Here is a 72,089-nt window from a genome sequence, read left to right on the forward strand (position 1 = left end):
CTACAGCATGCAATTCTGGGTGTTATTTAATGTACTCTGATTGACTGAAAGACATTGGAACTGTATTGACTGCATATGTGGGAATTTGTCATTATCTTTGATTTGCAATCCCAGATTTGATCTCTTTCATTTTTGAGATAAAATATAATTGCATATCTATATTCTGATTCCTTACTCTGAAATCTCCTGTATAGCACTCTTTGTTCTCTTCTAATTAAGACCCATTTTCATTAGTTATTATTTGTGTATAGGTAAATGATAGATACATATATAAAAGACAGATATTACAGATAATAATGAGATTGATATTAAATAATAGGTATTAAATAGATAGGTGGTCAGATAGGTAGTTAGAAAATTGGTAGATAAAGGTAGACAGATGACAAAATCTGGTCTTTGTTTTGTGCTTCAAACATGCCTATTATTTCAGAAATTTGTGAAATGAAGTGACACAGGATAAAAATATGCTTCTTTTGAAATGTTTATTGTCTCCATCAGAATACAGGGTGTACCCAAAACATAAGTGAAGGCAGAGTGTATTCACTCAATTTATGACTTTTTTTTACCTTGTATGTTTTTGGACAGGATGTTGCTATGCATTTCAAGGTGGCCTTAAAACTTCTCAGTTCTCTACCTCAGAATCCTGTGTTCTTTGAACATAAGCATGAACCAAGCACATGGCTTGGTTTTTGTTTTGTTTTGTTGACACAATTGTTGATTCCAGTCAACATTAAAATATGTGCAAAAAGAAAGCAAACACACTGCATTATATTAAGTAAATACTATGTATTAATTTGTCTAGATATCTGAAGATTAAAGCTTGCAACAGCTTTATAGATCAATATGTTGGCAGGAAAATCTTTAGCAGCCCTTTTTTGTTACATTTTGCAAACACCCTCAGCTCTCAAGTGTGCAATGTATTTAGTGTCCTGTGATGTTACTATGTTCTTCTGCATAGGCTTCCTGTGCCCTACACACCAAGTTCTGTTGTAACTTTTGGCCTAACAGCAGCATTGTAGATGTGCCAGAAGGAAGGAAAAGTAAGTTCTTTCTATGGCATTAGGAATAAAAGAGAAATGGACAAAAAAGGAGCTTCTCTAGCTTCCTGAAAGAAGGAGTTTTATAGTTTAATACAGAATTTTTGAGAACTCTGTATAAGGAGGAATTAATATTATGAATGAACAAAAATATTGAAGACCAACAAAGGCAACTAATCTGGACCCTTGCTTATTAGCAAGCTACATTTCTAGGTTAATAGTTCTACCAAATATGGATATGACAATTTTTAATAAGACCATATTGCAAATTATTGTCAGCCAGTATCTTTTCACCAATTACTTCAAGCATAAAAAGAGAATCTTTACAAAAATATTCAGAAATACCGCAAATTGGTAACTGCCCATAACATTAAACAAAATGGACTCTTAACAGTGCCTTCTCAACAGCATATCATTTTAATTATAACCATCATCCAGTACAGGAATAACTAATAAGTTATGTTTGTTTGTTTTTAAAGGAGTCAGTGAAATATTTTATTCCTGATAATTGACATATACTAAACTATAAATAAATAGATGACACATGCCTAAAAGTATCATGATTTATAATATCAGTGGCCACTGCATTTAGGACTAGTCCAAGACCTTGATCTAGATTTTTTTTTTTTTTTGCAACTGGGGACCAAACCCAGGGCCTTGTGCTTGCTAGGCAATCACCCTACCACTGAGCCAAATCCCCAACCCCCTTGATCTAGATTTTGACCTAGATCTATACTGTGTTCTTGATGATATTTGGATCTAGGTGGTTCCTTTTTCCTTGATTCCTTTTAATATCTTAAACTAGATTTATAATGTGTTTTGGAATCTATTTTAGAGGCTCCTCTAGCTCTGGTGTGAGATGCAGACCTAGAGCATGGTTTAGACTTCAATTCTTTCTTGGGCTGGGACTTGGACAGTGGTCTTGAATTTTATTTAGGTCTTGATTGATTTAGATGTTAGACTCTATTAGTGTCAGAATCGTTTTGGCTAAGCTGTGTTCTTCCAGTCAGTCTACTATTTCCAGGACTGTAAGATTTCCTATAGTTATAATCAAAGGAGTGACTTCTTTTTTACCTTTCATAACTTTGGCTCGACTATGTCTATATCGGTCATAATCATCATATCATATAAAGCTATATACATTCCTCCCTTATTTGGCTTTCATTTGATTTGGGGGGTTTTCTGATCCCCCTTGCAAACTGTATTTCAAGTTCATTTCCACAAATTTCTTTCCAAATTATGTAAAGCATCTTCAGCATCAAGAACATCCTCAAATTGATTAGATGTCAAGTGTAGAAATCAATTGGAAGATAAACATCTACTATTGGACCATTACAAACAAATTCAGACTTGGTGTCATCGGCCATATTTCTGACAGAGACAAGTTGGGAAGGACACAGTTATCAGAACATGATGGCAAGAGTCTGGGCCAGCAGCACGAACTGACTAGGCAAAGCATTCACAATTCTGGTGGTGACTCATGTCTACTCACACACTTGCCTTAAATTACTTTAAATATAACTTGTTTATGTAAGATCGTGTTCACAGAACTCATAAAAATTTTATTACCTTATGAAATTTTAATTGGGATACCAAAATTTTGATAATGGCATTCAAAATTTATTCTGGAAAAAATGAAAATAGTAAAGGTAATAGAAAACTAAAAGGAAAAATGCCTTGTGTTAATAAAAAATTATATTGTAGTTTCTATAAGATTAATTTTGTGATTTTAATTTCAAATAATAGTCTTAATTTACAAATGATAAATTTGAGATTTTTATAAGACATATGAAATAATAAACATATGAACTTTTCAAAGATCTCCATATTAAATTTCATTCTCATGGGAATAGAAGATGTTGCAGCTCTACAATCAAGAATATTGATTAGTGTACTATGAGTAAGAAAGGCAGATATACTATTAATTCTTATCAAAAAGAAAAACAAGTGATATTTTTTAATTAGGGATGATCCTTGAATTGCATTTGTGACATTAGAATGAAAATTATCTTTCTTTCTCTGCATTATGTTTTGAAAAACTCATTTTCCAGGATCTTATCCATTCTGAAGCTAAGCAAAAACTCCTCATTTTAAAACAAGGCTTTTGATTCATGTCTAGCCTGCTTATAATCTGGTCAGTTATCAATCCAGGATTTGTTTTTTTTTCTTTGTTTGTTTGTTTTGTTTGTTGTTGAGATATAATTTTCATTTTGTCCCCTATAATAGACTTTTTTATTAGTAATTTTTTTTCTTTCACATGTTTATACACATGTATTTTGTACTTAAGTTCCTTTACTCCCACTCTAGCCCATTTCACAGGTCCCTGACCAAACCACCACCCCATCCCTACAAATCTTTTTGTCCTGTGTTTTGATTCTCTCTCACTCTCTCTCTCTCTCTCTCTCTCTCTCCCTCTCTTTCTCTCTCTCTCTCCCCATATGGTGTGGTATGGTGTGTGTGTGTGTGTGTGTGTGTGTGTGTGTGCTGTGTGTGTGTCCCAAGAGTTTGATCAGGGTTACCTGTGTGATCATAAGTTTGGAAATATCCATCATAGCCTGGTGGGTTTACTAGTGGCTACATAAATAGATACCATGACTATTTTTTTCCTAAGATCTGCTAGTTTTCAAGAGATGAGCAGTATGTGGTAGAGTCTGATGGATCTTTTCTGTCTTCATAGCTGACCGATATTAGTGAATAATTTCTGTGGACTTAGTACCAGTATGCACAGCTCATTAGTTAGTTCATACTTCCCTAGCCTGTGGTCTGCTTAGAAGACAGTATTTTGGACCCCCTTGCCTCTTACGTGTTTTCTGTCCTCTCTTCCACAATCTTTGTTGAACCTTAACCCAGTGGTGTAAATGTTTCTGCATGGTCTCATGATCTCAGTGATCCCCCATTCTCAGTTTTTTATGCAGTCTTAGGTATTTACCTTTATCTCTATTCATTACATGGAGAGTCTTCCCTCTTTAAAGCTGTGATTAGCCTTTGCATGTAAATTTGGATATTATAAATATAGATATTCAGGGCATGATTTAGTATTATATCAAGACAACTGAGTAGTCATCTTAGGTACTCCACACCTTATTACGTGATGTATCTCACATATCAAATAAAATGGTAATTCCCTTCTTATAAGAGAATGGCTTTTCCTTGTCAATTTTATACATTTATATTTATTAAAATATCATTCATGTCTTTAGCTTTATCAGCTTGAAGTAACTCATCCTCTATTTTTCATATACTATACACATGAGCAATTCCAAGGAATTCTTTCTGAGATTTAAACAAATCAGTTGGGTCACAAATTTCTTTAGCCTGTCACTATACTCAGTAGTTCCAGCCTTCAAATGTAATTCTTTCATAATTTATTTAAACTGAACTCATACTTGCTAACATGGACAAGTGAACACTTACAGGGTCCCATCCTTAGAAAATGAACTAAATATAACTAATGAATGCTTAGAGAACCCTAATTGCTCATCAATATCCAATGGTCAGCTCTGAAAACATATACACACAAGGAAAACTAAATGGATTCAGCAGATTTTGTTTATATATTTATGTGTCCCTGTGTATATTACAATAATAATAAAAGGAAAAAGCATGAATTAGGGAGGGCATTAGAGAATGAACATGGGAGGGGTTGGAAAGAGAGCATGTGGGAAGAGATTGAAATTGTGGAAGGAATGGGAAAGGGAAAATGATGTAATTATATTTCAGTTAACATTTTTAAAATTAAAATTAATTTAGACCATGATCTAACATATTGACTACTATATACTTGAAAATTTTAGCGGGTTGGGGATTTAGCTTCAGTGGTGGGGCACTTGCCTAAGCAAGGCATGAGCCTTAGTTTCTGCGTCCCCAGCTCCAGAAAAGAAAATTTTGGTATCTAATATAAACAAGGCTGTGGTTCCTCTATTATTGTATATAGAAAAGTGGAAATAATGATTATTTTATTCTTCCCTCAAATAATATTAAGGAAAATTCACCATTGCTACTAGCTATCTACTAGAGTACGAATTACGAGGTATTGATGGTTAAATAATTTCTATTAAACTTACAAATGACTCTGAGAATTTACTTTTAGATTCATCACATAACTGTTATTACATTTTATAAAACAATTACACATTGTTATCTTTTGCCATTTTCTACTTCAACTCAATACCTTGAAATAAGTGTCAGAAATAAATTGTAGAACATGCTAACAATGTGGTGTTACAGGGTGAACTGAGTTTTTCTGCCATACTGAAATTGATTGGATTTAGGTCAGAGTAAAGCAATCTGTGCATGTTGCCCTTCATTAATAGTTAATACATGAAAAGTTATAACATTGCTAGGTCAAGGAAAGGGGAAAATCTCTTAATATAAGCCAAGATACTATTTAGTTAGAAACAAGGTCAAAGTCAAGGTATATGAATAAAAAGAAAAAGTGTGACACAGATGGGAATATTTGAAAGGAAATTGACCCTTTCAAGACAAGATATGAATAATTTAAGACTTGTATTAGTTATAACAAAAGAGTAGAAACTATTAACTGTTCCAAGTAGTCCCTTAGCACTACTACACATCTGACAAAATCAGTAATAACTGGGGAGATAAAACATTTACATCCTTGATAACTGAAGTAATATATTTGCAAGACTTAAGAAGCCAAATTGATTTCCCTAGGTAAGGATTATAATCAAATGCACTGATAAAAGTGGAAGCACAGAGAGTCATGTCCAATGATAGAAGACTGGGGAAAGTTGATGGAGCAAATTAAGAGAATCCAGGGTAGCTTACTCATATCCTTTTCATGGCTCTCAATTAGCCATGAAATATATTTCTCTGGGTGAGTAATACAAGATGATTGGTAGACTGCTGCCATTACTTCCTTATATCCAGCCATTCAGATTTGGTTTTCAGACAATCATAGGATTTATTAATGAGATTCTAGTTTTTGGGGCAATTTATTCATTATAGTCTAATGAGTCTCCAGACTATAAATTGAGGAAGCTATCTACCTGAAGCTGAAATTTTGACTATACCAAATTATTAATATAGTTTTTACTTTTTAATTGAGTCCAGGCAGGCCTCGAACTTGTTCTCCTCCTGCTTCTTTCTCCTTCAGAAAATTCTACCAGCATGTGCCATCACCACTAGCAGTTTATGTTCTTATAACATGCATTATCAGAATTAAATAAATGTAAGCTATGATAAGAGATTAATTTGTGGTAGGAGTAAAACATTCCAAAGTTAAATCGGGTGTTTTCTGGTTCTAAGATCATATGTTCTCTATCCTGAAACTGCTGGTATATCACTTAGGGTTCTAATATGAGTCACTATTCTCCTGAAGCACATTGTCATATACAGTAAAAAGTCCCACAAACACAGTAGTCCCACTAGCAGGATGATAATGATTTACTTTAAAGATCAAAGTTACTTTCACTTATTTTCCAGCTTTTGGAAGCTGAGTTGATATTTAATAATAATTGGAGTCCATTGCAGAAATGCCATTTTTATTTATTTATCAAAATTTGTAAAATTATTTATTTATTATTGCATGTGCCCATGTATATGTGGCACGTGCCATGTATATATATGAAGATCAGTGGATAACTTGCACAATGGTCAGTTCTCTCACGTGTACCATGTGGGACTCGAGGGTTGAACTTAACCGCAATCAACGACTTGTGGTAAGAACTTTTGCATTAAACGCCCATCTCTATCCTTTTTATTTCCTTGATTTTCAACTTAAGGAATGGTATCACTCTCTCTCTTTTTATTCTTGATCTACTTTTACAACCCAGTAACGTTATACCAGTCCTGAACGGCTCTCTGACTGTTGCTCATTCTATACCAACTCCTTAGTCTCCAAGAAGATGTCCCCACTGTCTTCGCTTACTATGCGCATCACTCCCTAGGTCTCCATGTCTCTCTGGAGGGTTAAGTGCATCTTCTTCTGCTGAGGCCAGCCCTGGGCAGTACACTGCTATTTGTGTGTCAGGTGCCTCATATCTGCTGAGTGTAAGCTGCTTACTTGAGTGGCACTGTCAGAGGAATTGCGTCCCAGTTTAATTGACACTGCAATGGTCTTCCCATGGAGGTCACCCTCCCTCCTCATGTTCTTCCAGGTTTTCCCTAATCCAATCACAGGAATCCCCACCTTCTGTCTATTGATAGGTTGTTAATACTCTGCATCTGACTCTTTCTTGTTGGGCCTCTGGAGGGCAGAAAGTGACACAGCTACTGTCTGTATATACAACATAGGATAAGTAATAGTGTCAGGCTTGGAGCCTCCTTGAGCTGAATTCCAATTTGAGCCAGCCCGCTGGATCTCCTTTTCCCTCAGTCCTTTTCAACATCTTTGTCCCTGGAGTTCTGCTGGATGGGATGTGGGTCAGGGTTTTGAGACTGTGGGATGGCAGCCCATCTCTCCACTTGATGCCCTCTCATTCTACTGGAGGTGGACTCTACAAGTTCCCTCTAACCACTGTAGGGAATTTCATCTAAGGTCCCTCCCTTCGAGTCCTAAGAGTTTCTCACCAAGGTCTCCGGTACATTCTAGAGGACACCCCCAACTCCTACCTCCTGAGGTTTCCTATTTCCATTTCTTCTGTTTGTCATCAAGGCTTCAGTCCTGTTTGCCCCCTCCCAAATAATCACATTCCCCCTTTCCCCTCCTTGACCCCTCTCCCACCCATGTTCATCCCTCCGTCTGTGCCTGATAATTGCTTTCTTTTCCTTCCCAAGAGGAATTGAGGTATCCTCACTTGGGGGCCTTCTGCTTGTTAACCTTCTTGAGTTATAAGGATTATATTGTGGGTATACTGTATGTTTTTGGCTAATATCAAATATTTAGTGAGTACTTACCATGCATGTCCCATTGTTTCTGAGTTACATCATGCAGGATGATATTTCCTAGTTCCATTCATTTGACTGCAAAACTCACCATATCCTCACTCTTAACAGCTGAGTAATATTCTATTGTGTAAATGAACCACATTTTCTTTATCCATTCTTTGGTTGAGGAACATATTGGTTGTTTCTAGCTTTTGACTATTACAAATAAGGTTATGAACATTCTGGAGCATGTGTCCTTTCTTTTGGTTATATGCCCAGTGGTGTAGTTGGCTCTTTAGGTAGAATGATTTCCAATTTTCTGAGGAACCTTCAGATTGATTTCCATAGTGGTTGTACCAGTTTTGCAGATCCCACCAGCAGTGGAGGAGTTGCTCTCTTTCTCCACGTCCTGACCAGCATGTGCTGTCGACCTGAGTTTTTGATCTTAGCCATCCTGACTGGTGTATGGTGTACCTCAGGGTCATTTTTGATTTGCATTTCCCTGTGACTAAGAACTTTGACATTTCTTTAAAGTGCTTCTCGCCATTTCGAGATTCCTCTAGTTGTGAATTCTCTGTTTATCTCTGCCCCATTGTTCATTAGGTTATTTGGTCTTGTAGAGAGTTAAGCTTACATTGAGTTCTTTATATTTTGGATATTAGCCCTCTATCAGAGGTAAGGTTAGTGAAGGTGTTTTCCCTAATCTGTAGGTTGCTGATTTATCAACTGTTTATCTTAGAGCCTGAGCCATTGGAGTCCTGTTTAGGGAATCTGCCCTTGTGCTAATGAGTTGAAAGTTCTTTCCCACTTTCTCTTCTATTCAATTCAGTGTACCTGGTTTTATATTGTGGTTCTTTGTCCACGTAGACTTGAGTTTTGTGCAAGATGATAAATATGAATCTATTTTCATTTTTCTACATACAGACTGCCAGTTAGACTAGCACAATTTATTGATGAAGCTTTCTTTTTTCATTGTTTGATTTTGGCTTCTTTGTCAAAGATCAAGTGTCCATATTTCTGGATCTTCAATTCTATTCTATTGATGTACCTTTCTGTCTCTGTACCATGTTTTTGTTTTGTTTTGTTTTTTATCACTAATGCTCTGTAGTACAGCATAAGGTCAGGCGTGGGGATTCCCCTCTGAAGTTCTTTATTGTTGAGAATAGTTTATTTATACTAGATTTTTTTGTTTTTCCATATGAAATTTAGAATTGTATTTTTCATGTCTGTGAAGAATTTTGTTAAATTTTGATGGGGACTGCACTGAATTTGTAGATTGCTCTTGGTAGGATGGCCATTTTTACTATGTTAATCCTACCAATCCATGGCTTTATAGAAACCTCTTCTTCTAAGGTCTTCTTGATTTCTTTTTTAGGGTTGAAGTTCTTGTCATACAGATCTTTAAGCTTGTAATAAAGTTATACCAGGATATTTTATACAATTTTTTGCTATTGTGAAGGGTGTTGTTTCCCTAATTTCTTTCTCAGACTGTTTATCACTTATATAAGGGAGGGCTTTTGATTTATTTGAGTTAATTTTATATCCAGCCACTTGGCTGAAATTGTTTATCATCTATAGAAGTTCTCTAGTAGAATTTTTGGGGTCACTTATATATACTATCATATCATCTGCAAACAATGATACTTGACTTCCTCTTTTTCAATTTATATCCTCTCGATCTCCTTTTGTTGTCTTATTGCTCTAGCTAGAATTTCATGTACTATATTGAATAGATACTGAGGGAATGGGCAGCCTTGTATTGTCCCTGATTTTAGTGGGATTGCTTCAAGTATCTCTCCATTTATTTGATATTGTCTGAGGGTTTGCTGTATATTGCTTTTATTATGTTTAGGTATGTTTCTTAAATTCCTGACCTCCCCAATATTACCCTCCCCCATCAAGTGAACATCATTATTGTTTAATAGATCATCAACTTCTCCAAACCTACAACTGAAATTTCATCGTATTTCCATCCTGAGTCATGAACAGTGACAAAGCTAACCAGAGGCTACATACATCAAAGAGAGCTAAGCTTTCACAGCTCACTTCCTTTCACAGGCAGAATATAAGTAGATATACAATCTACAATGCATAATGGTTTTAGTCACTAAGGAATTTAAATGGGATTTTGAAGAATTTAGACAAATCTTGATGTAGTAAAAGTCGAGCTGAGATGCTGTGCAACTGTTGAAAGGTTCCTGGTGCTGCATCTTGGCCATTAGCTGACTCTTGCACTAACATCAAATGGAGAGAGGGAAAATGCTGGGTTGACTTAGGGGCTGTGCACAGGAACCAGTCAGGAAAATACTAAATACTACTGACAGCATCTATCCCAGGAAGAACTTTACCTTCCAGGAGCTTTAGACTGGCACTGCTCTCAGTGTTCACATAGCTAACTTTATCCTCTGTGCTCTTTTTGGCACAGTAAGTAACAGTGTCTCTACCACCTATGATTGTAATGCAACTACCTCATCCATGAGTTTCCCTGGCAAATACCAATTTCCTATTTACCTAGTTTCCTATTAAAATACCCCAACAGGACCATTCCAAATAATCTGCTTAGCTTGAGCCATAGCCTCAGCATATTTCTTGGTGCTCTCAGTACTAAAGTCCAAGTCCAGCCAGCCAGCAGGTATACCAGAGGCCACAGTAGCAAGACCTGTCTTGGCATTCTGATCAAATTTGTCAGCAGTAACAAAGTCAACAGGCAAGATTATCTTTACAGTATTTTTCTCAGAATCAGACATGAGATCCTTGACAATCTTGGCTCTTTCATCATCATACAGGGATGTGCTAATTTCCATGTTTTTGAGCACTTTAAGGAAGGTAAAAGCCATTTCACCACCAATGATCATTTCAATGACTTGTCTAGCATATTATTGATCAGCTAGATCTTGTCTACAATCTTACCTCCTCTGAAGATAGCCAGGAAGTGTTGCTCTGGACTGTACAAAGCCTTGGCAAAGTAGTTGAGCTCCTACTTCATCAAAAATCCACTAGCCTTCTGTGGCAGATTCACACACACCATGGAGCCGTGCACTTAGTGCGTACTCCCAAAAGAATCATTGACATAGACATCTCCTAATTTGGACAGTGAGGCTCAGGAAGCATCTATTTTGGCTGGCTCAGCTTTAACCTTGTTCCCAGAAGCATCGTTTCTCTTCCCTTCTTTCTCTACATGAAAACAGAGGTTCTCCAGCAGGATGACAGTCGCAGCTGCTGGGTTGGCACAGGCATCCTCTACTTCTGGGCCCACACAATCCTTCAAGAATAGAACATCCTTGCCCAGCAGAGATTTGAATTCTGCAGCAACTGGCTCTAAAGAGTACTTGTCAGGCACGGGAATACCATCCGGCTGGCCTAGGTGGTTCATAAGGACAGCTGACTTGGCTTCATTGTCTAAGCAGAAATTTGATGCTTGGAACAGCGTCCTGCATCCTTTAGTTATTTGTTATTTGGTTGTTCTTCATAGGAACATTGAAGTCCAACCTCATCACTATATGCTTCCCCTTGATGTCCAGCTTGTTCTGCTTATTAGAAAGCAACATTTTGGCAACACCAAGAGGTTGAGAGGCCCAGAGCTGAGGAAGAGTCTTTCCAATAGTTTGTAACATGAAGGGGCGTTGTATGTTGTCAAATGCTTTTTAAGTATCTAAAGAGATGATCATGTGATTTTTTCCTCTGAGTTTGTGTAGTAGATAATGTTAATGGATTTTTGAATATTGACCCATGTTTTTTTCTTTGATATGTTTTTTCTTGCATTGGAGTTTTCCTTCTAGAATCCTCTGTAGGGCTGGATTAGCAGATATATATTGTTTAAAGTTGGTTTTTGTCATGGAACATTTTGGTTTCTCCATCTATGATGATTGAGAATTTTGCTGAATATAGTAGCCTGGGCTGGCATTTGTGTTCTCTTAGGGTATGGATGACGTTTGTCCAGGATCTTCTGGCTTTTAGAGTGTATGTTGAGAATTCTGGTGTAATTCTGATAGGTTTTCCTTTATATGTTACTTGGCCGTCTTTTCCTTACAGCTTTTCATATTCTTTCTTTGTTCTGTGCATTTTATGTTTTGATTGTTATGTAACAGGAGGATTTTATTTTCTGATCCAATATATTTGGTGTTCTGTAGGCCTCGTGTACATTTATGGCCATCTTTCTTTGGGTTAGAGAAGTTTTCTTCTATGTTGTTGAAGATGTTTTCTGGCCCTTCAAACTGGGAATCTTCGCTCTCTTCTATTCCTATTATTTTTTCATTTGGTTTTTTCATTGAATCTTCCTTCTTTCTTTCTTTCTTTCTTTCTTTCTTTCTTTCTTTCTTTCTTTCTTTCTCTCTCTCTCTCTCTCTCTCTCTCTCTCTTTCTTTCTTTCTTTCTTTCTTTCTTTCCTTTTTGGTTCTCTTTTGTGTTCCTGCACATTTAATAGGGTTTATATTTTGTGATGATATTCCTATTAATATTTCTTTTACTTTTTTGAGATTAATATTTATAACATTACCCTTCCCTTTTCTCCCCTCACTTTCCCTCTCTCTTTTAAATTCATGGTGTCTTATTTTCATTGTTATTACATGCATATATGTATATATATGTATATGTATATATAAGTATATTCTAACTGTAACTTGCTTAGTCTATGCAATGTTTTTTTTTTTTTTTTTTTTTTTTTTGAGAGGCCTTTGAGGGGTGTTACTTACTGGCTTTCTTCTGCCTTGTACTCAGCTTGCTTTCTCTTTTTTTTATTAACTTGAGTATTTTTATTTACATTTGAGTGTTATTCCCTTTCCCAGTTTCTGGCCAACATCCCCTAATCCCTCCCCTCCCTTCTTGGGGTGTTCCCCTCCCATCCTCCCCCATTGCCGCCTCCCCAACAATCCAGTTCATTGGGGCTTCAGTCTTAGCAGGACCAAGGGCATTACCTTACACTGGTGATCTTACTAGGATATTCATTGCTACCCTATGAGGTCAGAGTCCAGGGTCAGTCCATGTATAGTCTTTAGGTAGTGGCTTAGTCCTGGAAGCTCTGGTTGCTTGGCATTGTTGTACATATGGGGTCTCGAGCCCCTTCAAGCTCTTCAGTTCTTTCTCTGATTCCTTCAGCTAAAGGGGGGTCCTGTTCTCAGTTCAGTGGTTTGCTGCTGGCATTCGCCTCTGAATTTGCTGTATTCTGGCTGTGTCTCTCAGGAGCGATCTACATCCGGCTCCTGTCGGTCTGCACTTCTCTGCTTCATCCATCTTGTCTAATTGGGTGGCTGTATATGTATGGGCCACATGTGTGGCAGGCTCTGAATGGGTGTTCCTTCAGTCTCTGTTTTAATCTGCCTCTCTCTTCCCTGCCAAGGGTATTCTTGTTCCCCTTTTAAAGAAGGAGTGAAGCATTCACATATTGACCATCCGTCTTGAGTTTCATTTGTTCTAGGCATCTAGGGTAATTCAAGCATTTGGGCTAATAGCCACTTATCTATGAGTGCATACCATGTGTGTCTTTCTGTGATTGGGTTAGCTCACTCAGGATGATATTTTCCAGTTCCAACCATTTGCCTACGAATTTCATAAAGTCGTTGTTTTTGATAGCTGAGTAATATTCCATTGTGTAAATGTACCACATTTTCTGTATCCATTCCTCTGTTGAAGGGCATCTGGGTTCTTTCCAGCTTCTGGCTATTATAAATAAGGCTGCGATGAACATAGTGGATCACGTGTCTTTTTTTATATGTTGGGGCATCTTTTTGGGTATATGCCCAAGAGAGGTATAGCTGGATCCTCAGGCAGTTCAATGTCCAATTTTCTGAGGAACCTCCAGACTGATTTCCAGAATGGTTTGTACCAGTCTGCAATCCCACCAACAATGGAGGAGTGTTCCTCTTTCTCCACATCTTGCCAGCATCTGCTGTCACCTGAGTTTTTTGATCTTAGCCATTCTCACTGCTGTGAGGTGAAATCTCAGGTTGTTTTGATTTGCATTTCCCTGATGACTAAAGATGTTGAACATTTCTTTAGGTGTTTCTCAGCCATTCGGCATTCCTCAGCTGTGAATTCTTTGTTTAGCTCTGAACCCCATTTTTAATAGGGTTATTTGTCTCCCTGCAGTCTAACTTCTTGAGTTCTTTGTATATTTTGGATATAAGGCCTCTATCTGTTGTAGGATTGGTAAAGATCTTTTCCCAATCTGTTGGTTGCCAAACTCTTGAATATAATTTACTTTTGGTCATAGTGTCTTATTACAACAATGGACAGGTAGTAAATATAATGTTGTAGGTTCAGAAAGTTGAATGTTTATTTTACATAATTTCTTTGCTGAGACTAGCTCTTTCCTGATATTTTCTATTTTATTTTGTAGCATATTTTAAAACATTTTAATTTCTCTATGAAATATCCATCATGATCATTTTCAAATGTACTATCTCTACTATCTTGTTGATTATTTTAAAAATAAGTTTGAGTTTTGCTTTTCAGTGATTTCCAGCCAAATTGTGAGCATTTGCATTTATGTCTAAAGCTCTGGCTATGATTTTAATCTCTTACTTCATATTATTTTCTGTACTATGACCATGATTGCTAAATGATTTCTATACCTGGCTACAAATATATGTTGTACACTTCTGCCTGCTGACTCTCCTTGTTGTCACGTGGAGATGAATGTTCTGAACCACAGCAAGTCCACTCGGATACCTTCCTGGGAGGCAGAGTTGGGGTGCCTCCTCATTGTTCCCCAGGAACTGTGTTGATGGGAGAAATATTATATATTGCTGGCTGGAAGCAAGATCCAGGCTTTTAGTTACCACTGGCATTGCTGTGTTGCTAGATCATGGGGTTGATAATTCTGGTTGTGAGTCATACATGTAAGTGTCTGGGTGCTTCTTAGTTGCTAGGAATGTAGGGCTAGCCACTCACTTGTGTAATTCTCATTTGAATGACCATAGTATTTCTGGCAGGAATCTATGTATAAAACCATATCATTCTTCCATTACCTCAAGAACCTGCTGCAATTTACCACAAGGATTCAACAACCCACCAGGTGCAGTTAAGTAAGGGAATATTGAACTAAAGTATACAAAGCCATACCAGGGAAATTTCTTGTAGGACTCAGGATACTTAGGGAAATGGAGGAAATGGTCAACCTGTATGGTCCAAAAGGCCTTTTATTTCCCATTTGGGCCCCATCTCAGATGTGGATAAAATGACCCACTGGCCTTGCTGCTAAAAGAAACTCACAACAGGCAAGAAGTGCAGTCCAAGGTTCATACCATGATCCCTTACCTCTTAATGAACTGCTAGGTCACAAGAATGATAGTGCTAATTTACTTCAAATTGCCTTTCAACCTGAATTCTTAAGAGTATTTCAATAGTATTCCAATAGTAAAAAAATTCCCCTAGTCTTTTCAGCATTCACACTTAGTTTGTTTGAATACAAAACAAAACAAAACAGCCTATTGATTTCATGGACACACACACACACACACACACACACACACACACACACACACACACACCATAAGCACAAATGATTATTTAGAAACAGGAAACTCACAAGATTTGATTTGGCAGAATGAAGAGAAGAGAACACAGCACTAAGGAACAGAACATCGAATAGGATGTTCTGCAGACTCATCTGATAATAAAAGCAGAAGTAAAACACCCTGAGGGACTACACTGATAATATATTAATATTCCATCAGTGATGAAATGCAGCCAATGGGTTCCAAGTAGAGAAAAATAGACAAATAGTGTTCAATTTGAAAAGAAATAAAAATACAACAACTTGGAACCGTTTATACTAGAAGGCAAACCCTTGAAATGAGAAACATCTATAGTCCTGTAAGCCTTTAGGGCTGACTGCATACCAAGCAATGTTTCAGTACTTATATATGTTCAATATTTCTGCATAGATTTGTAATGAAGAAAGACTATATCTATATCTATATCTATATCTATATCTATATCTATCTATCTGACAGTTGTGAACATCTGTCAGTATTCAAAAGCTCAGGAAATACAGTAGCAATATTATTCTAGAATATACTCATGCAACCAGTATAAGAATTACATATGGGAAATTCAATGACAGAGTAGACATGATTGATAGCACTGAAATACTTAGCTATTAATATTAATTTGGCCAAAGTAACATAAACAGTGTTTACAAATAGATCATGATCCATAAGTAGATATCGATGAAAGAAAACATATATTGTAAAAGAGTAACTTGGCTCCAGTAATTTTTTTTTTTTTGTGGATGGCCTAATGGTAAGAGTGGGACACTAAACACTAAAGTCTATCACTATCAGTTTGTGAGAGACAATATGTGATATTAGTAGGCATTTTATAGACTTCAGTGCCCCTGTGTTTGGTGCACAGATTTTGAGAATTGCAATGTCTTCATGATGGATTTTTCCTTTAAGTCTTTCACTCTGTCTTCTAATTTGTTTTGGTTTGAAGTCTATTTTGTAAGATATTAAAATGGCTGCACCAGCTTGCTTCTTAGGTCCATTTATGTGCAATATACTTTTCCATCCTATTACACTGTAATATAAATGAACAATCTTTGTTGATTGCTGTTATTTTTCTGATGTTGATTGTGGTGGTGGTGGTGGTGGTGGTGGTGGTGGTGGTGGTGGTGTGTGTATTCGCCTGTATGTCTGCATGTCTATGTGTCTGTGTGTATTTGCCTCTGTCAATTTGCTGGTCTGGGATTATTTATTTCTTGTGTTTTCTTTGGTGTCAATCATTTTATGCTGGAGTTTTTTTCTCCAGCACCTTATGTAGTGATAGTTTTGTAGACAGATACTGCTTTAGTTTGGTTTTGTTATGGAATGTCTGATATTCTTCATGTATTCTGATTGAAATTTTTGTTTTGTAGGAGATTATGTTTCCTTTCATCATGACTTGTACACATATTAAATGCTTTTAACACTGGGGAACTTAGAATACATATGCCTGAGATCTATTTCCCTGTGCCTTTAACATTAGTTTTGGACTTCTCTGACTCTTAGTTGTCCACATGTAGAAAAATGCAAATAGATCCATACTTATTACCCTATATAAGCTTAACTCCAAATGCATAAAAAAGTCAATAAAAAACCAGATACACTGAACCTAGTAGAAAGTGGGAGAATAGCCTTGAACTCATTAGCACAGGAGAAAATTTTCTAAACAGAACTCTGTTAGCACAGGCTCTAAGAGCAATGTTTAATTAATTAGACCTTATTCAACTGAAAAGTTTCTGCATGGTAAGGGACACCATCATTCAGATAAACTGGAAGCCTATAGAGTGGGAAATTATTTTTAACAATAATACATCTGATAGAAGGCTAATATTCAAAATATATAAAGAAAGTACAATAAAAACCCTAGCTATCAAGAACACTAATAAACTAATTTAAAAATAGAGAACAGGTCTCAAAAGAGGAAATTCAAGTGGCTAAGAAATACTTAAAGATCCAATCATTCTTGAAGACCTCATCTCCAGTTAACTTTAACACACAGCCTTGGGATTATATTTCCAATGTATGAATTCTAGGGATATTCATACTGCATTATTCTCCAGGCTGTTCTTTAAGAACTATGAGAAAATGAGAATGCATTTACATTTTCTGAGGTATAAAATTTTATGTTAATGTAATAGTGTAATGTTTTGCTATTGCTGTTTATATTATCAAGGAAGTGGATATATCTTACTAAGTACTCTATCAAAAATTTCACCAACTCAAAAGGTTCAGAAGGATTCACATCTTTCCTTTTGTAATTTCGAAAAAAAGGTTATTATTTTCAAAGCCTAGCCATATAGATTTACTAAGTGAGAAAGAACTCCTGATAATCAGAGGGACTCCAAGGGATAAATACTCAGAATGCAACTGTTTTGATCTAATTTGTGGATATGCATTTATTTGAGTGTGGAAGCAAAGTTTCTAAATGATCATTGTGATTATAAGCTTCGGAATGAATTCAATTTAAATTCGATTGCATCTCTTTTCATTTTAGGGAAATGTGTATGTAAACATTACTCTATAAAAAACTGGCAGTGGTGTGTTTATAATGAAAATAATTCATTATATTTATTGAAATCGTATCTTCTGTAGCAGCAGCATCCTTACAGAGAGGATGGGAGATAGTACTCATTAGATACTTTTCTTCATTTGTGAGCCAGGCAGTAGATTAGTTTTATCCAATTGCCATCTGCCATCCATTTTGTATACAGTATGCCTAAAGAACTCACTACATAGAAGGGTCTAGAAGATAAAGGTAACCATATTGTATTTATATTTGTAAATACTGTATGCACTAAATTACAAATATTTATGTGCCATTAAGGTCTGGATAAACGATACACAGAGTGGAAACAAACACATCTTTTGTGCTTAAAGCTAGGGTTTGGGGATTAGGATTGGCTAGAAGTGTGCTTCCTTCATATGTATGTTGTGATTGTCAACTATATGAATGAATTGCTGTGATTTATTTTCTTACTCCTTTGCTCAGCACTGCTCACTTGGAAAGCTACAAGGAAGAATTTCTATATGCTTGCATTGACATAGTTGGAGGCACTGAACCCATGGATGAATTAGGAAAATACATAAAATATTTAAATATTGAAAGAATTAAATGTTTATTAAAATTATCCAGTGATATCACTTGATAATTACATCAATAATAGCTTATCAATAGAGGGCCACACATTGGAAAGAAGAGTTGCATTGTTATTTATATTCTGAAACATTAGCATTCAGCATAAAAATGTAAGCTATGTATTATAACAACTTTAAAAAATAAATTATCTGTAGTCTAAACATTTAGATATAACCAGAAATGAATATATATGAATATATTCATATATGTATATATATGAAGCCTCAAAAATTTATATTTTGCTTGAAATGGGGAACTCATCCATTTTGATATTTTGAGAGTAGAAATCTGACCATTACTTATTAAGCAATGGGTTGACCTTGATGTTTAGGAAGGCAGGGATAAAGCCAATATGACAGATCTAGTGGGCCCTGGCAGATTATGCATTGCTATTCCAGTATGACAAAGAGCTGTGTGAACATGAAAGCACATGTAAGTGAGTATGGTGTGTACAGGCAACATGGTGCCCAAGGAAATAAGAGGAAATGAGCCAGAAACGCCACATTTTGCTGGCATCTATGGAGTGTCACCATCTGAGAACCATATGACTACTGGCAGATTGATATGTCAGTTCAGGCATGTCAAACTTGACCGCGTTGAGCTTGGGTTGTTTTATCAGTTTACAACAGGATTATTGGTACAAGTTTAATGGCATCCTGTCCCAGAGACTCAAATCCAAACACTTTGAAACCTTCTCCAAACAGATATGATACATGTATTCATGGTTTAAAACATTCATGGCCATGTCTGAACATCTCTCTTTCCATGTTTCTACTGTAATTGAACTATTGTACATATGTATAAATTACACTGAATACTGTGGAAATAATAGCAATGTTTTGTGTGACAACACTGGCTTTTACCTGTTTGATTAGTAAATGGTAACATGTTCTGTCATGAGCCAAACATATGTTTTCAGATGCCCCTTCAATGTATCTACTAAAGCAGGAAGTATGACTGCATCCTGCCATTTGAGTTGAGTAAAGGAGGCCTATCTTGACACGATGCATACTTTATACAAGTAGAAAAGGTTGGCACATTCAGTTTTCATTAACATAGGGAGGAAGTTAGTTATATTGATGTCTCTGGGGTAAAATAATCTAAGGTATGAATGAAACAGTCTGTATACTGTGAAATTCCCTCCGATAGAATCTTTAGTCATCTGCTGCCTCATGAGTAGCTTTGAGGACTAGAATATTGCATTTCATTTGTAGAAACAGGCAAGAAAGACTAGAGGGAGACAATCCATTTATTCTATAAAGTCTACTAAGACTATTTTTAGTTCATTTTATGAACTGACAATGGAGAAGAGTAAGTTTGTGCTCGTTCCTGTTAAAATAATCAAGGCAACACTAGCATGCTTTTGGGAGCACCTTGGCTCATATCTCAGTCAATCCCATTTCAGCTCAATGATGAGAGAACTTGTGTGTCAGATCCCTTCTCAGAAGTAACCCCATATACTGTATTTTGCATTCCTGTAGCCATTTCCAAAAACCTATTGCCAATCATGTTGGGATACAAGTTCACTCTAAGGGCATTTCTCCAACAGTTGGGGGACAAACAGAGATGTTTCAAGACACCATCTTCACACTCCTTTCCTCCTAAATGAAGCACTAGAATATCAATTTCCTGTTGTCCCAAGCACTAACAGGTTCTGTTCTTTTCCAAGTTATGTATTTAATAGATTCATTCTGTTTGTTTAGTTTTAAAGGAATGGTCATACACTCCATGGCCATACTGCCTCAGCTTTTAGAGTGCTCAGATCATAAGTTTGTGCCACAAAGATGGCACTGGCATTTGTTTGGCAATGGTAAGATCCTTATTGTTGAAGATAAATCTTGACAAGTATCTTCAGAGTTGATTCAGGCTCTCTCATGAAAAGTCAACATTCTTATGCAGCTCCCTAGTGACCTAATGTTTTCCTATGAGGTCTTACCTCTTTAAAGTCCTACCGCTTTCCACTCCATCACACTGATAATGAACTTTCTGGTATTTTCATTCCTGGGGGAAAAATCTCATACTATACACAGTGCCATATCTTATATAACCTAGGTCCTGAAAACATGACTAAAGGTGGCAAAGGAATGAAAATCTGGGATATATGGACATGTAGGTTGAATAAAAATGGCCCTCATAGATCCATAGGAAATAACATTATTATGAGGTATGGCCTTGTTATAGTAGATGCAATTTTTTTTTGTGGAAAAAATGTTTCACTATAGAAGTGGGCTTTGAGGTTTCAGAAGCTCAAACCAAAGCTCACAGTCTCTTCCTGATGCCTGCTGATCCATATATAGAACTCTTAGCTCCCTTTCCAGCACCATGTCTACTTGTATACGTACATTCTTCCAGCTATGATGATAATGGACTAAACCTCTAAAACTGCAAGGCAGCCCCAATTAAATGTTTTCCTTTATAAGAGCTGCCATGGTCATGGTGTCTCTTCACTGAAACAGAAACCTTAATTAAGACACTAATCAACTTCACTGCAACTCATGACCTTGGCATGCTTATTAATTCTAACACAAGGTGAGGAGGTAGCTAGTCATGGCAGGAGGTATCTGTAGGAGAGGAGTCTCAAGGGGAAAGCATCTGAGAGGAGGAAGCTGCAGGTGCTGTTTTTGCACCCGCTAACCAATTATTTGTCTACATTGATACTTCATATACTGTCAACGTTCTTTCCCATGGGTAAAGGGACACTGGATTTTTGACATAGCTGTATTCATATCAAACAATATACATTTACTTCATCTATTTATATACATTTAATCATGGCTTCTTTGACTCCCACAACCCAAATTATAATGTGGCTCCCCCATTCCCTATCTTTCACCACAGCCTTATTATCATTTACATGGCTCAGACTCAAATGAACTTCTTTTACCAATAACTGCATCTTAAACACTGTCTTCACAGTTAATATGTCTTGTGTATTTCATCCCTCCACTGCACAGCCTTGTTAGACTGTGTGTCACCAAAAATGAGTTGTGAGGTGCAATCCTGGTTTATTCATGCCCATGACCCACACTCCAAGGTCTAGACTTCATCTCATTCTTACATACCATGCAGGATTTTTCAAATTTTGTTTTAATTCTTTTATGGATCCAAAGTTCTTTGGAAATTAAGGTCCTCTAAGTGTATGCTCAAATGGCACCAGTAACTATGATTTATAGCATGCTATAACTATATGTTTTACATTGCTATTTTACTAAAGCTTTAGCTCAAAGCTGTGAGACCAACTCCTGTCAAAGAGGCTGATGCCAACGTTATACTTTAGAGAACTTTTCCTGCCAACCCCTTCTGTGAAAAACCACCACCCAAATGCACGAGTCAAATGGAAAGCTGAGAACAAAATACAATTCTCACTTCTAGCACCATTATACAAGCTATTTAAAAAAAAAGTCTTTTTAGTTGCTGAGTGGGGCACTTTACATGAGAAATACACAAAATGAAGAAATTAACTAAGAGATTCTGTACACAGCAAAAAGAAAATGTGTCTTATGAACATTGATAAAGAACATTTTATAAATACACGACATTGTTCTGTAGTTACATTGTTCTGTAGAATGCTCTATGTAGTATGCAGATCATTTATCTGTCTGTTATTTCCATCACCTAATCCTTTACTTATGCTTTAGCAAACATTTGTGGAAAAATACAAAATACATAACTTCTTCTGTTAAATATTTTTATAGCATAAAGTTTGGATGAAAGACTTACAAAACAAAAATTTAAACTAGTGTTAAATGGGATTTTCAGGTGATAATTCTGAAATCACACAAAATTTCTCAAATCTAAAATAGAATTCAAGGACACGATGAACATCATTTAACTTGGGGACTATTAGACAATGGTGAAAGACAACCTGTGACTCTGCCAATTGCATTCTAGTTGAGATTTTGCCTAATATCCCTCAAACCACTCATTTAAATGTTGGACAGTGGTATTTATTTCCTAGAGAGCTTTTCTTGTCCTTTTGGTAAATGTTAACATACCTGTTCTAACTGTTTTCACCATTGTAATTTAGTCAACAAGTGACAGAGTTCCTATTTAAATATTATACAGTGTATGTAAGTATCAAAACGTCTGAAATTGGGATGTAAGATGGGTCATGTGGTAAGGCTGTTGCTCTGAAGTGTAGGGACCTGAGTTTAGTCTTGAAAACTCTCATTGTAAAGGAAGAAAACTGATTTGAGAGGCTGCCCTTTCACTTCCACATGTGCACTGTGGCACATGCATATTCACACAGACAAAATAAATGTAGTAAAAAAATCATGGTGCTCCAATTATGGACAATTTTCATGTTTCACATGCCAATTAGAATAGATTTTAGTAAAAATCAAAAATCTAGCTTCATTCTTTTCAAGTTGGTATTCTGTTGATGGTTAAGTAAAAGGCCAAAGCAAAATTCCATAATATAGATGTTGTTGATGAGAATATAGAATTTTTTTTAAAACACAAGTATAAAGAGTCCTCTGACCTGGTATAACTAACCCACATGGTGCTAGATCAGGTATAAAACAACAGAGAGAGAAAGAGAGAGAGAGAGAGAGAGAGAGAGAGAGAGAGAGAGAGAGAGAGAGAGAATGTGTTTCCTAAAGTAAAAAAATAAGTCTCCTTTACTTTACTTTATACTTTATAATAATAAGGTAAACCAGATGTCTCTTTCTTTAAAATAGCACTAAACAATACACTTAGGAATAGAAGACCATTATGCTAGGCTTTGTAGTGCCAGGAGTACCGTAGTGCACAGGAATAAGTTAAAACCTTTGTGGTGATTCTTTGAACCTCATTTCTTAGTAGATCCTAAAAAATCCAGGTTCTGCTCATATCAGATCTAACTTTTGCATTGATGCCTAACTCAATTGGAAAAGAATATGTTAGAGCTGAGATTTTTATGTCTGCTTGAACTGAAATTTTATGTTAATATAAAAGTCAGAAAATGAAATAAAATCTAGAGTCAGTCAAATATGACAAAGTTTCACAGTGGTAGTGTGTCTGTCTCCTTACATGTCAGGATCCAATGGAAACCAAATAACAATGCCCAAATCCTGGACCTCCTTAGGCCCTTCCCTTTCTGGCAAGAAGATGCTCTGTTTCTGCCACTCAGAATTTATAGATTTATTCCATATTCTTAACTGTACATAATAACTAATAACTGAGCTATATAGCTTTGTTTTGTCAGCCTTCTATTGTGGAGAGCTTTTGGGACCGCCTTGTAGGGAATTTGGCAGGAATTTGCCATTGGGCTGGAACACAGAAGTAGGCTCGGGCAGGATAAGGACTCAGGAAATAGGCTCAGATTAAGATTATTTATATTTTGACTAATACAAAGTTTAAGGCAAGCTCAGCCAAGGAATGTGTGGCATTCCTTTTATTTTGGTCATCCTGATAAGCCCTTAAAAAGTCATCACGGGATTTTGTTTATTGCCTTGTTTTTCCTTTGACAATGTGTGTTTTTGCCTTGTTTGTTCCTTGACCTAGAACTGACATAGAATGGTATCAAAGCAGGCTGGAGAAAAATAAACTTGCTTCAGCCTTAGCACTGGCTGGAGTCGTGTTATAGTGTCTAATTGTCTTTTTCTTTTTCTTTTTTCTTTTTTTTTTTTGAAATTTCAAAAGTCTTTATTGAACCAATTGCATGTTAGGTTCAAAGGTATTTCACTTTTTCCAAAATGCTGTTTCTTTTGTAGACCAATCTGGCCATTAAAGGCTACCTGGAAAAGTATTAGCCAGAAACTTCTAAATCCCAGTGTGATCTCCTTGTAGCATTTTTCCAACAAATAATGCAGACCAAATCACATGATGCCCACCTCACTGGTCACATGGTCCTTAACTTAATGAGCAGAGGCTCACAGGCTGTCTCCTCACTCTTCCAAGAACCGCCCAAGTGCACACTGCAGAAGGAAAGTTTGTTGTGAATACCACAGGACAGAAGGACAGACAGCTCATAACTCCAGTGGAAAAACATATAGGAGAGCTGAGTGGCAACAGCAGGCACTGTGATGACCTGGGTTGTCCAAGTCTCTCCGTTACTCTGGCATGCAGTTGGAGGTCTTTTTCTTTTTAATCCTTGCTCTCTCCTCCATTGAGACCCAGTTGACTGACTGAGCTGGCTTGGTCATTCTATCATATGACAAAATCCCTGTCAGAAAGAATTTGTGGAAGAAAGACTTACTTTGGATCACTGTTTCAGGGGGTCTTAGTCCAGAGAGACTGCGAATGCCTTGGGGAGGTCTTGATATCAGCAGAGTGTAACTGAGGTACATCTTTTTTTTTCTTTTCTTTTTCTTTCGAATGACCACAGATCAGTTAGTAAAAAGAGTTGGACTGAACAAGGGCTATACATAGTCTTGAAAAGGTTACTTCTGTGGCCTTCCTTCTGCCAGCAAGGCCCCATCTTTTAAAAGTTTCCCAGCATGCCGCTAGCTGAGAAATAAGTATTCAAATCAAGAGAATGGGGGGAGGGACATTTCAGATTCAAACCTCAGCACTGATATTTCTCACCTTCCTTTGGGTAGGCCCAAGGGTTTTATATCCTCTTCCTTGTTGACAAACTGCCACAGATTAATGAATCTCTTCCCACTTTCCCAAGTCTAAGCAAAACACACATCTCTTCACTGACTATAGCTGGCCTGTCTCTATAACAAATGGCTCTCATAGCCTTCTCTGGAAAAGGATAAGTTAGGTGAGTAAACCCATCTACAAGTCAGAAAGATACCTTTTGAAAGACCATCATATTTCAAGAAGAATCTGCGTTTGAAAGAGTTGTCTTTAGAGAATCTGAGTGGAATGTATCAAATAGCTGAATTATGCCCATCTGGAAAGATGCATGTGGAAAGAACATTAATAGAAGCCTCACCTACAGAGCTGCTTGTAACCATCAAGGAAATGTTGGTGTATCAACAGGCAGGACAGACCTCTTTTGATTAAAAGGCACTTACAGGAGGATAACAAATCAAGCTCTTTTAGCCATTTTGGTTCTTTCCCGAGGTGAAGTGGGAAAGGGATGCAGCTGCCGAGTCTGAGTCATTCATACAGGGGAATTCATTTTCAGTGGCCTGTGGATGGCTTGGAGTCAGAGCAGATTTCCATGCAGGAATGATCTATGGGTCAGGCATTCCACCCCCTTTGCTCACACAAAGACTGATTGCATGGCCCACAGCTGGATCCAGATTCCTGTTTAATTAAATGCGAGCCCCTCATTCTGTTGCATTACATCAAAGCAGGGGAAGGTGACTCAGAGGTGAAATGGCTAATGTAAATCTTCAACCCTTAAAGGATTGAATGGGGAATGGATAACAATCCTAGTTTTAGGCAGTGTTTGTTTGGAAATAAAGAGTATACATATAATTGAGACATCTGTGACTGTTTCTTTTCCTATCAAGATCAGCCTTCAGAAAGACATTTTCTGTAATGGACTTTGGTAGAATAAACCTAAATAAGTAAGTAAATAAATAATCCCAACATACATAAAACTGCCTATGAAATAGTTCATCGAGAAAAGTCATGTAAATGGCATCATAGGGCACATAATGGACTCGGCTGAAGTAGGTTTAGGTAAAACTAGCACTAAAGAGTCCTGTTTACATAGTATAATGCTTTAGGGCCTCAGAATGTTTAGCATTACCATTGTCATTTGAAACTTAGGTATACATTAAAGTCAACACTTGAATAGATGGATGTATGCATACATTTACACAAAAGATTTTAAAAGCCAATTTTATTCTTTCTATAACATGATACGTGCCTTTTAAATAGTAATGCTTTTGATTTTCATATTAATTATCATTCTACTATGTAATTAATGAAGCAATACCCAAGATATGGCTAAGAGAAAACTTTGGGATGGACATATTCTCCAAAGAGATTCTCTACCTCTTCACTTTGCATACTATGTCTTAAACATTTGTTCACTTCCTGCTTCAGCACTGGGAGCTGATCTGGCTTGACCTGTCTAGGTGCAGTGTATTCTGCCACTGACTCTTACTTTGTATGCTGTTTGGAAGATACACTTTCTTTAGAGTCAATCAACACCTCTGGGTCTTACAATCTGTTTCTTCTGGATAAATTCAATGACCCTTGAGGAGAAGGGTTTGACAAAATAGTTCCCATTTACTACTACAAGGTTCTTTCTTGAGGGCTGAGCAAGGCGTTGATCTATGGCTACATGTGTCATGACTATATAGTAACTTTATTGCTAGTTTCTTTAGCAGACCAGTAGTATTAGGTTTGTTATCATCCCTCCTTTCTCCTAGGCCATGACCTTTCTAGTCTCAAGTTCTGGGTTACTTTAGCAGTGTCAGAAATGGATTTTATCTCACGAAGTGTGCCATAATTCCAGTAATTCATTGGTTATTCCCATATATTTATGCCACTTTGCACAATTACAACTTATGGGAAGGTCATTTTTATAGAGCACATGGTAGCTGAGAAATATTAATGATTATCTTTCTCCTCTAGTAACATGTAGAGTACTTTTAGTTACCATGAACACTAATCAGTAGGGAGGAAGCTTCTAGTTAGGCACAAGTTCAATTTCTCCACAGTAGATGACATCAATTTGTGCTATCTTTTTTAAAAAAGATTTATTAATTTATTTTATTTACACAAGTACACTGTAGCTATCTTCAGACATACCAGAAGAGAGCATCAGATCCCATTACAGATGGTTGTGAGTCACCATGTGGTTGCTGGGAATTGAACTCAGGACCTTTGGAATAGCAGTCAGTGCTCTTAGCCACTGAGCCATCTCTCCATCCCAATTTGTGCTATCTTAAACAATAGGACTTTGCCAAGAAATAGTGGAGAGCAAGCAATATATTATAATCATTTGTGATGTCTGAGAGTTTCCATAGTGTTCTTTTGGCCAATGACTCAACAAGATGCAGCCATTTTGGGCACTGGGGACTTTACTTGGTAAGATAACATGTCTAGTTAGGACACTGTCTTCCCTATCATTTGGTGACTCTATTTATATTCCTTTAATATGTTAATACATTTTAGGTAGGTTCTACAGTAGTGGATTTATATATGATTTTTCAAATGATCTTTAGTGTTACTTATGCTCATTAGACTCCCTCCTTCTCTTCCATCCCTTCTCTATTTAAAAATCCTACTTCAGTTTCTGTCTTGTTCTACCTAACAATATACATTATTCCAGTTTTATTGGAAGATCCTCTCGTTTGCCCTCTCCTCATGCCTGGTCCCTTAGGAGATACTTAACATATAGATAAAAGAGAAAACACACAATGTTCACTTTAGGTTTACTTAAATAAGCATGGTTTCTTGGTTGTTTTTGTTTTCCTAGTGCAAACCATTTATCTGTGAATTTCATAATTTCTCTATTAGATAGTTTTATTTACATTTCGAATGTTATTCCCTTTCCTATGGAAAGGTTTCCCATCCATAAGCCCTCCTATCCCATTCCCCCTCCCCTTCTATAAGGGTGTTCCTCCTCCCCAACCACTACTCTTCCTGCCTCCCCACCCTGACAATCCCCTGCACTGCGGGGGTCCAGCTTTGGCAGGACCAAGGGTTTCACCTCCCATTGGTGCCCAACAAGGCCATCCTCTGCTACTTATGCAACTGGAGCAATGGGTCTGTCCGTGTGTACTCTTTGGGTAGTGGTTTAGTTCCTGTGAACTCTGATCGGTTGGTTTTATTGTTTTTATGGGGTTGCAAACCCCTTCAGCTCTTCAATCCTTTCAATTCCTTCCACAGGGACCTCGTTCCTAGTTCAATGGTTTGCTGGTAGCATTTGCCTCTGTATTTGTTATGCTCTGACTGAGCCTCTTAGGAGACAGTTATATCAGGCTCCTGACAGCATGCACTTCTTTGCTTCATCAATATTGTCTAGTTTTGGTGGCTGTATATATATGGGCTGGATATCCAGGTGGGGCAGGCTCTGAATGGCAATTCCTTCAGTCTCTGCTCCAAACTTTGTCTCCATATCCCCTTCTAGGAATATTTTTGTTCCCACTTTTAAGAAGGACTGAAGCATCCACATTTTGGTAGTCCTTCTTCTGGAGCTTCATGTGGTCTGTGGATTGTATCTTGGGTAATTTGGGCTTTTGGACTAATGTCCACTTAATAGTGAGTGCATAACCTCTGTGTTTGTTTGATTGGGTTACCTCACTCAGGAAGATATTTTCTATTTCCATCTATTTGCTTATGAATTTCATGATGTCATTGTTTTTGATAGCTGAGTAGTACTCCATTTTGTAGATGTACCACATTTTCTGTATCCATTCCTCTGTTGAAGGGCATCTAGGTTCTTTCCAGTTTCTGACTATTATAAATAAGGCTGCTATGAACATAGTGGAGCATGTGTCCTTGTTATATGTTGGAGCATCTTTTGGGTATATGCCCAGGGGTGATTTAGCTGGGTCTTCAGGTAAGTATAATGTCCAATTTTCTGAGGAACCTCCAGACTGATTTCCAGAGTGGTTGTACCAGCTTGAATTCCTACCAACAGTGAAGGAGTGTTCCTCTTTCTCTACATCCTCACCAGCATCTGTTGTCACCTGAGTTTTTAATCTTAGGCATTCTGACTGGTGTGAGGTGGAATCTCAGAGCTGTTTTGATTTGCATTTGCCTGATGATTAAGGATGTTGAACATTTCTTTGGGTACTTCTCAGCCATTCAATATTCCTTAGCTGAGAATTCTTTGTTTAGTTCTGTACTCTATTTTTTAATAGGGTTATTTGGCTCTCTGGAGTTTATCTTCTTGAGTTCTTTGTATATATTGAATATTATTCCTCTATTGGATGTAGGATTGGTAAAGATCTTTTCCCACTATATTGGTTGCCATTTTATCCTAATGACACATAATTTATCTTTAAATAGCAGAATAATATTTCATTGTGAATATGTGATACCTAGTATATTTTTGATTATTGGCTACTATGAATAGAGCAGCAATGAACATGGAAAAGCAAATTATTTTTGAAGTCAGAAGTAGAGTCTTTTGGGTTGTGCCTACTAGTGGCATAGTTGGATCTTGAGGTGGATAGACTTCCATCATTCTCAAGAACAGCACATGATTTCCATAGAAGTTGTAACAGTTTACACTCCTACCAGCAATAGATAAACTGCTCCCCTTCCCTGCATCCTTATCAGTCTGTCCTGTCACTCATTTCATTGATCTTAGCTATTTTGACTGGTGCAAACTGAAATCTTAAAGTGGTTTTAATTTACCTTTACTTGATGGCTAAGGATGTTGACTATTTCTTAATCATTTGTATTTTATCTTTTACAATCATGTACTTTGTCCTTTTAATTGTTATTTGTTTTCTTGATGTTCAGATTTTTTTAGTTCTTTATATATTTTAGGTACTAACCTTCTATATAAAAAGTAAAAATCTTTTACCATTGTATGGGGCTTGCCTGAATGATGGAGTCTTTTACAGAGACCTCTCAGCATCATAAATTCCCACTCATTAATTGTTCTTTGTGCCCATGCTACCTGTATCCTATTCAGAAAAGATTTTCCAATGGCAATGAATTCAACCCTCTTCCCCATATTCCTATTTTTTCAGGTTCAGGGTGTCTAGTTCTATGTTGAAGTCTTAGAGTTGAGTTTTGTGCAGGACGATAAATATAGATCTACTTACATTCTTCTATGTGAAGCTATCCAATTTGACTAGTAGCATTTGTTGGAGATCCTATATTTTTTCCATTAAATATTCTTAGCTTCTATGTCAAAAATCAAATGTCTGTATATGTGTAGACTTCTGTCTGAGTTCTACTGATCATGCATCTGTTTTTGTGCTAGTAATGACACAACTTCAAATCTAAGATGGTGATACACCCAGCATTATTTTCTGATTCAGGATTGTATTAGCTATCCTGTATTTTTGTTTGTTTTTTCCATATGAAGTTCATTTTTTCCAATTTCTGGGAAGAATTGTGTTATTATGTTGAAAATTTTATGGGAATTTCATTGAATCTGCAGTTTGCTTTTGGTAGGATGGCTATTTTCACAATATTAGTCTTATTGGTAGATAAGCATAGGAGGTTTCTCAGTCTTCTGGTATCACCTTTAATTTCCTAATTTTTATATATTTAAGTGTTTTGCTTGCTTTTTATAGAGTTATTCTAAGATATTATATTTATATTAAGGTAATTATAAATATACTGTTTCTCTGATGTATTTCTTTGTTTGTCATTTGTATATAGGATGCCTATTAAGTGTACTATACTGAATAGGTATGGAAACAGTGGAAAGCTTTGTTTTGTTCTTTTTTAAAAAATTTTCCCATTTATTTATTTTTTAAATTGATACAGTATTCTAATAAACTCATAAGACTATAACTTGTGACATTGTCTCAAAGGCCTCTCTATTCCAGTAGTTCTTTTTATTTATTGACATTTCAAATGTTATCCCCCTTCCCAGTTTCCCCTCTACAAGATCCCTATCTCCTCCCCTTTTCCCCTTACCTCTATGAGGGTGCCCCCCCTCACTCCTGACTCAGCATTCTAGCATTCCCCTACCCTGGGTCATCAAGCCTCCACAGTACCAAGGGGCTCCCCTCCTAGTGATACCAGATAAGGCAATACTTAAGCTGGATACTGCTACGTATCCAGGTGGAGCCATGGGTTCCCCGATGTGTGCTCTTTCATTGGTGGTTTAGACCCTGGGAGCTCTGAGGGGCCTGGTTTGCTCTTGATTTTAGTGAAAGAGTTTTTAGTTTCTCTCTATTTAGGTTGGTGTTGGCTATGGGATTGTTATAACTAATAGACACCTTTTTCTTTAGGTTGGGAAATTTCCATCTCTGATTTTGTTAAAAATATTTTCAGTACTTTTATCCTGGGGTTCCTCTCTGTCCAGTATTTCTAGTATTAATAGTTTCATCTCTTCAGGGTGTCTGTCTTGTGTCAGGCTATATTTTGTATTTAAGATTTTGTTTGGCTGAGGTATACATTCCTTCAATAGCAGAGAATCCCTTCCATGTCTTGTTATCTGTTAGTGAGGCTTGTCTCTGTGGAGTTAGGAGATATATATATCCCCCCCTTTGGTGATTCTACTATTATGTCTTGAATTGTTTTCATTTATTTCACTCAATTGTATTTTTACGTACTTCATTAAAAGATTTATTCATATCTACTTTTAGGTCCTTGAACATATTCATAAATTGGTATTTTGAAGTTCTTTTCTTGTCTTGCGTTTCAGTTATTTTGCATTTCACAAGATCTACTGCACTAGGGTACTAACGTCTGGTGGAAGATTATCTTGGCTGTTTATGCTTGTGTTACTGGTTCTAGGCATCTAGAATCATGCTGTTTGAGGTATTTGTCGGTATTGATATCTGGTCCTGTCTTTATTGAATAGGTATTACATTCTTTTGTTATAGTTGTCATCTCTGGATCTTAGGGCAAGTGTGGTGGATCTAGAGTTCCTGGTGGACAAAATTTCTGCAGGTCAGTGCAGGACAGAAAGAAAACAAAAAGAAAGATAAAACCGTTCAAACTGGTGTTTCCACATAAATTTCTACTGCAAATAATTAGAAGTTATTCCTATAGGCAACTCGGTGAGCCTCAGACATATTCTAGGCCCCATAAAGAAAACTGCTGTACCTCCTACCAACCATTGAACCATCTCTTATTAATCATTCATTGAAAGGAGCAGCTGAGAGTTGAGAAGGAGGAACTATTTTCTGTTCCTTTTAGCTTTTTAGGGCAAGGCTGGAGCTCAGAGAATTTCCTTAGGTGGATGGACTCAGTTGACTTTGGCAGCATACCTTTACTATTATACTAAATATAATATAAATTCTTTATCATATATTGATATGATGGATATTATTTATTATAAATCATATGTGCAGTTACTTTATTTCAACACTGGTTATCCATACAAATATACAAAATATTTCTGACTTATGACCTGAGATTTATCTATTGCTTCAGAAACCTGCTTCTGGAAATTTTGATTCTTAAAACTAAGACTGTCTCTGTCCCCAGAGTGTCTCTGTCCCCAATGGCATGCAGTAACCGGGGACACAAATGAAGCTCCTGCTCAAATACCCACACCAGCTGGGATACCCACAGAGCCCAGCTGATCAGGACCTACCCACAGCTCTGCCCAATATCCATATTCTTGCTGGTCTACTTCTCCACCTAGTCCAGATCAGTGGCCTAATACCACACCCCACAGCAGTAACTAAGGACACAGGAGGTCTGTCATACCCAGGGACACAGGAGGTCTGTCATAACCAGAGGCACAGTCCCTCTGGTCTGCACCTCCATCTACATCTGGGTCAGATCCTGACCCTGGAATGCAAAAGCTGTCCCAGGAGGTCCATCCTAACCAAGAACAGAGCAAGTCTGCCCTAACCAGAGAGAAAAGAGGCCTGAGTTGCCCAGAGATACAGGAGGCCCCCTCTAAAAAGGCACAGCACTGCTTACCTCTCAGGAAACTGGCTCTAACTGAGGTCACAGAGCTCTACTTGCCTCCAAGGATGTCAGCTCAAGTCAGAGAGACACCCAGGCCAGTAAACACCAGAGATAACAAGAAAGCAAGAGGCAAACACAAGAACATAAGCCATAGGTGACAGAAGCCAGTGTAATTTGGCACCATCAGCCACCACAGCAAGCCCTTGATAGCCTAACACACATGAAAAGCAAGATTCTGGCCTAAAATCGCATCTCCTAAAATCAAATGTGATAGAAGCCTTTACAGAGTATATAAATGACTCCCTTAATGAAATACAAGGAAACACAGGCAAAAAGGCAAAGTTCTTAAAGAGGAAACAAATATATCCCTTAAATAAATGCAAGAAAACACAATTAAAAAGGTGAACAAATTGAACAAAGCAGACCAAGTCTTAAATATGGAAATAGAAATAAAGGAAACACAAATGGAGGCAACCCTGGAGGTGGACAACTTAGGAAAGAGATTAGAAACTATGGATGCAAGGGTCACTAATAAAATATAAGAGATAGAAGAGAGAAACTCAGGCATATAAGATACCATAGAATGTATTGACACAACAGTCAAAGAAAATACAAAGTGTGAAAATTCTCCTAACCCAAAACATGCAGGAAATTTAGGACACAATATGAAGATCAAACCTAAGAATAATAGGAATAGAAGAGGATGGAGATTCCCAGCTCAAAGCACCAGAAAACATTTTCAACAAAGTCATAGGAGAAATCTTCTCTAACTTAAAGAAAGAGGTGGGCATAAATGTACAAGCTCCCTACAGACCACCAAAAAGATTGGACCAGTAAAGAAAATACTGCTGTTACATAACAGCTAAAACATAAAATTCACAGAACAAAGGAAGAGTATGAAAGCTGTAAGGGAAAAAGGTCAAATAACATATAAGGCAAAACCTATCAGAATTACACCAACTTCTCAACAGACACTCTAAAAGCCACAAGATCCTGGAGAACACAAATGCCAGCCCAAGCCACTATATCCAGCAAAACTCTCAATCATCATAGATGGAGAAACCAAGATATTCCATGGCAAAACCTAATTTAAACAATATCTTTCTACTAATTGAGCCCTACGGAAGATACTGGAAGGAAGACATCAATACAAGGAGGGTAACTACACCCATGAAAACACAAGAAATTAAACGCAACAAACTGAAAATAAGAGAATCACATAAACCTAATTAATACCACCCCTAGCAACAAAACTAACAGGAACTAACAATCATCTATCTTTAATATCTCTCAACATCAGTGGATTCAATTCCCCAATAAAAAGAAACAGGCTGACAGATTAAATATTCATACAGGATCCAACATTTTGCTGCATACAAGAAATACCTCCATGACAGACAGTACCACAGAGTTAAGGGCTGGAAAAGTCTTACAAGAAAGCAACCCCAAGAAAAAAGCTGGAGTAGCTATTCTAACATCCAATAAAATAGACTTTCAATCAAAAGTCATCAAAGAACATGGGGAGGAACACTTCATATTCAGCAAAGGGAAATCTACCAAGAGGAAGTCTCAATTCTGATCATCTATGCCCCAAATGCAAGGGCACCCATTTTCATAAAAGAAACTTTACTAAAGCTTAAAACACACATTGAACCTCACACATTCATAGTGGGAGACTTCAACACCACACTCTCACCAATGGACAGGTCATTGAAACAGAAACAAAGCAGAGACAGAGGGACTCTAACAGAAGTTATTAAACAAATGGATTTAAAAGATATCTACAGAACAATTTATCCACAAATCAAGAGAATATACCTTCTACTCAGTACCTCATGGAACCTTCTCCAACACTGACTACATAATTGGACACAAAACAGGCCTCAAAAATACAAGGAGATCGAAATAATTCCACGCATTATATCAGATCACAGTGGATTATGGCTGGATTTTTTAAAAAATTTTTTAAATTAATTTTACACTCAGTTTTATTCCCTTCCAGGTCCACTTCCCCAACAGTTCCCCATCTCATACCTCCTCTGCGCCCTGTCCTCATGTCTCCACAAGGATATCCCTACCCCACCCACTCCACCAGACCTCTAAACATCCTGGGGCCTCCAGTCTCTTGAGGGTTAGTTGCATCTTCTCTGACTGAACCCAGAACCAGGAGTCCTCTGCTATATATATCTTGGAGGCCTCATTTCAGCTAGTATATGCTGCCTGGTTGGTGATCCATTGTCTGAGAGACCTTGGGGTCCAGGTTAATTGAGACTGCTGGTCCTCCTACAGAGTTGCCCTCCTTCTCAGACTCTTTCAGCTTTTCCCTGGTTCAACCAGAGGGTCAGCAGCTTCTGTTCATTGGTTGGGTGCACATATCTGCATCTGAGTCTTACAACTGCTTTTTGGGTCTTTTGGAGGGCAGTCATGATAAGTCTCTTTTTGTGAATGCCCCACAGCCTCAGTAACGGTGTCAGGTGTTGGGAACTTCCCTTGAGCTAGATCTCACTTTGGGCCTGTTGCTGGACCTTCTTTTCCTCACTCTTCTCCATTTTTGACCCTGTATTTCTTTCAGACAGGAAGAATTATGGGTCAGAGCTTTGACTGTGGGATAGCAACCCCATCCCTTCCTTACTCAATGCCCTGTCTTTCTGCTGAGGAGGGTTCAATAACTTCCTTCTCCCCACTGTAGGGCATTTCATTGAGGATCCCCCACTTTGAGTCCTGAGACTCTCTTACTTCCCAGGTCTCTGGTAGGGTTCTCCCAACCTCCTTCCTCCCAAGGTCACCGGTTTCCATTCTTTCTGCTGGCCCTCAGGGAATTCACAAGGGAGGAATATCAAATGGCTGAGAAGCACCTAAAGAAATGTTCAAAGTCCTTAGTGGTCAGAGAAATGCAAATCAAAATGACCCTGAGATTCTGCCTTACACCAGTCAGAATGGCTAAGATCAAAACCTCAGGTGATAACATTTGTTGGCGAGGATATGGAGAAAGATGAACACTCTTCCATTGCTGGTAGAATTGCAAACTGATACAACCACATTAGAAATCAATTTGGATGTTCCTCAGAAAATTAGAAATAGACATAACTAAAGATCCATAAATACTACCCTTGGGAATATACCCAAAAGATGCCCCACCATGCCACAGGGTAATATGTTCCACTATATTCATAGCAGCCTTATTTGTGATAGCCAGAAGCTGGAAACAAGCCAAATGTCCCAGGACAGAAGAATGGATACAGAAAATGTGGTTCATTTACACAATGGAATACTATTCAGCTATTAAGAACGAGGACTTTCTGGGTCCTGCTGAGTGAGATAACTCAGACTCAAAAGGATATGCTTGCTATTATTTATTATGCTCTCACTGGTAAGTGGATATTAGCCCCCTACCCCCGCCAAAGTACAGAATACCCAAGATACAGTCCACAGAACTCAAAAAGGTCAACAAGCTGAAGGGTCCAAGTGAGGATTTCTCAGTCCCACTTGGGAGTGAGAAGAAATCAACCACAAGGAGGGATGAATGGAGGGACATAAAAGGGAAATGGGATGGGGGTGGGAGGAGAGGGGAACATGAACTGGTATTGGGTGGGGGAAAAGGCTGGATTTCCATAACAACAAAAACAACAGATAGTCATACTCAGGGAAACTGAACAACCTTGTACTCAATGATAACTTGCCCAGGAAAGAAATAAATTTTATAAAACCTTTAATTTCTTTCTCTAATGGAAGTAAAGACATAGCATACCCAAACTTATCGGGCAGAATGAAATAGTGTTTAGAGGAAAATACATAGCACTAAATGCCTTCATAAAGATATTGGAGAGATCCCATACTAGCAACTTTAACAATATACCTGACAGCTCTAGAACAGAAAGAAACGAACACATCCAAGATGAGTAGAATGTATGAAATAGTCAAACTCAGGGTTAAAAACCAATTAGAAACAAAGAGAACAATACAAAGAATCAACAAAATCAAGAGCTGATTCTTTGAGAAAATCAACAAGATAGATAAACTTAGCCAAACTAACTAAAGGCCACAGTAATAGTATCCAAATTAACAAAATCAGAAATAAAAAGGGAGACATAGCAGCAACTAAGGAAATTAAAAAAAAAATCACAAGAACTTACTCTAAAAACCTATCAACAAAACTTGAAAATCTAAATGAAATGGATGATTTTATAGGTAGATACCATGTCCAGAGTTAAACCAGGGTTACTTAAACTCTCTAAACAATCCCTAAAGAAATAGAAGTCATTAAAAACCTCCCAACCCAAAAAAGTCCAGGGCCAAATGGTTTTAGTGTAGAATTCTACCAAATCTTCAAAGAAGAGTTAATACCAATACTCCTCAAATTATTCCATAAAATAAAAACAGAAGAAACACTACCTAATTCATTCTATTAAGCCACAGTTATTCTGATATTTAAGCCACACAAGGACACAACAAAGAAAGTGAACTTCAATTTCACTTATGAACATCAATGCAAAAATAGTCAGTGTTGTAAAAATATAAAAATAAAAAAAAAGTATTGTTGTCTTTTTCCCCTGCTAGGTCCAGCACCGCGGTGCCCCAAGATATCTGTTGAAGATATCTGTTAATATCTTGGCAGAAACACATCCCACCTCCATGGCGGCCCAGTGTCTCTTGCCACCACACACTTTCTTACACTCAAACTGTCACATAAAAGAACACACAACACAATAACCTTTGACCCAAATGGTAAGATATAATTGCCCACTTAAACATACAAAGCCCAGTACCATCCATCCCTTAGGAACATCCCTTAATAACAACCTGTAAATGCACAGAGCAGAATCTTAACATCACCTGCCTTGGCTTCTCACCCTATCTCTCTTCCTTTCTCTCCCAGTCTCCTCCTCTTCCTTCAAACTTCTCTCCCGCCCATATTTCCTTCTCCTCCAATGACAGGCCTTCTTCTATCCTGTACCTTTCCCTCACCTGTACTTTACAAATTCAATGGGAGGTGGTTCTGGTGAAGTCACCTGAGTTCTGAGTAGTGACTAGGCAGCTGTCCTTGGGGCAGTGGAATTAGCATCAAAATACAGATAACTTCAGGGCAAACCACAACAAGTCAGTTAAATTCTCACAGTGAATCCCAGAACACATCGGAACCATCATTCCTTATGATCAAGTAGGGTCCATTCTGGGGATTCAGGGATGATTCAACATATAAAAATCCATCAATGTAATATCCTATATAAACAAATTCAAGGAAAAAAGTCATATGATCATTTCATTAGATGCTGAAAAAGCCTTTGTCAAAATACAACACTCCTTCATGTTAATAGTCTTAGTGAGATCATAGCACATACCTAAACACAATAAAACCAATATATACCAAAGCAACAGCCAATACCAAATGAATTGAGATGAAACAAGAAGCAATCCCACTAAAATTAGGGACAAGAAAAGTTGCCCACTCCCTATTTATTTAATATAGTGAAGTTATAGCTAGAGCAATACAGTGAATCAACAAGAAGAGAAGGTGGGAAAGAGCCTCAAACTCATTGCTCAAAAAAAGGAGATCAAAGAGATACAAATTGAAAAGGAAGAAGTCAAAGCACCACTATTTACAAATGATATGATAGTATATATAAACAATACACAAAATTCTACCAGAGAACTCCTACAACTGACAAATAACTTCAGCAAATTGGTAGGATATAAAATTAACTCACACAAATAATTTCCTTTACACAAATGAAAACAGACTGAGAAAGAAATTAGAGAAACAACACCTTTCATAATAGCCACAAATAGTATAAAATATCTTGGCATAACTATTACCAACCAAGTGAATGATCTGTATGACAAGAACTTCATACCCTGAATAGAGAAATTGAAGAAGACCTCAGAAGATGGAAAGAACTCCCATGTTCATGGATTGGTAGGATTAACATAGTGAATATGGCCATTTTTACCAAAAGCAATCTACAGATTTAGTGCAATCCTCATCAAAATTCCAACACAATTCTTCACAGACATAGAAAATCAATTCTCAATTTCATATGAAAAAACAAATATCCAGGATAACCAAAATAATTTTGAACAATAAAAGAACTTCTGGGTTAATCACCATCCCTGACCTCAAGCTGTACTACAAAGCAATAGTGATGAAGACGACATGGTATTGGTACAGAGACAGACAGGTTGATCAATGGAATAAAATCAAAGACCCAGCAATAAGTTTACAGACTTATGGACAATTGAACTATGACAAAGAGGCCAAAAACATACAATGGAAAAAAAGAAAACATCTTCAATTCATAGAGCTGGTCTAACTGGTGGTCTGCATATAGCAAAAAGCTCAAATCCACGTGGATCAAGTACCTCAATATAAAAACAGATACAGTGAATCTAATAGAAGAGAAAGTGGAAAATGGCCTCAAACTCATTGGCATAGGGAGAAATTTCCTAAATAGAACACCAATGGCTCGGGCTCTAAGATCCCATGAAATTGAAAAGCTTCTGTAATGCCAAAGACCATAACTAGGACGAATCAGCAACCTATAGATTAGGAAAAATCTTCACTAATCCATCATCCAATAGAGGGATAATATCCAAAATATATAAAAACTCAAGAAGTTAACCTCCAAAAAACAAATAACCCAATTAACAAATTGAGTACAGAGTTAAACAGAGAATTAACAAAAGAGGAATCTCAAATGGTCAAGAACTTAAAGAAATGTTCAAGTCTTAATAACCTTGAGATTCCACTTTATACCAATCTGAATGGCTAACATCAAAAACTCAAGTGACAGCACATGCACTGCCAACCTTGTCTTTGCTAAACATGCTCATGTCTTTGAACTTCCCTATTTTATCACTAGCTTTCTTTTCTCTCAGTAGTTCCCACTTTCTCAATGTATCACTCTACAAAGTTTAAAATGTTTAAATTGCATTTGTATGTGTACGTCCACATGCACTCACACCATGACAATCATGTAGAAGTGAGAGGACAACTTGCAGGTGTCATTTCTCTCCTTCCAGCATGTGTATGCTGGGGATTGTCTTCAGGGCTTTGCTGGCAGGAGCTATTCCCAGTGAGCCATGTTACTCACACCGTGATTGTCTTTTCTGTACTCCAGTGTTATATCCTGATTCTATCATGTAGAGTCTGGCTTGATTTCTTAAATGCTTCTATCATGTACTAAATTTTGTGAAGGACAAATTGCTGATTAAAGTAGATAAAGCTCTTTTTTTTGTTATGGTATAACTTTTTTTTATTGCAAGATACCTATTTGAAAAAAAATCTCAAGATCAGGCTATTAGAAAATTGTAGTGAGTATGCTGTGGTGCCAAGAACAGTCTTTGGAAAATGTTACTGGAGCTGAGATCTCAGGGATAAATAGAATTGAATTTTCTCTCAGGTAGGAGTGCTTCATTCAAGAGAACATTGCATTTGCTTGCTTCTAAAAGCATATCGCATAGCAAGTATCTGGGACCAGCTAGAAGGTCATCATCAGACACAGAATGTAAGATATGAGTAAGGACTTAGCAACAGCTAGATTGTGGTGAAAAGTGTGAATTTCCATCTTAATTCAAACAGCAATGGAAAAAGAATTTATTTTTAAATCAAGGGGTGGTACAAAAGGAAATCTATTATAAGATGATGCAACTAGATAAAATTCATTGGGAAAGGATAATAGAAAACCTGAGAGGCGTGATCTTAGAGCAGCCTGATAAATGAAGATAGAGTAATGTGGGCATCTTCAGGAGAGATATCAGTCTCATTAATTTGAAGGCATCATGGTAAATGCCATAATGTATTGAGTAAAAGAACTTCATTGAGCAGCCTTGGGAGAAGGCTCAGTTGGCATCATGTTTGTTTTTGTTGTTGTTGTCAACTTGACACAAGCTAGAGTTCCAAGGGAAGAGAAACCTCAACTGATAAGTTCCATAAGATCAACTTGTAGGCAAGCCCATGGGACATTTTCTTGATTGATGATTGATGTGGGAAGGTCCATCTTAGCACACAAAAGAGATAGTGGATCAATTGCAGAAATCCTCTTCGTGGCCTACATTGTTCTCCTCAAACTCTAGGCTTGGGCAGTTCTGTACACACTAATCTGGGTCTGTGCCAAGGACCATATCTTGCATCTTAGATGCAGTGTGTTGATCTTAAATTTTCATAGTGATTAGAAGGGACATGCTTCCAGAGTGTAGTACATACACAGAAAAGACTGTGTGCTATCCATCACACTCAACCTAATAAAAGTTGTGTGTTTATGATTTAGCAGCATAGTTTATGATGATATACCAATTTAGTTGATAAATGATACCCTAAACTTAGATCTTCTGACCTTTCAGAAATCAAATTATCAATCTAATTATTGATTAATGGTTGTAGAACTGAAACAGGGGGTTAGGTTGACTTATAGTTTGTGTTTTCTATATAAAGTAATAGTTATTTGAAGGATAAAGATCACAGACCATGCAATAGTTAATATTGATTGTCAACTTGATATAAGCTAGAATTATTCAAAGCACAAACCTCTAGCATTTCTGTGAGGGAATTTTTTTTATATTAAATGTAACAAAATGGAAAGACACACATTAAGCATTAGGGTAATTTCATGAACTAGGATCCCAGATTACAAAAAAGGAGAAAAACTAGCTCAATAAAAGCATTCATCTGTCTCTTGTTGGAATAATAATTTTATTACTGTGTGAAGGTGTGTCTCTCTGTCCTTCCTCACCTGCCTAAGGCTCCTTTTGATTTGTTTAATAAAGAGCTCAATGACCAGTACCTAGGTAGGAAAGGAGAGGCAGAACTGGATAGAGATAGGAACCCTGGGAAAGAATCAGGTTCAGAGAATTCTCCTACCAGACAGGAAGGAAGAATCAGATGCCAGGACAAGAGACTGAGAGGTAACTAGTCATGTGGCAGAACTTAGAATAGAATAAACTGAATAATAAGTTATAAGAGCCAGTAGGGAACTTTTAAGCAAAGGACTAAAGCATTGATAATTAGAAAAAAAGAGACAAACTGCTTAGATGACCAGAGACCAAAACTAAAGGTATTTATAAATGATGTAGAAATTGAAGGTATGGCAGACATAGGAACAAATGTGACAATAATTTCATCTAAGTCTTGGCCTCCATATTGGCTTCTTCGGGAGGTAAATATTCAGTTTCTAGGGGTTGGCATTTTATCCCAGGTAAAAGAAAAATGTGAAATGGTTTAGAAGTGAGGGGCCAGAAGGTCAATAGGAAAATTAAAGCCATATGTGCTTCATATAGCCATGAATTTATGGATATGTGATTTGTTGTAGCTTTGGAAAACACAGATTAACATCCTTTCAATCTCAGATATAAACCATAAGAAAAAAATTTAAAAAAACATAAAACCAATTGAAAGATATTATCAAGAACAGTCACAGAGTGTCCAGGTTGTCTATAAACAGGACATGACAAGTGTTAAGACCCCCAGAGTTAGATTACATAGTGCTTTACTACATTTACATTTTTAAATGCTAATGAGCAAAAAACAACAGCTGCTGAAAGACATTGGATTATAGAAAAAACTTCTGAATGAAATCATCCTATATATTATAAGGATGTCTTTACTTCAGAATGGAATTCAAGAAATGTGCTGCATTGGGGAAGAGGTTATTCCTTTGTTTCAGCAGGAAATGAAAAGTTATGGATTCCTTCAAAATACATAAAAAATTAGATTTGACCCTGGGTAAATTCCTGAAAATTTTGTCTTCAGACGTAAAAAGACTGATCCCTCTACTTGGGAACAGGTCTGAGATTGGCTGAGACATGAATGTTTCTGCATAGTCAATAAATCCTGTTGGCTTCTGAACTTATAATATGCCATCCTTTTATACGGTAGAATGGAGACTTATATTGCAATTCAAACAAATAGCGGGGAATCATCTAGCTGATTTGTGCACACTGCACATTCTAAACATGTGTTAATTCATGAAGGCATTACCTTTAAATTTTTATGTGATTTTAGAGCAAAAGGATCAGGACCAACAAAGACAAGACAGGTAGCCCAGGTGTTCAAGCCTCACAGACTGTCTCAACAGCTGTTTTCTCAAAAATCTGCATCCAGAACAACTTCAAATTGGCTAACTAAGATGGTCCTACCACTCAGACTGTTCCAGCCAGGACTTCTAGTTAAGCCCTGTACTTTTCCATCACAAAGTGACTGGACAGCAACTGATTGAGCTAGCTCTTGCAGGACTTAGCTAGTGTCCCAATTTTCTTAGGGTCTGCAAAAGATGCCATTGCACCCAGGACAACAGGTGCAAGTTTAAGAGAATGATGCATTGACCCTTCAGAGGCAGAGTGGGTAGTTTTTGGTCATTTAGTAGGTTATAGATGTTGTTGTTTAGCAGAGGTTGGTCCCAAATTGCTAAGGGGAGAAAATAAAGTGAAGGAGGCTAGATTCAGGGATCTTTTTCTTTTTTTCTCTCTATTCTTTTTTCTTTCTTGTGTTAGGGAGAAAATAGGGCAAGGGAATAAAAAGAAAAAAAGGAAGTTATAGGAATGATAGGATAAAAGTGTACATTATTGAGTGTACTTTTAGACTAGAAAGCAACAGTAAACCAAATACTTTTACATTGGTATGGAATTTTGTATATTGACAGAAATTTAAGTTTATTTTTGCTAAACCATACTGTATATATGTATTTCAACTCTTTAAGGTGTTGTACCTATGTAACTTATTTTAAAATATATAATGTAATATAAAGTTTTTGTCTTTGAAAGATACTATTAACAACTGTTTAGAATAATTGAGAAATGCATGTTAGTAGTCAGCTAATCAAACTTGTGGCTTGTGATCATGTTATTTACTACTCTAATTAAGAACAAAAATAAGCTTTATTTAGTCTCTTGTAGATTTTTCAATGTTGGGCAAGTAATAAATAACTGATAAGAAGCAATGCTTGTTTATTCACATACACTACAGACATTGTCTTCAAAAACTTCAGAGTTCTATAGAATATAGTACTTAAGATGTTTTAATAATAAAAGGCTATTCATGACATCAAGATACCTCTGCTTCTGGTGGCACTCCCATACTATATCTAAGAAGATGATGAGCATTGAAGACTCTCCATATGGAGTTTACATCAAATGTGTCCAAACTAGCTAACTGGGCAAAAAAATCTGCCCTTTTCTTGAGTGCTGACAGCATGCTTTCCAAACTGTGGATAAGCAAGACACAAATGAAGCTGACTGCCAAGCCTTGTCAAGCCAAGGTAGGGCAATCCTTCAATATTCCTGCTTCACAAAAAGTCTTTTAAGTATTCTGGAACCATAGACTAAAGATGGGTGCTCTAACATTACAGAGGAACTTTGGGTGACTTCCAGGCAGCCTGTGGTCTCTATCATTTCTAGAGTTTTGGAAAGTACTTGCTCTGCACGCTTTGTTTACTCAGGTAATATTTATCCCTCTATGGTCTCTGATAGTGTTGAAGACTAGATAGTAATAACCTCACATGTAAGTTTAGGTTGTTTATATTTAAAACAATGTATTAAGGTCAACAAGATATCTTGAGGTTGATAAATGCAAAATATATAGAAAGTGATTTAGGTACAGAATATTGGATTCATCAAGATAGAATAGATAGTACTTCCTTTAAGATTGCCAAATACAAATGTACTAGACGTTGTTAATGTAATTCTTACCCAATAGTTTTCATAACTGTTCTTATTGTATACATTGAGTGATATTAAAGTAATAGTTTTTTTCTTGGACTAAAAGGGGAAGATGTTGGGATAATCTTTTTGTACACTGTGTAAAGTTATGTCTTTGTCCTTCCTCACCTGCCTGAGGAACCTTATTATTGGTTTAATAAAATGCTGAATGGCCAATAGATAGGCAGGAGATGATAGGCAGGGCATTAGGCAGAAATAGGGACTCAGAGAAAGAATCAGGCATGGAGAATTTGCCAGCCAGACACAGAGAACGAAACAGGGGTCAGTACTAAGGAGAGGTAATGAATCATGTTGTAGAACATAGATTAGTATAAGGGAGTTAAATTTTAAAAGCTAGTTGGGAACAAGCCTAAGTTAAAGACAAAATTTCATAATTAATAAATACCTATGTACTATTATTGGGAAGCTGGCAGGGCTAGAAAGTTTTGGAGGCCATACTCTCTCCCTCTCTGTTTCCTGACTATGGATGCAAATGTTTGACCATCTCCCTCCTGTTTCTGCCACCATTACTTCCTGGCTATGACATCTTGAACTCCCAAACTGTGAGAAGAAATAAATCCTTCTTTCCATAGTTGCTTCAATGCACAAGACAAATTTCTGTGCCCTCTTCCCTACAACAGAATAATTCAGATTAGGAACATGGGATTTTGTTTAGGAGGTAATAGCACATGTAATGCAGATAAGAAATAGCTTGAAATAAGGTTCTACTCTGGGAGAAGATTATCTTTGTTTTTTTTTCCTGAAATTCAAATCATATACTTTATTTCTTTAGTTCATAAAAACAAGTTGTGTACATACAAACCTGGAAGAGAAACTGAAGTAGAAGCCATGGATAAATGTTGCTTACTTGACCATTAAGGACAGCAAAAGTGTTGAATGGAGTTTTCCTGAGTCTACAATTCAAGACAAAAGAACAGAAATAAGCAGAAAGAAAATTATTTATTTTAGCTCACAGTTCAAGGTATCTTCATCATGGTAGGGAAGACATGACAGCAAGCAGGGAAGCATGATGGCAGAAGCAGGAGGCTGACTGCCTTTTAAATTCATGTTACTCAAAATGTTGATTCAATGCAATCCCCATCAAAATATTCTTCAAAGAGTTGACCATTAACAAAAAAGGACAGCAAAAGTGTTGAATGGATAAAACTGCATTTTGGTACAGAGACCTGAGACCAATGGAATGTGAATTGAAGACCCAGAAATGAACCCACACACCTATGGGCACCTGTTTTTGACAAGACCATCCAAGAACAAATGGTGCTGTGGTTCAAATCAACATGTAGAAGAAAGAAAATACAAAGCTTAAGTCCGGGCGGATTTTACCTCTAATAGAAGAAAAACAGAAGCATTTGGAACACATGGGCACTGGAAAAAAAAATTTCCTGAACAAAACACCCATGGCTTATCTTCAAGAATCAAATGGGTAAAACTGCAAAGCTTCTGGGAAGACATGACAGCAAGATTGGGAAGCATGATGCCTTATATCCAAAATATACAAAGAACTCAAGAAGTTAGACAGCAGGGAGACAAATAACCCTATTAAAAATGGGGTCAGGAATCTTGCACAGCCGAGGAATTGAGTGCCTAAAGAAATGTTTAAATTCATGAGATTTTACCTCTAAATACTCAGGTTGCTCAGAACAGTGATCAGCAACCATTCAAACTCTACTATAAAGACATTGAAAATGATCTTGGGGCATATGCCCCAACATTAAAAAAGAGATAATCTTGGCACTAGAGTACTTTGGTAGATGTGGTACATCTAAAATGAAGAAAGCTATCAACAATGACAAAAATTACTAACGAAAATAAATGGTAATTATGGTTGCTTTCATTGATAAGTGGATAAAGATAAAGACCATGAGCAAAAGAAACTCAGAGAGGAAAAAATTTATTTTCAGAATACACAGCAACACAGATATAGTCTTCAGTCCATTGAAGGAAGGGACACCAAGACAGAAACTCAACATACAAACCTGGAGGAGAAACTGAAGCAGAAGCCATGAATTAATGTTGCTTACTTGATTCTGATGTTGAGATCTAGAGTACTTGTAGAGTACGCTAACCCATATTGCATTAGGTTGCTTTTAATACACTGATTTATTTCATCATATAGCCTTTCAGTCCATTAGAAGGGCAAGACATAACTCAACATACACAGAGCCATGGGCGGCCTTATCTATAATCATATTTTTTCATCAAGAAAAATGCCTTACATAAATCTTTCTGAATCAAGAAAATGCCATCACTGAACATCCTATAGGCAAGTTTGATGGAGACATTTTCCAAGTTTAGGTTCTTTCTTCCAAAATAACCCCACCCTGTGTTAAGTTGACAAAACCTTCGCACAGTTGATCCCTTATTAGCTTGACACACAAACACATCACTATTATACCATACCATTTCCTTTACTTATCTCTCAGATTTTATGTTAATGTCATAATATAAAACATCCTGCAACTTTAAAAGTAATACAGTCTTTAAAGAATCTAAACACTTTAGAAGTTCAAAGTCTCTTAGAAATATCCAAAGTCATAACTTGACTTCGTGTTCTTGTAAAAATTAAGACTAAGTTGCATACTTTCTATTTAAAATTGGATGAAGCTTCACAGAATAGCCACAATCAAGTCAGAGTAAAAACACAGTAGAGTTGTGTAAATAACTTGGTGTGCAATATCTGGGATTCACTTATTAATGATCTACTGAGCTCCCAAGGGCTGAACAGCTCTGCTTACTTCTGCTCTCAAGACATCTCTACTGCACACTTGTCCTTAATGGTCATTACAAAATCCTGGCTCTGATATGCTGGAATCTATTGTAACTGAGGCTGCACTTCACAATGACTTTTTATGACATCTCATAGTATCAAACCCCAGCTTTTCTCTTTGATATCTTAAGTTTTTAAGTTTTTCTCTTACCCAAACTAGTACTTTTTTTTTCTTTACTAACTTTTTATTTATTTATTTATTTTTTTATTAACTTGAATACAATGTTATTCCTTTCCGGTTTCGGGCAGAACATCCTTCCCCTCCCCTTCCTTATGGGTGTTCCTCCCCACCCTCCTCATCCCCCCCAACAGTCTAGTTCTTTGGGGTTCCAGGGCTTCACTGGTGCTCTTTGATATCAGTCCATTATAGTTTTAGGTAAGTTTTTCTTGTTTGGCATTCCAAACTAGTACTTTTTACATGTAACCAATTTAGCTGATGGATTGAAATTCAGTTGTGGTGCTCTGGACCACAACTACTGTATCCTGATTCTGAGAAAATGCTTTTCCAATGATTTTACTTCAATATTACCAGTCTCTGCTTAATCACAGATGATCTCAAAGCCAAGTATCCAGTAAAACAATGGCTTAATTTCAGTTATGCTGGTTGCTAGTTTGTCATGGCTGATTTTTCAGCCTCAGATGACCAGAAACCACAGATTCTTCTTAATAGAAATACATACAAGAGTGTTCCTGATAGAATCATCATGGAATTTGAAATGTCCCTCTGAAATGTAGCAAGCCTCCATCATCTGCATTGCACTCATCAGTCTTATCTTCCAAGCTCCCACAGAAGCCCAAGTTCTAAATACTTCCACAATCCCTTCCCAAACAATAGGGTCTGGTCTCTCATAAGAACAATCCACTCCCTGGTACAAATTTTTGTCTTTGTTTGCATTCTATTGCTATGACAAAGACCATGATCAAACACAACATGTCGAGGAAAGAGTGTAAATCTATTTACAGCTTATAGTTCATTATTGAGTGAACTATCCAGGCAAGAGCTGAAATAGAGGCCATGAAGGAGTGCTGCTTGCTTGCTTGCTCTTCATGGATAACTCAACTTGCTTTTTTATAAAACCCAGGATTAGCTGTCTAGTGGTAACACCAACTGTAGATATAATATTTTTGTGTACTGTGTAAAGGTTATCCTGTTTTATTCAAATGCTGATTTCTCTGTCCTCATATCTTGCTTCAATCCAGATATGGTATTGTAATGCTTATATCCAGACTCTCCTGTCAATTTTGTGTAACCAAGTCTAACCATTTGTTCTCTGCCTTGCCAATAAATGCTGAACACCCCATGGCCATGGCTGGCAGAAGAAAGAATAGGTCAGAAGCTTCTGTTAGTCAGAGAGGAGAGAGCGAGAGCTTAGAGCAGAGAGTGAGAGAGCGAGAGAGAGAGAGAGAGAGAGAGAGAGAGAGAGAGAGAGAGAGAGAGAGAGAGAGAGAGAGAGAGAGAGAGAGAGAGAAGGGAATAATGTCGGGGAGAAAGTCTGACTAACTTGAAGGTTTAGGATAGACTAATAATTGCTCAGTATTTGGCCTAAGTCAATTTTAATAAATCTTAATCTCTCTGTGTGGTTATTGGGGGAACTAGCAAGCATGAAGAACTGCAGCTGCTGGATTAATTCAGTTTCATTTATATTAAAAATCAGTAATTTTATACCACCTACAGTGACTGGGCCCTTTCATGTTAATCATTAATCCAGAAAATTCTCCATAGGATTGATATAGGGCAGTCACATATGTTCTTTCCTTTGAGGTGACTGTATGACTGTAACTTGTATGTAATAGATAAAAAAAAAATAGTAACCAACACAAATGGCAAAACAAAATTTCTTCTAAGAGAATTGACTATACTCTGTTACTGGAGCAAGAGGCATCAATTACTTCTTCCTGATATCTTCTTTTTGTCCTCTTATCTCTTCTTACCAACTATTTGTTTTATTTCATAGATGGAAATAAAATTATGAGATCTTTCAAAAACTAATTGGCTAAATTTTGCCAATAAGTTTTAATAGGATGATAGAGATAGTTTGTATGGAATGAAAGTAGGAACATAGGGAGATATCCAGGCCCTGCAGCTCTAAGGCAGCTGGAAGAGAGATGCCCAAGTGACCAGTGCCACTATGATTAGTGAATATGTGATGGAGGCAACAGAGAAATGGAAGATAAAGTGAAGCTGAGTAGGTTCATTCCCTATGACAAGTGGTGAGGAGTAGGAGGATATGAGGAACTGCCGAACCACTTGGGGCCATGGTGATATCTGGGCTTGGGCTGCTGCCAAGTTCCATGTCTAGGTCCATGAACCTACTGAAGCTGATGTCTCTGTTGATGTGTGTGAGCTGAGTTACCACCAGGGACCATGCAGATGTCAGTGGTCTGGTCTGCCACCTGAGATGCTATGGATGTCTGAGGTCCATGCTGCCACCAGGGGCCACACTAATATGTGTGGTCTGTGCTGCCACCTGATGTCATGGAGACATATGGGTCCATGCTGCTGTCAGGGGCCATGTGTGGATCCATGGTCCAATCTCAACCAGGATCTGTGTTGATGTCTGAGACCCATGTTACTTACAAAGGCCATGGGAATCTACCTCGTCTGGGCTGCCACCTAAGGCCATGATGACATCTAAGCACTGTGCTAAGCTGGCCCCTATCTCTTGCCTAGGCAGCATGGGAGACCTGGTGGTGGTCGTGTGGTCACAGGAGAGCTGGCCCCATGAAGTGAGTCTGGGAGAGCTGGCCCTATGAAATAAGTGTGGGAGGGCTGGCCCTACTCCTTACTGTCTACGGCACTTGTGAAAGCAGGCTGTACCTTGCTTGGGCAGAACAGTAGAGCTGGTCCTGGAGGAATGTGCAAGGATGAACCAGCCCCTAGGAGTGAGCATGGGAAAGCTGGCCTTGCTACTTATCTGCCATATTGGGGTATGGATGTCCTAGATCCAGGGCTCTAAATTGGCTCACCACAGCATCCACTCCATTTATGAACTGCTAGAGTGTATAAAGGGGTTGGTACTGCTGATTCAAAGCTGCAGGATTGCCATGACACAGTACAGCAATGGGATAACAATGGGAAATCTAAGAGGAGTTCCAAGGAGAATCCAGTATTGATATTGTAGTAGAAGCCAGAGGCCTCAAAACAGACCAATGACTTATTGCAATGAGCGTTTGCAAGTAAAGATGTGTGGATAAAAGGTGTACCATGTGACATACCATGACACAATACAGCTTCTACAGGAGGATGTATATGTTTGCTTGTTTGTTTTCTTTGTGGCTGCCTTGTCTGACCTCAGTGGGAGAGGAAGCACCTAACCTTGCAGAAACTTGAAGTGCCAAGGTGTGAGAGATTACCCAAGGGGATACCCACCCACTCAGGGATGAGTATAGGGGAAGGATTGAGGAGGTGACTTGGAAGGAGGCAGCAAGTGGGATATAAAGTGAATAAGAAATATTAAAATAAAATGAAATATGAGGAGGAGGAAGATGATGATGAAGAGGAGGTGATGATGGAGAAGAAGTAGGAGGGGGAAGAGGAAGTAGAAAATGAAAGGAAGGCATTTCTAATATGTTCCTCAATGCTGATGTTGCAGGTGGTGGGAGCTATCTGTAAGTAACTCAAAATCACTGTGGCCATGGTGGAGGCAGGTATACAATCACTAATGGGGCTGTGGAAAGTATTCCTATGTTCTTTTGTCTTTGTTCTATAAAACTTCCTTTGTTAAATTGATGGAGCTCTTTGTTATTTTCCCCAGATAATGACGAAAATTGCAAAGATGATTTTGGTTCTGAGCTTATGAGTTAAGACAATGACAGAAACAAATATTATAAATCCAGAGCTGGGGGAAGTCTATGAGGTGCTACATGGGATTACATATTGGTAACTTGTTGATTTTCTCATATAACAAAGGCCCTTAAGATTCAAATCTAAATTTATATTGGGCCAACATGGGCCTAACTCTATTTGAAAATCATTCTATGGTCTCTTATTTTGCAAAACCTCATATAGAGTCATTCTAATTCTTCCTTTGAGTCTTTATCCCTACTTCCCTTCCATTCTTTCTACCTGTTCTATAAACATAGTTAAAATGAAGGAGGCCTGAAACTTTGGGACCCAAATCTTGATATTTACACATTTCAAAGTTTCACATTGTCTACAGAGGTCACAAAGAACATGAAAGTCGGACATGTGGCAGATTTGTTTCTATAACAGGTCAAAAAGAATGATGGAAATTCAGCTAACATAAGTAATTTTAGTGAATTGAGTCTCAGCATAGAGGCTGGGTTATTGTGTGACTTCTTTAGGAACAAAATGTGGAATGTCAGAATCTGATTTTAAGGCTGTTAAAGATGGTGTTCTCTGAAGCCAAATGCAAATTCTTACCTGAACCCAAATGTAAATTCTTCCTGCTTCTTTTCTTATCCAAATCCAATAAAAAACAAATTTAGAGGTAGGAAAGGAGGATGTAAAGGATATAGAAAAATGTGGCTAATAACGTTATTTTTTTAAGCATGAAGTTTATAATTAGACTGTCCTATTTAACTAAGAATAATGATGCTTCTGTAGGGCGACCTTCTGTTTTGTTGAAATCTGTATCTTTTTATTCCACCGTAAAGATGTTACAATGTCTTATTTGACATTTCCTTCATATACTCAAACCACTCATACTTTGAAAAAATTAGCACTGTGAAAATGTTTGTCATTTTATTGGAAGAGAATTATTCTGTGTACAATAAAAGGTTTCATAATGTAGAAGTCTTGAACTGAAACAATTGCTTGTGTACTTCCACACAGAGAGTCCTGGCCAGGAGAGAACTGCAGTTTTGTGAGGTAACTTGGTTGGTATCTAGCTACTAGAGACTAGCAACACTTACCTGAAAAGTAATGATGGCCTTAGTTAAGCACTAAATGATTTAGCCCAGAATGGCTTAAAAACACAGACTGGTCATCCGGCCACGGCACTAATATAGGAATTTTGTTTAGCTCACGGATGCAAGGAACATAGCCAGCAGGGCTCGTAGAGAATCACGCCATGAAGCAGAGCCAGAGGTGAAAGAGCACTGCTTACCTGCAGAAACCCAGAGCACTCCGTCATTTTAATAGCACACTAATTCCAAAAAGTTTTAGCACTCACGGCCTTGAAGCTTAATTACTCTCATTTATCTTGCTAATAAATGATGCTAGAGCTTACAAAAAGCCAGTGATTTGCAAGTGGTAAGTCAGTAAGTGAATGTGGGTGCACAGTAATATGGGAACAACCTCGGCACATGGTGCCAAAAAGTGAACCAGGGTACCAAACTAACAAATCACAGTGCCTGCCATGCAGTGGCGACTCTCTCATAGTCTCTCCCCAGAACTGGCTGAGAACACATTTCTTGGCACATGTAACTTTGGTACCTAAATATTAACATCCATAGAGACTAATAAAAACGAGAAATAATTCTGAGATTGAGATCTGGGAAGGGCAGGCTTGGCTTTAGTCATGTTGAAATCCCTGAACGATAGTAGAAATGAATATACAGCATTAACGAGAATTTCCACATAATGGCGATCCTAAACTCCAATATCAGACTGAGTTGGGAGCTCATTAGAACTCATCATGGATTAATGACTTGCCAAAGGTTGAAGGACAAGTTCGAAGGATAAGGTAGCTTTGCACTGCTTGGGATCAGCTCTGGATGCTATGTGGGAACCCTGTTTTTGTAAATTAATGAGTGCCTGCTCTTTCTTAAACTACTGGTTACTAGAAAAGGAGCTAAAATCTTAGCTGTTTGAAACTAACCCACACTACAGACCTCTTTTACAGAGATATCTAGATTTTCTCTTAATCATGACTCTTTTCCAGCTCTGGGGAAAGACACACAGTTACATATGGTGAGCATTAGTTTGAAGTGGCCTGTTTGCTTTTGCTAAGTCCTCTCATTAAATTTCTTGGATGGCTTCCTATCCAGCTTAATCTGCTAAATCTGAAGTTTGCTCAGGTGTTTAATGTGAAGAATTTTAAAAGCAGGCAAATAGCCCCCAGAGCTAGAACAAAACACAAGAACCAGCTAGGAACCTTGTGTGTTCTAGGTGAGGTTAGAGAGCTGATGAGCAGAGGGTGAACTGCGATAAGCATGATAAAGAAGAAATAAAAGAAAAAAAATCCAAACCAAGCAGGGCTGTCCCCAAAAGTCCCACAGAAAACAGTGAGGGCTGCCCTGAGCCCTGAAAGCACAATGTCAGTGCAGTGCTGGGAAAGTGTGGTGGTGAAAACACTGAACAGTTCTGCCACACTTTGCTCTGTGAAAAGCCTGCCCTTGGACTAAGAACACATTGTATCCTGTGTTCCCACTAAACAGAAACTCTCACTACTGCAACCTTGAATTTGATTCGGAAGACTAGGAATGTGATGTCATTTGTCCAGGACACAGATAGTAAATGGGAGAAGCCGGATTAGTAATGGGAAACGAGAGGTACTCAGTATGCAGTTATTCACTCTAGGAAGTGATTCACTGAGGAGGAACTGCTATCAGAGAAACTCTTTCCTGAAGTTAATTGCGAGCAAGAGACTTTCCCCTAACTCTGACAATTCAGTTGCCTAGTGTTTCTTTCCCTTTTTTCAATAATTTTATTTTTCTTGGATATTTTATGTATTTTCATTTCAAATGATATCCCCTTTCCTCCCTCTTCCCTTTCCCCGCCCCCTGCCCCTGCTTCTATGAGGGTGTTCCCACTTCCACCCACCCACTCCAACCTCAATGCCCTGGCATTAACATATACTAGGGAAGTGACCAAGGGTTTTTTCTCATATTGATGCTGGACAATGCTATCCTCTGCTACACATGTGGCTGGAGCCATGGATCCCTCCATGTGTACTCATTGGTTGGTGGTTTAGTACCTGGGAGCCCTGCTGGGGTCTGGTTGGTTGTTATTGTTGTTTTTCCTATGGTGTTGCAAACCACTTCAGCTCCCTCAGTCTTTTCTCTAACTCCTCCATTGGGGTCCCTTGTTCAATCCAATGGTTGGCTGTGACCATACTCATCTGTATCAGTAGGGCTCTGGCGACTCTCAGGAGGCACCCATATCTGGCTCCTGTTAGCAAGCACTTCTTGGCATCAGCAATAGTGACTGGGTTTGGGGGCTGCATATGGGATGGATCCCCATGTGCAGCAGTCTCTGAATGACCTTTTCTTCAGTCCCTGCTCCACTCTTTATCCCTGTATTTCCTCCCGTGAGTATTTTGTTCTCCCTTCTAAGAAGGAATAAAGCATCCACATTTTGGTTTTCCTTCTTCTTGGGCTTCATTGATTTGTGAATTTTTTCCTTAGGTATTTCAAGCCTTAAGACAACAAGACAGAGCTCATGGTCACATAGAGGAATCTTTTGATAGATTCCATTCGCACAGAGTTCACTGTCAGTCTCTGAATAAATCACCCGGAGGCTGTAAAAATAAAATCCTAACTAAAAGGATACCTCCAATAATATCATACTGAACACTCATTGTGAAAAAGCAACACACTTGGTGTTAATGTAATTCATTCCATGTACTCTACATAATGCTGTGATGTGGATATAACAAAACTTTATAGGTCAGGAAATAAAACCTGGATAAGTTAAAACAGCTTGGTCGGACATCCACAGTAAATGAGAGTACTGGATTTCTATAGGCAGTGTGCAAATGTAGAGGTATGGAGCACCATGGCACTGCTGTGACTGAACAGTTAATGAAAGAAAAATGTGACTCCAGAACAGGAAAATGTAAGAAGTTATGATGTTGAATAAACCTTGAGAAATCCTCTAGATACCAGAGACATCAGTATCCCACACAACTTCTTCTCAGTATATATGGAGTATGAACTCCATAATCCTCCACAAATACCAAAGTAGAGACTACTTAAATCCTTCATACAACATTGTATCTACATAGAACTTGTACACAGCCTCCTGTATCATTTCAGTCATATTTATAGTGCTTATGTAAGGGTCTGTGATTCACTGAAGAATAATACCCCTGACTCACATAGTAAGCAACAGCAAAGAGGATTTATTGTTCAGAGATATAGCATGCAGGGTTCTACCGTACATTAGGATGGAAGACAGATGTAAGTTTTGCAGGGTCAACTTAAAGTCTAATAGGGAAGAAGCAGGTGATTTTACCTTTCTTTCCCTGATTGATTGGCTTTATCTTCAGGGTACCTTTGGGGATGGTTAAGGTTCTGGGGAGTTCAGTCTTTTCAGAACTCTTGCTGATTAACTATTACCGTCTCAGGCCAGGTGCGCTGGAAGCTCCTGGCAGCTCCTGATTGGCTTCTCATAGGGGTGGGCTTTTCCCCCGCTGAAATTGACTTCTTTTGGACTTTTCTAGTTCTGGGAAACAGAAACTTAGGTCTAGTATCCGAAACTGCCAGTTTACAATCTGTCATGGAGTCAACCTGGCTCTGATTAACGAGTCCTCTCACTTAGACACCCAATGCAATGTAAATACTATGTAAACAGTAGCATTGTTTAGGGAATAATGAAAAAATATACTCACTTATTCCATGTAGGGTGTGAATATTTTCTATCCACAGTTGGTTGAATTCATATAAACTCTAGAATGCCTGAGTATTTGGCTCTGTCTGATCTCCTGGTCAAACAGAGCTGCTTTTCTTGATTATGGTCATATGCCCAAAATTTCAGTGTAGTGAATGATGTTGAAACATGCCAGACATTCTTCCTTTCTGGTGAGAATCATTTCAAATAAAATTTATCATAGGATATTCTCTGTAGAGCAAGAACAAAAATGGAGAAAGAGATAACTACTCCAAGTAGTATGTCATATGTACAGTAACTTGTTTGATTCATTCCAAATAAAAATAATAAAACATTTAGAGTCTATCAGACTAGAAAGATTGAATTATTTCTGTTCTTGCAGTAGTAGATAATGTTACAAAAATGTTTTATATAGAAAAAAATCTATCAAAGAGCATGCAACTTAAAATATAGGGGAAATAGTTGTGTACTAGACATTTAGTACAAAAATTATAAATTTATGAAAAATATATGCAATAACGGCATACAATATAATGGTTTGACTTTGCTTTTATAGGTATGAATTTTACATTATCTGCCAGGTTTTAAGCAGTCATATTTTTTAAATTTTCTTTCTCCAGTATTGTTTTGGCTACTAAAAATGACAAAAATGTTTATGTGTCCTCATATATTATATATTCATGTACAAGTGCATACACATATAAAATAAATCAAGTATTTCTATGACAAATCCCAGTTGATGTTTAATTTTTTTTAAATACGTTACTGGGTTGGACTTTTTCCTCTTAGGTTTTCTTACTTATTTTGATATTGCCATTATCCAGCTTTGATATAAAGGATATAGTTTATAAAGTTTGCCCCACCGTTTTACTTTTTTGTAGATTTTAAGTAGTCTTGGAGATCCCTCTTTCTTTATTTAAAGATTTGGTAAGTTTACCTATTAGATGTTGTAGGGCTAGAGTCCTGGTCCTCCTCATTGGACTTCTTTGTTTGTTTTCATTATATGTCTTTATTGCTTCTTGAAATAGTTGCAATACTTGGCATTTTTATTTTTAAAATAAAATAATATTCCATATTATTGATTTAACTCTTTTGTTTTAAACTATTTATTCTATTTTCTAGGAATAAATTTTTTCTAGAAGTTCAGAAGAGGGATCCTACTTTTATTCCTGGTTGTAATAATTTGAAATAGCTTTCTTTTATTCTATAGTTTAATTAAAGATTTCTCAATTTATTCAATGTTTTCAAAAAACCAACCTTTGGTTTTATTATTCACTTAAAATTTTGCATAGCTTATTTGCTTATTTGTTTGTTTATGCTATACTCATATGTACTTTCATCTCTATAAGATCCACTCTTCTTTCTTTTATTGCTGTTTGTAAAATTCTATTCTTGATCATGTATAGTCACTGAATTCATTGTTCAGTTTTCTCGGTGGTCAGCTAGTAATTAAACAGATTTCCTTCAAAGTTCAGAAAAGTAAAAAAGCCTCCCTTTCCAGGCTCTTCTGTTTTTACTGGGGTGCACCTTTGATTCCTCATAAAGTACAGCCCCTCTTTAGCCCTTACTGTCTTCCTGCATGAAAATCAAGCTGAATTAGAGCTGAGAACTTCGTACTTCCTCAGTCCCTTCTGACCACACACACAGCCTTGGACATTGTTCTTCTCGAATTCCAAGAATATAACAAAGCCTCTCAAATTTTGTACAAAAACATCTTGCTCTTCACCCTTTCCTTCCTATGTCTAGTGTGAGTGTGTGTGTGTGTGTGTGTGTGTGTGTGTGTGTGTGTGTGTTCCACATGTTAATTTGCTGCTTTTGGCAGCTACAACTGAAATATTCACATGTAAATATTTTCAGCAATACACTCACCTTAGCGTCTAAGCCTCCTTAGACACTACTCATTGTTTCAGTAGAACCTGGAGTCCTGTGGTGGAGTTCTGAGCCACTCTGGTTAAAACAAATGATAATGATTCTTAGCTAACACAGCCTTCTGCTTTTCCCAATCATGCAGGAATACTGAAAATTTCAAGTCTACCATTAAGGCAAGGGCTTTGAGAATGGGTTTAGGATGAATTAAGGTATCATGAATCTTAACTCATTATTCTCATCAACAAATAGGACTTTTTCTTGAATTGAGTAATTTCTGCATTGTTATAAGCTTTTGACTAGTGTTTAAGTTCTAACAAAAGTTTATTTCTTCATATTTTGTTAATATCTTTTTTGCTTTTGTAAATTAGAAGAGCGTTGGAGCAACTATATCATCTGATTTCATTACGATAGCTTCTTTTGTACCTAGTTGTATATATTTATATCAATATAATATTCCTTTACCTAAGTAAAGCCAAGTCACACAGGACAGTTGAAAATTGTGGATGGTATTCTTTGAGGAACAGTGCACAATCATAGGATGGAATTCAGTTTTGAGGTCAGGGGATTAAAGAAGAGATTTAAATGTCCTCACAGAAAAATTAAACTCGACCAAAAGAGATAGGAGATAGTATGGAGATCCTGAAAATCTATCACAGGCCAGAGGAAACAAAGTATAAAATGTCAGAAAAGCTGACATAGTATTTGGAGAAAAATACCTGCTTCGGTTTAATTTTGCAGTATACTATTAGGCATGTGACTGAAGAGGAGTGGCCAACTAGTACTAGACAGTAATCTCAGCTCCTCAGGAGGTTAAAGCAGGAGCATCACAAGTTTAAGGCCAGTCTGAGGGAACTTAACTAGACCTTTACATAAAATATATTTTAAAACTGACCTACATGCAACTTAGCAGTGCAAGGCTTGCCTAGTATGTATGATGTCCTAGGATCAATTGCCAGCTACACATCCAGAGGTAGAATGAAAAACAGAGGAAGTATATTAAGGCCTCAAATGTTCAGATTAAGGATTTTAATACCAAATTTTATTACCTGAATACTAAGAAATAGTATGTCTTTCACCCTGAATTGTTACTTTGTCCTCAGGTAAGAACCTCACAGATTATTCTATAAATAGCATTGTGTATTGTCCCGCTATTACTTTTGTTGCCATCTGCAAGCCATACCTTATGCAATATTCCATGTGCTTAAATAACTTGGTTGTGAACCTAAATACAATTCTGGTATGTATGGGGAGATGGCATTTTGGATGCTCGTCCATCACTTCCCAGAATAACTTTTGAATGGGGCATCCTGAGTCAAGTCAAAATAGACTACCACTAGGAAAAACAACAGTGTGTGTGTGTGTGTGTGTGTGTGTGTGTGTGTGTGTGTGTGTGTGTGTGTGTGTGTGTGAATTAGAGGAAGCAACAGAGATAATTACTCAGAGCCAAAAGGAAACACAACATTCTGAGGTTTAATTTTTGGAACTGGTGAGGCTTCATAATAGCTATTCACTTCTAATCATCCTCAAATAATGAATGAATAGAACAGTCAAAGCTATTAGAATAATTTACTATTCATCAAGAATAATAAATGAGGGGAATAGGTTGTTTTTCAAAATTATCTAAAAATAGCAAAAAGGAGAAAGAAAAGCACTGCTGGTGTTCTCTGGTCTGGAATGGACTTGTGCAGTGGTGTTGGTATCACTGGGACACTGGGGGCCACAGAGATAACTTGGAGCCAAGTGTGTGTGCATTCAGTGCCTCTGGATTGGCTTGACACCAAAGTCAGTTGAAACAATGAGAGTCCTTTTGGAGTCTCCATCTCTAAAAAGCAAAGACTTTCCTGCTTTACTAATGCAGTGCCCTCTATCTGTTGTTCTTTCCTCTCATTAATTATGAACACTTCTGACAGGAAGCTCGCAAATCCCAAACACAGCACACAGAGGTAGATGCTTTCAGCCACTTCTGGATACACAGGGCTGCTCATTCATCAATAGTAATGTCATCACTATCAGCCCTTGCATCCCTAGTTCTCTACACAATGCAAATGAGACTCAGTCATCTTTGTCCTTCGTATACTCTCCTGGCAAGTAAGAAGCTTAGATGAACATTGGGACACAGTATCGGAAATGAGAAAAGGGGAGTAGGAAGCTCGAGTAGCTTCCTGTCAGTTTTCCTGCAGGCACTGAATTGCTGTTAGCCTTACCTTTTGGTTATTAGTGGTACACTGAACCTTGATCTGAAGTATCAGCAATGAGAAGTTATACAGTTTCAAATGAAGTGGGTCAAGCAACCCAGAACCTGCATCCATCCCACTCTTGTAACTTCAATAGATTGGTAGTGTCAGATTCCATCAACATTGATACGAAGATTTCTATCATGAATTCATGTTTCTCTATAGTGCAATCTTAAAAGCTGGGCTACCCAGTGTTAGATAAATACATACCATACACAAACAATACGCATTCACATACACTTCTTTTACTAATAGACTTCTCTACACAATGCAAAGTACTTCTGTATATGTAATTTGCAAGGAACAGATCTTCTCTAGATCTCTCTGGCAACATCTAAGACCAGAGTAGCATGGATTTATTGAAGACGGTATATTGAGAGCTCAAGGTTATCTTCAAATGTCTTGTTTCTGACATACAGTTGCAGTATCCTTGTATTAGCTTGACATATCTATTTATTAGAATTTTCTTTCTTTTTAAAAAGAGATAGAATCTCAGTATGTCATCCAGGCTGGCATTGAATTAGTGACTCTCCTTCCTCTCTCTCCAATGGGCTCATAATAAAATGTCCCCAAGTCCTGTGGGCATGTAAACCATATTCCTAGCCCTGCAGTAGATTTTTTAAGTTGATATGAAATTTATTTTTCTAGGTTCAAGTTGATAATCGTGATGCTGTATTAAATTCAAAAATTCAATAATTAATGTCTTTTAAAAATAAGTATTTTCTTCTATATATTGCACAGTTTTCATAATAGTAAAACTTTATTCATTGTTTATTTTAATTGAAATTTAACTTATTGTATTATTCTTCAGTTTACCAAATCTGTCAACTACATCACATAAATCTTTGCTTGGGAATGGCTGTAATACTATGCCATATATACAATTAGGAGCCTTTTGTGGGTGGGTGTTCCTTGCAGAATTAGTCATGAACTTGTTATTGAACATGTAAGAAGGTTTGTCTCTGAAGCCTGTTAAACTGTTATTAACATGTGACTTACATTGTGAATAAAATACCAATAAATATGTATTATGATAAAATAAATAGCATGAACAAATGGTTCCAAACACAATTCACTTGATTCCCAATGTTATAATCAAATGGCTTCATGCAAATGAAATGGCCCCAGTCGTTATCAATGTAATGATGTTGTGAAGCAGCCCTACTGTCTTTTATGCACTTCTCAAAATGCTTAAAATGTCACACTAAAGCACCTTTAAATTAAATAATGCCTTGCTATTTCTGAGGTGAGATGCCTGCTGGGTTTAAATCATTCTTAAAGAAATGAAAAAACATTGGCAATTTTTTCCTACAAAATTAGGTAGTTATCTGATTCTGTGAAAGAAATACATTAACATATTTTAAGTTAAGCTAAACACTTAGTAAATGTTTTGTTACAGCAACCCGTATTACCAAATAATATGATTGCTCCAAAAATGAGTCTGAAAGTTAAACAAGGAAGTCCAGAGCTCTCTGCAATAATATCTAGGGATTTCCAGATGTTTAAAAAGAAAGAGAGCAGCATTTGCTCACCACAGCATCAGAGTTTCTGTCTCTTTCTCTCTCTCCCTCTCTCTCTCTCTCTCTGCCCCTGTCTCCCTGTTTCATCTCTTCCTCTGTCTTTCTGTCTCTTCTCTCTCCCTCCCTTTTCCTTTATCCCCTCCTTCCCTCCTCCCCTCCCTCACTCTGTTCCTTCTTTCCTTCCTTCCTTCCTTCCTTCCTTCCTTCCTTCCTTCCTTCCTTCCTTCCTTTCTTCCTTCCTTCCTTCCATACTGATTCTTTTCTATTTCATTTTTTCCATTTTTTATTCAATATTTTCTTTATTTTATTCAATATTTCTTTATTTCAAATATTATCCCCTCTCTCAGTTTCCCTTCTGGAAACTCCCTATTCCATCCCCCACCCCCTGCCTCCCTGAGGGTACCCCCCACCCCCACCCAACCACTCCATCCTACCTCCCCGAAAGGCCCCTTTTCCTACTGATGCCGGACAAGGTCATCCTCTCCTACATATGCTGATGGAGCCATAGGTCCATCCCTGTGTACTCTTGGGATGGTGGTTTAGTCCCTGGGAGCTCTGAGGGGTCTGGTTGGTTGATGTTCTTCTTATGTGGTCGCAAACCCCTTCAGCTTCTTCAATCCTTTCTCTAACTCCTCCAGTGGGGACTTGGTTCTCAGTTCAATGGTTGGCTGCGAGCATCTGCCTCTGTATTTGTCAGGTTCTGCAGAGCCTCTCAGGAGACAGCTATATCAGGCTCCTGTCTTCAACCATAGTTGAGGTCATCCCACATCGATTTCAAGCAACACAATGTACCACATCATGAAGTGAGGAAACCTAGGCAGTGCTTCCACATTCCATCACCATTATGCTCTGCATCCTTGATCGTGGATTGTGGCTACATGATATTAATGGTCTCAGTACTCAGGTACAAAACTCAAACAGGTTTTAAAACCTTAGTTAAATAAAGTACATGATGTATCTGTAAGTGATTCCTGTAGGTGATCCCTCCATGTGTTCCAATGCTCAAAGTCATATTTTCTGCTCTGATACCTAGTCTACTGAAATTTAGAGTAACATGTTATAGTATGTTCCAGTAAAGCCTCATAGGGTGCTAAAGGGAAAGGAAGTTTCTCTCCATTTTTTCCATTAAGTAATTTGTTTATTCACTTTACATCCCAGTCACAGCCCCCGTCCACATCCCACCAACACAAATCCCTTCTCAGAGAAAGGGTTGACCTCCTTGGATATCTGGCCATCTTACGACATCACGCCAGTCACCACAATACTAAGTGCATCCTCCTCCACAGAGGTCCTACCTGTCACTTCAGCTGGGGGAAGGGAACAGAATCAAAATCAGCCCCTGCTCTAATTGTTAGGGGACCCACATAAAAACCAAGCTGCACATCCACTACAAATATACAGGAACTGTAGGTCCTGCATGCTCTTTGGTTGGGGATTCAGTCTCTGTGAAATCCATGGGCACAGGTTAATTGACTCTATAGGTCTTCTTGTGGTGTCCTTGACCCACTCCCTCAGCTCAGCTTGCTCAGTCCTATCCCCTCCTCTTTTACAAGACTCCCCAGGTTTCATCTGATATTTGGTTATGCCATCTGTTTCCATCCACTGCTGGATAAAGCCTCCTGGGAGACAGTATTGCTAGGTTTCTGTCCCCCACCCCCACCCCCTGCCACAAACATACCATGCTGCCATCACCATCAAAATATCAGGAAGTAAAAATTTGCTGGTCACTAATATCTCTCAACATGAACTGAATTACACAATATAAAGACACTGACTAACAAAATGTATATGAAAGTAGGATCCATCATTCTGTTGAATACAAGAAACACACCTCAGTCACAAAGGCAGACCTCAGAGTAAATGGTTTATGTATTCTAGCTGTTATGCCTTTACTGAGTATATTGTTGGTAAATATTTTCCTCCAGTCTGTGGGCTGCTCTGTCATTTATTTTCTTTGCTGTGAAAAGCTTATCAGTTTGATGTGATCAGTTTGTGTGCTTAGTTTTTTTGTGAAAAGAAAAACAAAAAGAAAGTTGCTAATGCCAACATGAAAGGCATTTTCCCTGACTGTTTTTCATAGAGATTAATGGCTTCAAGTCTAGGATTCAGGTCTTTAACTTATTTTGAGCTGGTGCTTGTATACGATGGGATGCAAAACCTGATTTTATTCTGTTGCTTACAGATACCCAGGTTTTCTAACACTGTACTTAGATTTTCCCCATCCTGTTTTCTTGACAGCCTGATGAAAATCAGTTTACTATATATTCTTGAGATTTTTTTTGTGTGTTTTCTGTTCTGTTCCATTGGCCTTTTGCATCTAACTTTATGCTCATACTATGCTGTTTTAATTACTGTAGTTTGGAAGCAGGAACAGTGATTTGTCCAACAGCAATGAGACCAAAAAAAAAAAAAAAAAAAAGACAGGAAAGACATTCTCATAAAAGGGGAAGTGGTACAACCCTCTCCATTGGCTTTCAGACAATCTCACTAGGTTCCTTCCAGGAATTTAGCAACAGTGACCTAGCAACACTCTCTCTCTCTCTCTCTCTCTCTCTCTCTCTCTCTCTCTCTCTCTCCTACCCTTCTCCCTGCCCCTGTCCCTCCTCCTCCCTCTTCTCTCCCCTTTCTCCCTCTCTCTCTCTCTCTCTCTTCTCCCTCTCTCTCTCTCTCTCCTCTCCCTCGCCTCCTCCTTCTTTCCACCTCCTATTCTATCTCCATCTTCTTTGTGTTCCTGATTGGCCTCTTCCTCTCTTCCTCTCTCTCTTTTCTCTTTCTGACCTTCTCTGTCTACCCTTTCTTTGATTGTGCCCCTTTCCAGGTCCCACTCCTCTCCCTTTCTCAGTAAACTTTATACTAGATCTGTCCTCTGACATGATTATTCAGGAGAATATCTTTGCTGGCCCTGCCAATTTGTTCCTGCCACTGCCACCACCATACTATGCTGTATAATATCACCATTTTAGAAAACATAATACTTCCTGTTTACAAATTATGATTATATGTTTAGAAAAATATCTTTTATGTTTTTCATATAAAAACTATAAGAAATAATTTTTTTAAATAGCATACCACAAATCCAAAGTATTAAATTTATTTGAATTTCAGGCCTTTGGCAGCACACATAGGGCTGCTGCATATATGAACTCACAGAGACTATTTATCCCAGTGTGCATAGGTCCAAGCCAGATGGTGTCCCATTGCTAATAGGGGGAAGTGGACACAAAGTAGACATATCCCTACCCGAAGGCCTATCTCCAATTGTCCTTCACTTACAAAGCAAAAATTAACTCTCTCCAATGGAGTTTTACTGGGCAAACAAACCACACTTAATGGTAGGCGCCATACCCTAGCAGTAAATTGCTAACACAAAACAAAGGTATTTTCAGACATTTTGTCTCATATTGATTTGTTTGGGTGTTTTTTTTGTTTGTTTGTTTGTTTGTTTTTTATTTTTTTTTTTGTTTTTTTGTCTTACTGCTCTTTTGCCTGTATATTATGGTTTTTGATTTGTGTTTTTATGTATGTTTCTGAGTGTGTTCCTTGTGTTTTTCCTTTCTTTCTTTCTCTCTTTCTTTCTTTCTTTCTTTCTTTCTTTCTTTCTTTCTTTCTTTCTTTCCTCTAGGGTTGTTTGTTTGCCTGCTTTCTAAAGATAGAAGTGAAAGAAAGGGTGTAGAAATCTTTCTCTACAGTAAGGAAGTAAACTATTTGCAAATACACACTGAATCTGTCCAATGTGGGTGGAAAAAATGAAAGGAAACACAGTAAATGACAGCACATTTCACATGGAGAGAATTAATACAATTAAAATGTCTACCCGAGTCACATCCTATGCAGATTCCACCAACATAGGTGTTGCAGGTCAATTGATTGGAGAAAGAGAGACACTAAACAATGAATCCAAGCTTCTTACTAGCAGAGGAGCAGCCTCCTTGGGACTGAACCCCTACCTCCTTGAAGCTCTTGTTATTGTTACACAAAAGGCACCTTTAGTAAGTCAATTTCTGCTGACCAAAACATCTTATCTGATCTAGGGGCTATCTTGAAATAACCATCACCTAAGCAATTTTCACCCGGGGAGACTTCCTGGTGTGCCAGGCATGTCTCTGGACTAAGTCATCCAAAGGCTGGGAGAAAACTTCAAAGGAATAACCCCATAAAAATCTCAGATAACAATCACTGACAAAAGCCTACATCAAAGCTTAAGTGCCATCACTCCAGATTCTTCGCAGATAGGAGGGCACTGTTAATCTGTTTAACACACAAAAAACCCTATCAGGATTCCCATTTCCACATAAATTTAAAAACAAAACAAAACAAAACAAACAAACAAACAAACAAACAAAGACAATGCTAAAATCCTACGGGGAAGCAAAGAAGAACCAAGCTGCTGTTGTTTAGATTTTTCCTGTTCCTTTCTTAAAAGAGCTAGGTTTTGCTCCCAGGGCGTGGCTTGTAAATTGCTATTTTTAGGCTGTTTTTCAAGCTTGGTTTCGGTTAGTTCAAGTGTAGTTTCCCTTTCCGAGTCATTCGGATTTTCTTGGAAGACATGTTCTTTGTGCCTTTATTGAGCATACTTAGGGTTCAAGAGTTTGCCACTGTGCTTAGTCAGAACAAACATGTAAGCTCTGATAGATCTGACCTTCTAATTCGCAAGCAGCTGTTCTTTCTCTCATTTTATTTATCCAGCTGTGTACATTCTTGCCTTGATCTGGTCACAGCCTTAAGTTGGCATATTTGCTATTTCCACTATTCAGATTTTTAGCTTCCTTTCTTATGTTCATCAATGCTAGCTCAATGCTTAATTCAAAATAAAGAAAATCTTTACATGTTAGAAAATATGTACATATGTGGGAGATAAACAATAAACACATCATGAATAAACAATAAAATTAAATTACAATGTATGATATCAATAACCTCTATATAAATCAAAAGTGAGAGGAATCAGGATATTGGAGACTGTGATTTTAAAAAGATGATCAACATAGACAATACTATATGTATAATGCTCAGACAGTGCATTATATGTGGTAACTAGCTATGTGCATCTTTGAGAAAAGGGCTAAGGGAGCAAAGGATGTTCCTCAAGTTCTAGAGAATCAGGGAAGATGCCATCTGGTTACTACTAGGACTGAGAAAAGCTTTGTCAACTACTTTATTGACTTTGATTTCTGTTGTGAGTGTGGTAGTTGTAGGTTTGCTAGTGAATGATACTTACTTATGTTTAGAAAAACCTGCCATTGCTGCTACTGTTGTAATCAACAGTAACAGAAGCCAAATCATTTGACAGAAATGGTGACAGTAGAAGTAGCAAAAAGTTTTTAGTTTTTGCATAAATATGCAGAAAATGTAAAGCTCATAGAATCTTACAAAATAGTGATTGCAATCATGTGAAAGAGATACAAAAAGGAACGCTAAAGATCACCAAAATTCCAGGCTTGAGAAACAGGAAAGATAGTGCCATTCTCCAACATGATAGAGAACACTGTGGATAAGGCAGTTAAGGAGGAAGAACGAGGTTAAGTGTTAGACTACATTTTAGATTCCTAATGAGCATCTACCTGGAGATGTCAGGTAGGCAAATGGCTTCATATTTCTGAGATATCTTAAGTGGGGATATACATGTAGAAGTTTTCCAAGAAATTACATATGAAGTGCTGAGATTCAGTGGTGTCACCAAAGAACTATGTCCTGGCACATAAGAACATAGTTCTATCATAGAGGTTCTACCATAAGAGGGCAGTGAGGTGAAGAAGAAACAGGGGCTGAGAAGGATGTACAAAGGAGGGGGAAAAAACAAGAGAGAATGATATTCTAGAAGGCATTGTTGCAATACGAACAAAGTAGCTCTGCTAACTGCTGAGTGCAGCAGGTCACAGCTATAGCCTGATAGGTGTTGACTCCACAGTGGGGGCGGGGAGTGGAGATACAGGAATAGCAAACTGTAGTCTAGTAAATCCCAGCAAGTTCCATATCTCTCAGTAAGAAAGTGATGGCCAGGCATCATCCAATGAACCTAAAGTTCATGATCATAAATAGAGAGACCAAGACTAAGTGAGAGTAAGTTTTCTTTCAGTAATATCCTTCCGATGTGCATGTCATTGACAGGTAGTGATATGGATTCAGTTTTAACTGTATATGGTTGTTTCATAAGGGATTAGGTTATACTGATAAACCATGGAATTTAAGGTTAAAAGGAAACTGATCCTGGTGGATTAAGAGATTGTGGGTCTTGGGAAGCGTGTAGCTGTAGAACAGAATCTGAGCAGACACCACACCTAACCATCTGGCATTTTAGAAATTTCATATCGCCTGAAGGGTGTAGTAAATTTTATCCAGGTGACAAAAAGAGAACAGCCTTCAGACAGGGAGCTACTGGGGCACTGATTTTTCAGATATACTAAACATTATTGTGGAACTGAAACATTGGAAGTAGGAGAAAAAAAAAAACAGAAAAAAGACCAAAAGACACCCCATATCCTCCATGAAGGATCTGAAACATGTTGGAAAATCCATATTCACTCTCTCACTGCCCATCACTCATGGAGTTTCAGACCCTAAATTTTTAAGGTTTAGTAGATAGTAGATTTAGAGTTTTACTAAATGTTTTTATATATTATTTAAATTCTATCTAGGCTGTTAAGGAATGTGTGGATATGTTTTATTTGTCACTTAATTCTACATGTTTCTGATGCAATGGCATGAAAATAGTCTACATGTATAGCATATGTGGTCATAGGTCAGTGGGAGTCAGTATCTGCATCTTTATTTTATTGCTTTGTTAGTTTGTGAACATTCAAGTAACTCTTCTGCGGATCTATATAAACTGCCTATCTAATTTTTGAGAACTCTTGTGTTAGCATTTCATTGCTGAGAAATAATTTGTGGGAAAACAACTTGAAGGAGAAAGTGTTTATTTTGGCCTATTTCACAAGTATCAGACTACAGTAGTTTAGCACAGTATTACTGAGCTGCACAGCATGAGTTCATTCCAAGAAACTGAATGTGGTGGTAATGTTCTGTCCTTCAGCTTCCTCCTGCCATGCCTCCCTGTATGCTTCCTGACCTCTTCTCTTTTTGCTGAACTCAACATTTTAAAATTATCACTTATCACAATGAACTTCCCTTTTACTCCTGTGTCATTCTGGGTTTGTCTAAAATGTTCCTCAAAAGCTATGTGCTAAAGCTAATCTCAACAATGAATGAATTGACAGTTAGACAGAGACTTTGTAGGTGACACTAACTGAGGGACAAGCCCACATACTCCCCCAGCCCTGCTCTCTCCCATCTCTCTGCTTCCTTGCTGCTATGTGGTAAGCAGCTGTGTATCCTTATTGGTGTGATGTGGTTGCCATAGGCAAGAAACATAACCAAGCAAAACAAACACTCTTTTTTCAAGTTGTTTTTCTCAGGGTTTATGTTATAGCTACGGAATGCTAACAAAATTATTTTAAGAGATTTTTGAATTTCCTGCCCATCTCTTTCTGTTTTTTAATTGTTCATTTGTTGCTGAAGAACATAAAAATTGACTATGAAATTTCTGTAATCTTTGTATATTTTTCATGATTATTCTCACTGATTATATTTTCCTGGTTTCATTCCACTCTGGTCTCATAAAACACAATAAATTGTGTTGGTTCTTTCTGTACTTTTAAGATTTTCTTCATGGCCTAAAATTTATTTCATTAACTAATGTGTTCAGTTTCAAGATTTCTTATTGGGTAATTTTTGAGAAATATAATTTCTTTGTATTTGATTGATTTCTCCATTATGCTCAGATTTGCTTTTAGCACTTTTGTTGTTGCTGGTCTACCTGTATGCTCTTGCTCTTTCTTAGAATCACTATTTTGAATCACTTCATATATTTCCTCTAGCTTATGATCTTATGGAGAGTTATTTTGATATTCTGGAGCATCCATGCTTCTTTGAATGTTTCCTATATTTCTACATGCCTATGATTATATAATTACACCCTTACTGACTGGAAAGTTGAAAATAAGTTATTGTACTGAATAGAAAAAGTTAGATATTTACCCCTAGGCTGGTCTCCAGAATCTGAAGTCCTAGGCATCTTTATGGGCTTTCTGCTTTTCCCTTCTTTTCCCTATCCCAGTTCAGATACATGTAAGCTTCCAAACTTGCATGTATTCAGGTTCCATGGACTGAGTCTTGATGTCCCTTTAGATTGTAGCAGCAGATACTGCAGTCTTGGTAGTATGGAATATGAAAAGAACTGTCCCCAGTCCCATGGGTTAAGTACAAATGACAGAATCTATTGTGATATCACTAACCACAGTAGTGTGTCACACGATGTAAAGAGTTGCTCCTTGCTCCTTGCTCCTTAGGTCCTTAGGTCCTTAGGCAGGGGGTGCTTGGACCTGTAGAAGCAGTAGTCATGGTTCCTACACCACAGGATCAGATAGACCCTTCCCAGGTCCTATAGCATGATCTCAAATGATAGAGGGGACCATGGTATCAGTGATCACCATCAACTCAAGGTCATTGGATGGAAAACAAATCTTTGTAGATCCCATAATAGTCCTGTTGCTTACAGCATGAATGAACATTTTTCTCTTTCTCTGGCTGTCTTCTCCAGATACAAAGGAATAAATACAGCAACAGTAAAATTTGGGGCACAAGGAGCTGTGTTTACAAGGCTGTAAGCCAGAAAGACGACTTTCTCTAGGTTTCTAGTGTATGTGTGTGTGTATGTACAGGTGATATTTAAAGTCACAGTGCTAATGTGAAGGACATGAAGATCTCTACGTGGAGCTATAACTTCTTCCAGCTTCACATTTTGAAGCATGGAAAGAGGCATTCTCCAGCTGCAATGAAGGAAAGGCAGGTAGAATGGCAGGTTTACAGTGAAACAAATGAAGCAAGCAAAACAAAATAGAGCATGAAAAATACTTACAGACACAAAGACACAAACATGGACACACACACACACACACACACATACACACAGACAGACACACAGTCCCCTTTCCCTGTCTGTTAGAAATCATAATAGATAAGAAAGGACAAAGATAAATAAGCTGTGGGTGGGGAGGACAAATCATTGTGAGCCTAAATAAATATATAAATACATAAATAAACCTTTGAATTTGTTTTGTGCTGGCATGGGCCTTCCCTTAACTATGGTTTGTATGCCCAGTGAGACACTGGGAAAAACTCCAGTTTTTGAGCAGTTGCCAATTGGAGATAGCTTCTGTGTTAAGAACAGGGACTCATGTGTACTGCCCCTTCTTTATGCTAGAATTCTGTCTGACTTGGACTTCTGCAGGCCCTCGATGTTGCCACCATCTTTGTGGGTTCACATGTGTGTCAGCACCATTGTATCTGATAGACTGCTTTCTTGGTGTCATCCTTCCCCTCATGCTCTTAGAATATCTCCACTTCTTCTTCTGCAGAATTCCCAGAGTCCTGACAAGAGGGTTTGATGAAGACATCACATTTAGGACTGAATGTTTATCGTTGCTCTGAACATTGTCCAGTTGTGGTCTCTGTATTCATTCCCACCTACTACAAGAGAAAGTTTCTCTGATGATGGTTGAGCAAGAACTGATCTATGAGTATAGAAGAATGTCATTAGGAGTCATTTTACTGCCACATTGCTTTAGCTGAAAAATGGTATTTGATTTTCATCTAGGTCCGTGCCTATCTAGTTATAGATTACTGACTACCCAAGCAATGTCAGGCCTGGCATCCATCTCATGGGCTTTAAATCCAATCGAGTAGTGGTTGGTCACACCCACAGCTTTTGTGCTACTATTGTACCAGCATATCATGCAGGCAGGTCATCACTAGAGATTGCAGTGTTTGTAGATTTGTGAATGTTTACTTTTCTCCTTTGGTAGCGTTCACTGAGCTTCTAGTACTATGGTTTAAGAGTAGCTTCTCTGCTTCTCTTGGACCAGCCTGTTCTTTCAGTCATATTTAAAACACATGAGACTGTGGAGTTCTCATACAGTCAGAATTGAAGGTGTTCTGCTACGATGGGGGTCAACAGTCATCTTTATCGTGTGAGAAGTGTGGAGTCCTTTATCACCCGGGAACTGGAGTTAAGGCTTCAGTTACTGTTGGACTCTTCTTGCTGTTCAAGGTCACAGTGTTTTCCTGGCTGCTTTCCAAAATTCTCTTTCAGTCTCCTCAATATTAGCTTTTTCTTCTCTGGCCAAGTTCTTTTCTGTCAAGTGTCATAAGCAATTGACCTGTATTTGGTGGTTTCTGCATTGTCAAATTTATATTAATGTAGTTTTTTGTTTGTTTGTTTGTTTCTATAACGAAATACCTGAGGAAGCAAAGAAGGCATGGTACTTATGACTGGCTTATTTTACTTTATAGTTCTATCCATGCTGCCTTAAAGAAGGGGTTCCATTTTGGGGGTTAATACTGGTCATTATGAAATATGCAACAATTTGTATATCCATTCATTTATCAAGCAACCTTAGGTGATTCTACATTTTGACCATTTTCAATGGTGCCATAATAAACACTGGAGAAGACTGCTAGTCCCTTTATATACTGATTTCATTTCCTTGGATGTTTTTCCAGTTGTGGGTTGGCAAGATCCTGTGGTAGTTAGTTCTATTTACCATT

General features: G+C 37.6%; 1 non-coding gene and 2 pseudogenes across 1 annotated transcript; all 3 read right to left on the bottom strand.

Annotated features, from left to right (window-relative positions):
* Positions 1-1,609: 1,609 nt before the first annotated feature.
* On the bottom strand, positions 1,610-6,936 carry LOC116895945 (annotated as a pseudogene).
* Positions 6,937-10,172: 3,236 nt separating this feature from the next.
* On the bottom strand, positions 10,173-11,413 carry LOC116895574 (annotated as a pseudogene).
* A 13,036-nt stretch (positions 11,414-24,449) lies between these two features.
* Positions 24,450-24,561, bottom strand: LOC116897508. Its single transcript, XR_004387528.1, has one exon. It is a non-coding gene; the product is annotated as a small nucleolar RNA SNORA44 (small nucleolar RNA).
* Positions 24,562-72,089: the final 47,528 nt, after the last annotated feature.

This window comes from Rattus rattus, chromosome 3 (assembly GCF_011064425.1).
Source record: "Rattus rattus isolate New Zealand chromosome 3, Rrattus_CSIRO_v1, whole genome shotgun sequence".
Classification (NCBI taxonomy): domain Eukaryota; kingdom Metazoa; phylum Chordata; class Mammalia; order Rodentia; family Muridae; genus Rattus; species Rattus rattus.